Below are 60,948 nucleotides of genomic sequence, written 5' to 3' on the forward strand. Positions count from 1 at the left end.
GTATTTTTCATTCTTGATTTTTCCTTGTGGTACTTTTTTTTCTTTTGGTTCCCTGACCAGGAAGTGAAGATACTTTTGTGTTTATATGTTTAGGTCTTTTGATTTCTCTGTGTTTAGTGGATGTTTCTTTTTTTTTATTTTTTGGCCAGTCCTGGGGCTTGGACTCAGGGCCTGAGCACTGTCCCTGGCTTCTTTTTGATCAAGGCTAGCACTATGCCACTTGAGCCACAGCGCCACTTCTGACCATTTTCTATGTATGTGGTGCTTGGGAATTGAACCCAGGGCGTCATGTATACGAGGCAAGCACTCTTGCCACTAGGCCATATTCCCAGCCCTTTGACTGTTTTTTTTGTCTTTTCTTTTTTTGTCCTGGGAAATTGAACCCAGGATGTTGCACTTGCCACTGAGCTACATCCCAGCCCTGTGGATGTTTCTTTGTATAGCACATTCTTGAGGTAAGGTTTTTTTCTTTTGATAAAGTCAAACAGTGCCATCTATCTATCTATCTCAACTTGTATATTTATCTATGTATCTATACTATATTTATAGTACAATATTGATGTGATTTTATTTATGATGGCAGTTTTCTTATTATGTTTGTCTCATCTGATATTTCCTTTTTTGAATACTAGTAACCAGCACACATTTTAATTGAAAGTCATCACTAATTTAACCTACAAGCATTCTTCTGATATCTATTCTAATTTAAATCCTATGTAAAGTGTGATTATGTTTGTGGTCTTTTGGAAAGATACCCAAAAGTGTGGCTGCTGGGTCATAGGGGAGTTCTATGTTTAGCCTTCTGAGGAATCTCCATACCGCTTGACAGAGTGGCTGAACCAGTTTACATTCCCACCAACAATGAAGTAGGGTTCCCTTTTGGCCACATCCCCTCCAACAGTTGTTATTGTTAGTTTTCTTGATATTGGACATTCTTACGGGGGTGAGATGGAATCTCAATGTTGTTTTGATTTGCATTTCTTTTATGGCCAGTGATGTAGAGCACTTTTTCATATGTCTCTTGGCCATTCTCATTTCCTCATCAGAGAAGTCTCTTTTTAAGTCTTTAGCCCACCTGACGAGGGGGCTATTGGTTCTTTGTGGTTTTGTTTTGGATGAAGATAATTTTTTCAGTTCTGCATATATTTTATTTATTTATTTATTTATTATTTTATGTATGTATGTATTTATTTATTTATTTATTTTGGCCAGTCCTGGGCCTTGGACTCAGGGCCTGAGCACTGTCCCTGGCTTCCTTTTTTTTTTTTTTGGCCAGTCCTGGGCCTTGGACTCAGGGTCTGAGCACTGTCCCTGGCTTCTTCCCGCTCAAGGCTAGCACTCTGCCACTTGAGCCACAGCGCCGCTTCTGGCCGTTTTCTGTATATGTGGTGCTTGGGAATCGAACCTAGGGCCTCATGTATCCGAGGCAGGCACTCTTGCCACTAGGCTATATCCCCAGCCCCCTGGCTTCCTTTTGCTCAAGGCTAGCACTTTGCCACTTGAGCCACAGCGCCACTTCTGGCAGTTTTCTGTATATGTGGTGCTGGGGAATTGAACCCAGGGCCTCATGTATATGAGGCAAGCTCTCTTGCCACTAGGCCATATCCCCAGCCCCTGCATATATTTTAGATATGAGGCCTTTGTCCGTTGAATGGCCAGTAAAGATCTTCTCCCAGTCTGTGGGCTTTCTGTTTATCTTGCAACCTATGTCCAAACTGCAGATGCAGTTTGATGAAGTCCCATTTGTCTAACCTTTCTTTGATCTGTAGCCTTTCTGGGTCTTTGTTAAGAAAGTTCCGTCCTGTGCCAAGGAGCCCAAGTGTTTCTCCTACTCCTTCGATTAGTGTTTTCATGGTGTCTGTTTTGATTTCGAGGTCTTTGATCCATTTGGAATTGATTTTGGTGCAGGGTGATAATAAGGATCTAGTTTTAGTTGGTTGCATGTGTTGAACCAGCTTTGCCAGCACCATTTGTTAAAGAGGCTATCTTTCTTCCAGACTATTGTTTTGGCTCCTTTATCAAAGATTAAGTAGGCGTAGTTCTGTGGGTTCATTTCTGGGTCTTCAATTCTGTTCCATTGGTCTTCAGGCCTGTTCCGGTGCCAATACCAAGCTGTTTTTATTACTATAGCTTTATAATACAGCTTGAAGTTGGGTATTGTAATTCCTCCAGCACCATTCTTTCTGCTTAGGATTGTTTTTGCTATTCTAGGTCTTTTATTGTTCCATATGAATTTCTGGATTGCTTCCTCTATTTCATTAAAAAATGGTGTTGGGATATTAATGGGTATTGCATTGAATTTGTAGATAGCCTCTGGCAATATTGCCATTTTGATTATATTAATACTCCCAATCCACCAGCACAACAATGTTCATCGCAGCACAATTTGTCATAGCTAGAATCTGGAACCAACCCAGATGCCCCTCAGTAGAAGAATGGATCAGGAAAATGTGGTACATATACACAATGGAATTTTATGCCTCTATCAGAAAGAATGACATTGCCCCATTTGTAAGGAAATGGAAGGACTTGGAAAAAGTTATACTAAGTGAAGTGAGCCAGACCCAAAGAAACATGGACTCTATGGTCTCCCTTATAGGGAATAATTAGCACAGGTTTAGGCAAGTCACAGCAGAGGATCACAGGAGCCCAATAGCTATACCCTTACGAACACATAAGATGATGCTAAGTGAAATGAACTCCATATTATGGAAACAATTGTTATATCACAGTTGTAACTACTTTCAACGTGCCATATGTAACTGTAGCCTCTATTATTGATGATCTTCTTGTATCACCTTCCTGTGGTTGTACCTACACTTTCTCTGTAATCTTATCTGAGTATATTGGAAACCGTGTATACTGGTATTAGAACTAGGAAATTGAAAGGGAATACCAAAATTGAGAGACACAGGGTAAAAAAAGACAAACAACTACAAAAGCAATACTTGCAAAACTGTTTGGTATAAATGAACTGAACAACTCATGGGAAGGGAGGGAAAGGGGGAGAAGGGGGGGGAATGAGGGACGAGGTAACAAACAGTACAAGAAATGTATCCAATGCCTAATGTACGAAACTGTAACCTCTCTGTAATCAGTTTGATAATAAAAAAATATATAAAAAAATAAATCCTATGTAAAAAGTTGGTTTTTCCTTGTTGTTGTTGTTGTTGTTTGCCAGTCCTGGGTCTTGGACTCCAGTCTGGGGTGCTGTACCTGGGCTGCTTTGGCTCAAGACTAGCACTCTACCACTTGAGCCACAGTGCCGTATCTGGCTTTTTATGTTTATGTGGTACTGAGGAATTGAACCGAGGGCCTCATACATGCAAGGCAAGCCGTCTAATACTAACCCATCTTTCCCTGCCTCATATAATGTTTTTATACTGTAGTATTCATAGAAAACTGACAGTTTGAAGACTGCATACAAGTGTCATACTTTTTCAAGTATTTTGATGCCATGTTTGGTAGAATCTGTGGCATTCACAAATATGCAAGGGCTCATATATTTCTTTCAAAAGCCTATTATGTACTGGTTCTTATCTACACTGGTAGTTTGACTGTTTTGTTCATAAAGTAGTAACCACATATTTTATGAATAGAACAAAGACCATCCTTAGTCTGAAGCATGAAATTTCTGGAGATTTATACTTAATGTTGTCATGCCAGATTTGTAGCACCTGATAATTTTTATCTTGTTTCTATTGCTAGTACCAGAGAAATGTTCTGATGTATTGGGGAAACTGTATTTGTAATTGTCAAGTTAATATAGAGCTAATTATTTCTACTTAGATTTTTCTTTTTTCCACTGTATAGATATCCACTGTATAGATAATGGAACAAGCTCCAAACATTTTATGTAAGACAAAAGCATACATGTAGAAGAATAAAATTCCAGACTTGATCTTCTCATGACTCAGGGCTAATTACTTGATGAAAATGTGCCATTACAGAATCTGATGTCATTTGAAGATATAGCTATGGACTTCAGCTGGGAGGAGTGGCAGGACCTGGACATTGTTCAGAGGACCCTGTATAGGGATGTAATGCTGGAGCACTAGGGCAACCTGGTGTCCTTGGGTGATCAAAAGTCACATTAGCTCACAAGGTCAAGTGCTTTGTTTTTAGTCTATCTATGAATATTTATCAAAGTTGCAATGCTATTTAGGTATAGGATTCCAGTCCATCGCTAGAACTTATAGGCACAGGAAGGAACTTCCTGAATATAGTCCCAGGGGCACAACAAATAGGGGAGAGACTTGACAAATGGGACTACTACAAATTAAAAAGTTTCTGCACAGCTAAGGACATAGCCACCAAAATAGAAAGACAGCCAACCATATGGGAAAGGATCTTTACTAGCACAGCAACAGACAAAGGCCTAATATCCGTCATCTACAGAGAACTCAAAAAACGAAGCCCCTCCAAGCCCAATAAACCAATTAGGAAATGGGCAAAGGAGCTAAGGAGAGACTTCACAAGAGAAGAAATAAAAATGGCAAAGAAACATATGAGGAAATGTTCAACATCCCTGGCAGTAAAGGAAATGCAAATAAAAACAACCCCGAGATACCACCTCACTCCAGTTAGAATGGCCTATACTCTGAACTCAGGCAACAACAAATGCTGGAGGGGGTGCGGGGAAAGAGGAACCCTTCTCCATTGTTGGTGGGAGTGCAAATTAGTACAACCACTTTGGAGAACAGTATGGAGGTTTCTCAAAAAGCTCAATATAGACCTACCCTATGACCCAGCCATACCACTCCTAGGCGTCTATCCTAAACAGCAGGTGCCAAGATACCAAAAAGACATTTGTACTTCCATGTTTATTGTGGCACAATTCACAATAGCCAAAATATGGAAACAACCCAGATGCCCCTCCACAGATGAATGGATCCAAAAAATATGGTACCTATACACAATGGAATACTACATAGCGATTAGGAATGGTGAAATATTGTTATTCGCAGGGAAATGGTCAGAACTTGAACAAATAATGTTGAGCAAGACAAGCCTAGAACACAGAAAACAAAGGGGCATGATCTCCCTGATATATGACTGTTAAGAAAGGGAGACGGGGGGCTGGGGATATGGCCTAGTGGCAAGAGAGCTTGCCTCGTACACATGAGCCCCTGGGTTCGATTCCCCAGCACCACATATACAGAAAACGGCCAGAAGTGGCGCTGTGGCTCAAGTGGCAGAGTGCTAGCCTTGAGCAAAAGGAAGCCAGGGACAGTGCTCAGGCCCTGAGTCCAAGGCCCAGGGCTGGCCAAAAAAAAAAAAAGGGAGATGGAGAAACAGTAGAGACCAAAAAACAAAAAACTGCATGTCAAATGGTGTTTCCCACAGGATTGGGGCAGCGACCCAACATTATGTAACTAAAACCAAACAACTACTCAACATATAAAGGTCAAAAATTGACCTCTCAGTGGAATACAATAGCTCAAAAACTATGTATGTACATTCATATAAGACTACTATCGACATATTGTCTAATATCAACATTACATTTAAAGCCCTAGGTGAATTTTCTTGGGCTTGGCCACATGGATACTGTATATGTTCTTGATACATTGTGTATTGTATATATGTTTACCTGACCTAGAGAAGGGAAAGAAAAACAGGGCGTATGATATCACAAGAAATGTACACACTGCCCTACTATGTAACTGTACCCTTTTTGCACAACACCTTGTCAAAAAAATTTGTATTCAATTAATAAATAAATTAAATTTAAAAAAAGATTCCAGTCCATGTGAAGTGTCAACTTCTAAGAAAACCCTTACCTTGATGATAGTACTCCAGAGGCAATTTTATTCTCATTCTTCAAGAAGTCAAGGTAGCAGCAGTTTTCCAAAGGTTCTAAAATATGTTCTGTTAACAAGTGAATGTTCTGAAACTTGAGGTGATTGTTATAAAGTATGTATAATCTAGGTTAAAATGTATGTGACTGCTGAAGGTATGATCTGGGAATAACTAGAATAAATAGGGCATTTAAAATCCAAGGCTGGCACTGGGCATGCTTGTTCACACCTGTAAATCTACCTACCAAAATCTGAGGAAAGGGGTTTGAAGCCAGCCCAGGTAGACGAGTGCCCTTGAGACTCTCTTTCTCCAATTAACCAATCTAAAACCAGTAGAGAAACTGTTGTTAAAAGAGGAAGAACACTAGCCTTGAGCAAAGGAGCTCAGGTACCGTGCCCATGCCTTGAGTTCAAGCAGAAATCTAAGCTTGTATGTACCAGGAAAGTAAACTATTTAGGTGCAATCTTGTGTACCAGAATGTCTGAGATCATTACAGCAAGGATGACCCAGCCTGAGCAATGGTTCTGTAATTTTTTTTCCTGTTACATATACTTTTTGTTGTCAAAGTAATGTACAGAGGTGTTAATGAGTACATTTCTTATCGAACTTTTTACCTCCTTCATTTTTCTCCCCCCTCCCCCTCCTGTTTTCTCCTTACCCTCCCCTGAGATGTACAGTTGTTTTATAGCATATTGTCTTTTTTTTTTTTTTTGGCCAGCCCTGGGCCTTGGACTCAGGGCCTGAGCACTGTCCCTGGCTTCCTTTTGCTCAAGGCTGGCACTCTGCCACTTGAGCCACAGCGCCACTTCCGGCCAGTTTCTATATATGTTGTGCTGGGGAATCGAACCCAGGGCTTTATGTATACGAGCCAAGCACTCTTGCCACAAGGCCATATCCCCAGCCCCCAGCATATTGTCTTGTAAGTATTTCTGTTGCATTTGGTTCACCTTTTACCCTTCGTCTCTTCATTTTGGTGTTCCCCTTCCCTAGATCCGATAAACGTACATACCATACCCAGTGTATCAAAGTCAGTTACACTGACAGCTGGGGTAAAAGCCCAACTGGGCTCTGTCTCCAACATCACTGTGTAGGATGCATTCACTCATTCTTCTCAGAGGCTTCTTCCATTCATGGTTCTGCACTTTCCCCCAGCTTAACAATCAATTTGGGTTTAGAAACACAGTGCCCTATTAAGAAGAGACAGTGCATTGGTGAGGAAATGGAAAGACCTGGGAAAAAAATCATAGTAAGTGAAGTGAGCCAAGCCCAAAGAAACAAACTCTATTGTTTCACTCATTAGAAACTAATTAATTAGCCCTTGTCTAGGATAGTCCTAGTAGAGGAGCCCAATAGCTCAATAGCAATGTATATACGATCACATAAGATGATCCTAAGAGAAATGAACTACAAGCCTTTGAGAAGAATGAGTGAATGCATCCTACACAGTGATGTTGGAGACAGAGCCCAGTTCATCTTGAGCTGTACTGAGCAATAACATCCCTTATTTCTCTGAGTCCTGTATTTGGTAGAGGACTGTGAAATTTTTTTGTCTTAAAGAGTGGAGAATCAAGAATTTAGTGGAGACATACTGAATTCTGTGAGAATAGAGTTAAAGTTAGAAAATCTCTTTCTCTTTGTGATTCCCATTCTGAAACCCTGAAAAGATAATGAGAAATGTACAAGTCATGCCATTTCTGGGTGGTAGGATTATGCAGGTGTCAGGAAATAAAGAGGACACCAAGGCTGCTATCCTCCAAGAAGGAAAATAGCTTATCAATGGTTGTGGTATTCACAACCAAAGCTTTTTAGTCTAGCAGGAATGATTACCTAAGAGGTGATTTGGAATATCCTTTCTCATCAGTGGTTCTGAGGATCAGGAGTATCAGAAAAGGAATTTTGATGACACTTTCTCTAAGATGGGGAAAGAGGATTTTTAGATTCCTACATATACTTACATAATTCTTAGTCACAAGTTAATACTGAAGAAATGTACAGATAAATCCTTATAGTAACTATTACTGCTTAGGTGAAAGGCAAAGGGAATCTATAAAACCTTTGTGATCTATGAATCTAGAAATATTGTTGTTCCTAACATAATGGTTGAGAAGCAAAGCAGCACAAAATATAAATTATTTCAAGAAAATAAAACAGCAAATATTCTCTTATATTAAAATATATATTTATAATTCAAGGCATGCTAAGTTAAGATTGCAAGTACTTTAAAGTTATTCCTATAAGACTATAATTGTGTAATTTGAGTAAATATTTCCTCTGATTTAAAAAGAAAAATGTGGAACAGAAAAATGTTATTTTGAATTGGAAAATATTAGTATGAATTTCTTAGATAAATCATTAGGGAGAAAAGTATGTATTTCTCATACATCAATTCCTAGTGTTGATATTTTAAAATCTATAATAATTAGAATGGGAGGAAATGTCATAATTTTTACATTAGGAAATGATTGGATCTCATTCATATTTTTTTCTTGATTTTGATGAATCATTTTAGATGTCCAAGAAATGGATGACAGTACTGTATGTGGGAAAACATTTTACTTCAGACCTACAGTCAGTACACATCAGAAAAAACACACTGGAGACAGTCTTCTGTTCAAGGAGTGAATGTGAGAAATATTTCAGTAAGGAAATAGACCTTAGTAACCATCAGAGCAAATATCCAGAAGAGAAGTTTGATAAGTATAAAAAATGTGTAAAGGAAACTTATGCATGTAACAAATGTGGAGAGTCTTTTCCCAAGAAAGCATACCTTAGTGCTCACGAGAGAACACACAGAAGAGAGAAACCTTATGAATGCAACAAATATGTAAAGTCCTTCAGCTGGAAGACATTTTTAGTGTTCATCAGACAGCATACACAGGAAAGAAACTTTATGAATGCAAGCAATGTGGGAAGTCTTTCATCCACAGGTCAAGTCTAAGTAGTCATGAAAGAATTCACACAGGCGAGAAATCTTATCAATGTAACCAATGTGGAAAGTCCTATACCCAGAGCTCAAATCTAGTCATAAAAGAATTCACAGAGGTGAAAAACCATATGAATGTAACCAATGTGGAAAGTCTTTCATCTGGATATCCGGCCTTAGTATGCATCAGAGAATACATACAGGACAGAAGCCTTATGAATGTAACAAGTGTAGAAAGTCTTTCACCCTGAAGACACATCTTTGTGTTCATTAGAGAACATACACAGGAAAGAAACCTTCTGAATGTAACCAATGTGAAAAGTCTTTCATCTGGAAGGCAAAACTCAGTGAGCATTAGAGAACACACACAGGGAAGAAACCTTAGTAATGTAACCAGTGTGGAAAGGCTTACACACAGAAGACACTTCTTAATGCTCATCAGAGAACTCAAACAGGAGAGAAACCTTATGAATGTAAAAATGTGGAAAATCTTTCACCTGGAAGACGTATCTTAGTGTTCATCTGAGAACATACACACAGGAGAGAAACCTTATGAACGCAACATATGTGGAAAGTCCTTCACAGACAGTTCATCTCTAAAAAGACATAAGAGAATTCACAGGTGAAAAACTTTATGAACTTAACACATGGAGACAGTCACCCATCAGTCAGCACTCAACAAGCATAAGAGGAGTCATACAGATGAGAAACTATGAATAAAACCAATGTGAATAGACCTGCACCCAGAGGTCACACCTCAGCTAGCATAAGAGAATTCACCCAGGTGGAAACCCTTATGAATGTAACAAATGTAGAAAATCTATGAAGCACAAGTCATTCCTTGATGTGCATTAGTGAACACATCCAGAAGAAATCTTATGAATGTAACAAATGTGGAAAGTCAACCAGAAGTATTTGCCTTAGTAGGCATCAGAGAATACCCACAGAGGAGAAACCTTCTGAAAGTAAAAATGTGGGAAGGGGTTGGGAATAAGGCCTAGTGGAAGAGTGCTGCCTCCCATAATGAAGCCCTGGGTTCAATTACTCAGCACCACATATATAGCAAAAGTCAGAAATAGGGCTGGGAATATGGCTTAGCAGTAGAGTGCTCATCTTGCATGCATGAAGCCCTGGGTTCAATTACTCAGCACCACAAAAACAGAAAGGGCTGGAAGTGGATCTGTGATTCAAGTGGTAGAAGGCTAGCCTTGAGCAAAAAGGAAGCCAGGGACAGTGCTCAGGCCCTGAGTTCAAGCCCTAGAATTGGAAGAAAGGAAAAGAAAAGTCAGAAATGGTGCTGTGGCTTGAGTGGTAGAGTGATAGCCTTGAGCAAAAAGAGGTGGGGGACAGTGTTCAGTCCCTGAGTTCAATCCTCAGGACTGGCAAAACAACAGCAAACAAAAAAATGTGGAAATCGTTCACTCAGTAGACAAAACTTAGTGTTATGAATGTAACAGATGTGGAAAATCTTCCTACCAGAAGTGAAACCTCAATATGCATCAGAAACTGACTCCTCATTTACAGAGACCATTTTATGAATATAACATGCTGTCAGGAATTTTTCTAGATTGTTTTAAGTGAATGTGATTGAGCTTAAAATTTTTATTTAATGACGTGATGAATTGTGACTGATTCACTCTTATCCCATTCTGCTGAGTCAATTATAATAAAACACCACTGTAAATGATGTGGAAAGCATGTGTTTTTCTCCCTGTTCTGGTGGCCCAAGTGACAGTCTCAGGAAGATGACTATCTCTCTATCACCAGTACTCTCCCTTTGTCTAGCTCCCTGTAGATAATTGTTCCAAAACACAACTAAGAAATGATTTTGTTAAAATGAATTCTGGCAGCTATATAAAATTAAAAATATGGAAAAAGAGGAGGAACAAGAAGTGGAGATGCTTAGAGAAATTCAAAAGATGATAGAGACAAGTAGATAAATGTAGGACTGTAGTAGAAATCAGTAGGGGAAAACAGATGCAAAAAATTATTCTCTTGGCTTTCAAGTTACATAGGTACAAATATGGATTCTTCCTTTCAATGGCTTAGAGTTTCTTTAAAAAAGGTAGTTACTCAAAGTTTTATTTTAAATGGTATTATCTAATTATTCAGTACAAGTTTGTTTTGTTGGTAAGTAATTGTCCAAAGGGGTTACAATTCCATAAGTCAGATTATAAGAACAATGCTTCTTGACATTGTTGCCCCTCTTACCCCCATGTTATCCCTCCCCATTCCTATCCACCGCTTTCACAGTTTACTTTTATGTAGTGTACATTGCCCTTACTCCGGCCTCTTACCTCCACTCTTTGTTCTTCCTCTTGGGACAAGTATTCATTTTGATAAATACGACCTTACTTGTTTAAGGATTATGCCTTCGGCTTTCTCCCTTAACTATATTCCCTTTTACTAAGTTTGTTTGTGGGTAAATGCCTTGAACTCTGTGTATGTTACCATGCCTAATTGTATTTTAGGTCAGCTTCCATATATGAGAAAAAAAGTGCAATTTTTCTGTCTGATCTTGGCTTACTTAACATGATTTCTTCTAAGTCCAACCATTTTCCTCCAAATGACATGTTACTATGTTCTAGTAAATTTCCATTCTGCATGATAATCATATTTTCTTGATCCATTCTTCTATTTGAGCACATCTGGGCTATTTTCATAACTTGGTTATTGTGAATGGTGTAGCAGTGAACATGAATGTGCAAGTGTCTTTCCCATATCCTGATTTGTAATGGTCTGGACAGATGCCAAAGAGTGGTATGTCTAGATGAAAAGTAGATTCTAGCTGGGTGCCAGTGATTCATGCCTTTAATCCTAGGTACTCCAGAGGCTGAGATCTGAGGATCATGGTTTAAAGCCAGCTCTGTCAAGAAAGGCTGTGAGATCCTTATCTCCAATAAACTACTCAGAAAAGGCTGGAAGTTGGACTATGGCTCAAGTGGTAGTGAATCTTTAAAAAGTTGCTAAATATACCAACAATTTCTCAATGAATTATCATGTTTATGGCCTATGACTGGACCTAAGAATCCTGATGTGATCCAGAGAGTTATAAACTACAGTAACCTGCATAAATGAATAAACTGTGCTGTATGAAGCAGAAGGTAAGAACCTTGGTTAAATGCAGTAAAATGAATAAACAAATAACATTTCTGTAGCAACCTCAGTTACAGAACTTGGCCTTGGGTTCAAGCACCAGGACCAGTATTAAAAAAAAAGAAATAAAAAGAAGAAAGAAAGAAAAGCAAGCAGGCAAGGAAGAAAGAGAACGTGAGGTAGGCAAAGGTCAGAACCTAAATCATAACCAGATATGGACTGGGGTTACTTACACATTAGAAGAAGATTTTATATACCACTGTCTAACACTCTGTCAAGATACTTATTATAGTTATCTTAAACTTAAACAGAAAAGGGAACTGAATCTTTTCACCTCCACAGTTGTCTCACCAATTTACCTTACCTTTGTAGAAAGCACCTCAAGTGAGAACTCAAAGAAGCTTTTCTGGAGTGCTTCATTAGGGGATAGTGGCTGTTTCGGTGTCCTGGAAAGCACATAATAAGAAAACCAGGCATTTCCATGTGGAGTAGAGGCTAAGTGAATGTGTTGGCAGCTTTAAAATTGAGGGCTTGCATTTCTCCACAATGCGGTGGACAAAGACTGGTGTTACAAAACTAGCTTTAAGGGGCTGGGAATATGGCCTAGTGGCAAGAGCGCTTGCCTTGTATACATGAGGCCCTGGGTTCAATTCCTCAGCACCACATATACAGAAAATGGCCAGAAGTGGTGCTGTGGCTCAAGTGGCAGAGTGCTAGCCTTGAGCAAAAAAAAAAAGCCAGGGACAGTGCTCAGGCCCTGAGTTGACGGCCCAGGACTGGTCAAAAACAAAAACAAAACAACAACAACAAAAAAAACTAGCTTTAAATATTCTTTATATTTTATTTTTAGAAAGTTCATACTTTGTAGCAAAGGCTGGCCTCAAATTCCTGGTCTTCCTGTTTTAGTCTCCCCATAGAGTTGGGATTTACATGAATGAGACACCCAGGCTCCTGGAGGATGATTTTGACCATACAGCAGGCAAGGCAGGAACTAGAGATGTGGGGCAAAGGAGGGAGGGGCTGGGATTAAGATGGTAGGGAGCAAAGTGAAGAAGGGGAGTGTTGAGAGAAGAGGGTCGAGGAGGTGTAGCTAAGCCAGGAGAAGCAAGATGAAGATGTGAGTGGGCCAGAGGAAGACAGAAGAAGAGGGAGGATGAAGATAGGAAAAGGTGGTGAAGACAAGATGACCAGGTGAAGGGAGGAAGGATGAGACAAATTGCTGGAATGTGCAGTGAAAATGGGAGAGGGAAGCGGGCATAGCAAAGACTGAGAGGCAACTTGACGACAAGAGGGTACAGGGTAAGACAGGAGAAGTATGATGGAGATGAGAGGGCAGGGTGAAAATTGAGAGGCTAGGTTGAGACAAAAGGGGTGGGATGATGATATGAAGTGGGGAGTGAAGACAGGGCTGAGCCAGAACACCAGAAGTTAAGCTCCAGTTCATCCAGCAGGTAGGTTTATCAGGAGGGGGTAAGAGGGGAAGAGTAAAAAGGGAGGGGAGGGACAGGGGCAGGGAGAAGTGAAGGAGAGAAGGAGGCTTTAGGTAAGAAGAGGAACTGGGGAGAGAACTATTGGAATTGTCACTATTAATTCAAGAAAAGGAGATGTGAGCAGGCATGGGACTTGCAAGGGCGGCAACCCTGATGCCATTTTCAGGAGGGCTTACTCATTGGGCAGAGCCCACTGGGCAAGGGCCTTGGAATACTCTGAATCTCTCCTTACTAAGCCTCACCATGCTGCCATCCTTACCTGCTGGTCAGTGGACTCGCAGGGCTATTGCACAAGCCTCCCAACACAGTATGGCTGAGGCTCCAAGCCCAGGACCTGATGAGCCAAAGTACACAACACCCGCATCTATGCCCATGCCAACCTGTGGCTGGCCATCAGGCACAGACACCATATCAATGGGCAGGACTCCCAGCGATGATGAAGTATACAATGGCCACTCTTGCCCATTGATGCGGTCTGCTGGAATCTGGGTTGAAGTTGAATTGTAGGAAAGAGGAGGTGGTAAGCTCTCAAAGAATTCTTAGGCATTCAAGATTTAAAGCTGAGGTAGGACATGGTAGTGCACAGCTGCCATGATGATCCCGAGTTCTACACTAGTCTGGGATACATAGCAAGAACCTGTCCTTATATGAATAAAATAAGAGAATGAGTGAGCCAGGGTTCAGCGCCAGGATAGGATTCAAGATGCAGTCCCTACGAGATACCTTGAGCACTAGGAATCTGATTGTCATAACTCTTGTGGGTGGGTCCCTTCCCTGAAAGCATTAGCAGGCTCTTCCATGCTCTTAAGGAACTGGACCCAGCAACTGAGCCCATCTACTTGAAGTTGTATTTGAGATCCATCCAGTCCAACGTCCATCTAGTTTTATAGGACTTGCAGTAAACATAAAAGCATATTTACAGTGTTTCAAATCAAAACAAAATAAAAAAAACTGTCATGCTGGGCCCAGCCTCTAATCCTAGCTCCTTAGGAGGCTGGTGCCTAAGGATCACAGTTCAATGCCAGCCACTTCAGGAAACACTGTGAGGCTTTTATCTCTCCAATTATCTACCAAAAAGCCAGAAGTGGAGGTATAGTTCAGTAGGTAGAATATTAGCTTTAGTGAAAAAGCATAGGAACAAGCCCAGGCCTTGAACTTAAGCCCAGGGTAGGCACTAAAACAAAACAAAGAGACTATCATTTTATGATATGGGAAAATTACATGAAATTCAAATTTCAGTGTTTATAAATAAAGTTTTGAAACATAGTATGCCCATTCTGCTGGTTGTTGTTCATAACTGTTTTCTACTATAATGGCAAAAATGTACAGAGAGAGAGAGAGAGAGAGAGAGAGAGAGAGAGAGAGAGAGAGAGAGAGAGAGAGGAGAGAGAAAAGAGAGAGGAGAGAGATATGACTCAAATGATGATTAGCAAATAATGAAGACAAATCTTGACTTTGAAAAAAAACAGAGAAATCATTTGTATATCCACAAAACCAGAAACTCCACAACACTTTAAAGGAAAGTAATCTGTGTCTGAGGCAAATAGAACAACACTTTGAAGATCCACAAGGAAAGGGATGGGAAACCATGCATATGACACTAGCTAAATTTGCTGTCATTTATAAAGGCCCTCACGTCCAAGTTGTTCTGGAAGACTTTAAGTAATACTGCTCCCCTGGTCACTTCCTGGAGAACAAAGAGAATTCAATCAACCAAATCCCTTGGGGAACATTGACAAAGAGCCAGATTGTAAATGCTAACTTTGTAGATACTGAATTCATTTCAGATTAAATGATGAAAGTAGGAAAGGCATTAAGGTGGGGACAGTCACTATCGTCAGTTTTATAGTCCATTAGATTGCATCTCTATTTTCCTATAGAGAGTTTCATTATGCAGAAAATAATATTTGAAGCAGTTAACTGCAAGTGGCTCATAATTAACAACCTCTGATCAATTTCACAATGTCTAGGATACAGTCACAAATCATTAGGTCTTTAAAGAACTAGGAAAATATGATTCATAATGTGGAGAATGTCAACCAATCAAAAGTGATTTGTAACTGGGAAAGGGATACATGTTTGTAATTTCAGCACTCAGGAAGTTGAGAAAGAAGGATCATGAGTTTGGGGGACCTAAGCTGCATACCAATACCTTGACTCAAAAAAGAAATGCCCAAAGTGAGCCAGAACCAAAGAAACATGGATGCTATAGTCTCCCTTATTGAGAATAATTAGTACAGGTTTAGGCAAGTCACAGCAGAGGCTCACAAGAGCCCAATAGCTATACCCTTATGAACACATAAGATGATGCTAAGTGAAATAAACTCCATGTTATGGAAACGATTGTTATATCACAGTTGTAACTACTTTCAACATCCCATGTGTATCTGTAGCTTCTATTATTGATGATGTTCTTATATCACCTTCCTGTGGTTGTACCTACACTATCTCTGTAATCTTACCTGAGTATATTGGAAACCGTGTATACTGGTATTAGAACTAGGAAATTGAAAGGGAATACCAAAATTGAGAGACACAGGGTAAAAAAAGACAAACAACTACAAAAGCAATACTTGCAAAACTGTTTGGTGTAAGTGAACTGAACACCTCATGGGGGGAAAGAGAAAGGGGGAGGAGAGAGGGGGGTATGAGGGACAAGGTAACAAGCAGTACAAGAAATGTATCCAATGCCTAATGTATGAAACTGTAACCTCTCTGTACATTAGTTTGATAATAAAAATTTGAAAAAAAAATGCCCAGGAAAAAATAGTATGAACCCTGAGCATATCCAGATCAATATAGATAATAAGGGACATTGCAACAGTTACTATAATGCCATACTGTATATATAAGAAGCTAGAGGAAAGATCAAACAAGTGTGGTAAATTCATGTAAAGTTTAAAAAATATTCAAGTTGAAAACACAATGAATGTTATGAAGAATAAAAATATGGTTTCAGACTAGAAAATGTTAGTGAACTTGCATACATAGCAGTGGGAACTACAACATGAAAGCAGATTTAAATAACTGAAAGAACATTACCAGAGTATTGAGGCCACCTATGGGATACCTTTAAGACTCAAGGGTGGGGAACATCAGACCCATGAGCCATAAAGGATCTTATGAAATCATTAAATACTTGACAAGACAGATATATATGTTTCTCACCAACTTCCCGTGTCCTGTCAGCTTGTGTTGATCATTTTGAATGGCCTACCAATAATGTTATCATATCTAAATGACCTTTGGAAGAAAAACAGTTCCCCATTCCTATATGATCAAATGCCAAAGCAGCTGGGATCTGTGGGAGAAGGGTAAGAAGAATTAAAAGAAATACTAGAAACAGTTTATTAGTTTTTTGGAGACTATTCCACAGATCCAGAAATTCAAGAAACCATAGTCACCAAAACATTTAAAAAAAATCAACCCAGATTATAATAAATTTCCTAAACCAATTCATTTAAGATAAAAAATTTAAAATAGCCTAAAGAAAAAAACCATGACATTATATACAAAGGAAGAAAGATAAGGATGGCTTAAGACTTCTTATGGGGACAATGTAAGGTAGACAGAAGAGCTACATCTTTAAATTATAGAATTAAATAAAATTTATACAGAATTTTTACCTAGCAAAACATCTTTCAAATAAAAGGGCAAAGTAAAGAATTTTCAGATATATACAAGCTAAAAGAATATATCACTAGACTTTCCTTACAAGAAAGGTTAAACTAGTCATTAAAACATTTAGAAGTTGGATGAGCACAAAGTGATAATGAAAACTTTCAGAAATGATATCTGCATGAATGAATATAAAGACTTGTTCATAACACAAATAAATACATAATTTTACATATTTCTCCAACTTGTCTCTGTGCTAGAAAATACAATCGTATCTGACTACCTTATCTAAATGTACTGAGTAAAATCTACAGGAATATCTTTTTTTTAGTTTTTTTTTTTTTTTTTGCCAGTCCTGGGCTTTGAGCCCAGGGGCTTGAGCACTGTCCCTGGCTTCTTTTTTTGCTCAAGGCTAACACTCTGCCACTTGAGCCACAGCACCACTTCTGGCCATTTTCTATATATGTGGTGCTGAGGAATCGAACCCAGGGCTTCATGTATACGAGGCAAGCACTCTTGCCACTAGGCCACATTCCCAGCCCTACAGGAATATTTTTATTTTATTTTTTTTGCCAGTCCTGGGCCTTGGACTCAGGGCCTGAGTACTGTCCCTGGCTTCTTCTTGCTCAAGGCTAGCACTCTGCCACTTGAGCCACAGCGCCACTTCTGGCCGTTTTCTTTATATGTGGTGCTGGGGAATCGAACCCAGGGCTTCATGTATAGTACGTAAGCACTCTTGCCACTAGGCCATATTCCCAGCCCCTTACAGGAATATCTTGCAGTGCACAATGACATATTGATGAATTTAAAAATGTTTTTCAAATTATATATTTCTTCTTTGAATCTGATATTGATATATTGAGTCGGGAACAAATGTCAGTGAGTTTTCTTGACTTGGACAGACATAGAATTGAAAACAAATAAATTCTAAACAAATGCATTCTAAGCAGATAAATTCTAAATAGATTAATTAGTTTTGTCATAGATTTAAAGGAAAATAAAGTCAAAAAGGAAATAAAGTCTAAAAGGAAAATAAAGTCTAAATAGGTTTAAAACAACTGCACATGTGACCTGGTTTTATATCTGATTTTTATAAAATTTAAGCAATTGTGATCTAAGATAATTACTACAAGAATATACTACGAGTATAAAGTATACACTGGATAGATTTAATGTAGAAAAGAAGCATGTAAGTTACTTATTTATTTCTACATTTTTATACTGCATATTTAGGGCATATTAGGTTCAATAGATTACTTCCAATTGTTTACTTTTTAAAACATGGCTTCTAGAACACTTCTAATTGTATCTGTGTTTCACATTATTTCTATTGGGCAGGACTGAAGTCAAAGACTCAATATTACTGTGAGAATTAACCCGGTAACATACAAAATGTGTAAGATATCTGATATCCACTAAGATATATATATATATTTTTTTTCTTAAAATACTATTCATTTTGAAAAGCATCCAGAAAAACAATGTTTGACCTGGATTATAAATCCATTCATCGCCAATGAAAGGGCAAACTGCAAAACATCCTGAGAACCTTCTTCGTTACCTGAGCACAAACGTAAGCAAATGGCAAGAAGGTGGATGGAGAGAAAAAGAAGAATAAACTTTAGTCACTGAAATGGACCATGCTTTATTTTCAGTATTTAAATTGATCACAGTGAGTGTAACAGGCCCATCAGGGACAATATACCAACCTTATATAAAGACAGATTTCTACCTCTGCCCCAAGATCACTATGTGCCTCTTTGACGGCCTTCTGTTTCCAGAGCAATCAGACCCAGATCAAGAGAAGCAGGCGCTGCACTTCCCGGCATGCCCTGCAACCCCAGACAGGAAGTGGGGGTGGGAACGTTGCTATCGCCTCTCAGCAAGCATAGCTGATCTGGCCCAGGGCCTTCGCAATGGACGGCTTGGGGAACTACTATTCTGTCACCTGGAACTGGTCCACTGTGGGCTTCCACAGCCACAGCTCCTTGGACACGATGGTGACGGTTTTTTACCTCCTGTTGGTCCTGAGCATAGGTTTATGGGTAAGGTGGGGCCTATGGGGAGGGCAGGACCTTCCACCAGACTGGGTTTTGACCTCTCTCCCATTACATGGCTGAGGTCTCACTTAGCATTCCTTGTCTAAGCAGAGCCCTCAGAGGACACCTTTCTGCCCTCCCTTTGCCTTTCCCACCAGAGGAAGTACATATCTTCATCACCCAAGACATACCAGACTACCACCCCTTCGCATGCTTCATACTGTCTTCCTCCAATGAATCAGCCAGGTCAAATATCCCAGCACCTGCTGCCTGGAACCGAAGCCCTGAGCAGCATTCATAATGAATCCTTGACGGGGTAATGGTGATGATGACCGTTATCTTCACATCTATGCTGTCACTTACATATTCTGCCTGCCTTACTCGGGAGTTCTGCATCTTCAGGAAAAAAGCTAAGCAAGGGTATGAGGCCTTGAGTTCAAGCCCCAGTACCAGACACATATACGCAAAGCTAGAATTACTGGCACAGACACTAGTGACCCAATTATCTCTGTGTACTTTAAATCACCTCTAGACTATGGCTTAATAATATCTGAAGTGTAAATAATACTTACAAACTGTGTTAAAGAACAATGGCAGGAAACACAAGATATTCACCCAGCATAGGTAGAATGTTTCTGATTTTTTTTTTTTTTTTTGCCAGCCATGGGGCTTGAACTCAGGGCCTGAGTGCTGTTCCTGGCTTCTTTTTTTCAAAACTAGCACTCTACCACTTGAGCCACAGTGCCACTTCTGTTTTTTTCTGTATAAATGGTGCTGAGGAATCGAACCCAGGGCTTCATGCATGCTAGGCAAGCACTCTACCACTAGGCCATATTCCCAGCTGTTTCTGATTTAAAAAAATTTTTTTTGGTTGAATCTGAAGATGCAGAACTTACAAGTAGGGCAGGCAGAATATATAAGTGATGGCATAGATATGAAGAGTGTAAGAACTGTATTTTTGAGGCAGGTTTCTGGTATTCCACTGGGGTGTTTTATTTCTATTTTAGGCTGTATTGTCACACAACCGTGCTACAGTAAAAGACTTCTTCCTGGCTGGTGGAAATCTAACGTGGTGGTTGGTGAGTAAGCAGTAACAGGTTGAGAGGATTGTATGTATTTACCTTGCTTAGTACTTTAGTGTTTTATTTAGATGTATTATTCCCCCAAATAATTCCAAGTTACTAAAGTAGGGATGTCTTTTTATTTTGGAGACATAGTGTAGCCTCGCTCATCTTGAACCCATAATCCTCCTGCTCAGATTCTTAAATGGTGGTATTACAAATGTATAACATTCCGCAGCAAGGATGCCATGTAATTAGTAGTTTGTTTAACTTAGGTTTTTTTTCTTATTTGTTTCTTCTCAACTCACTTTAGTTTGGTTCCATTTATTAAGTACCCAGTGTATACAAAGCATTGTTCTAAGTTGGAGTATATTTGTAGAAAGCACATCCTACTCTGTGTAAGTGAAGAATCTAGAACTACAGCAGACTGCATAGTAAACTAATTACAGAACATTACAGGGCAGGACAAGAAGACTGTTACGAAGTACACAGGTAAAGAATAGGGGTGAGAGAATAACTTGTGCCTTTGGTACAATTATACAGAGAAAGACTGATAGAGGTAGAGTGAGGGATTTGTAGGTAGAGTAGGTGTTTTCCAAGTGAATTAAGTGTACTTCTGGGCAGAGAGAAGAGCAGATTCTAAAACTTAGAGGTGCTGGTTGGAGGGAGGCAGAGAGTATGACAAAATCTTTTGTTGTTTGTACATGAGCTAATTTATTGCTTGCACCAACTATCTAAGAGGAGTGAGTAAAGGGCCACCAGCAGCAGACGTATGTGCTGGAGTGCAAGAGACTACCCAGGTGAGACAGCTATGCTTGAGCCAGGGTCACTCCATAAATTCACCACATAGCAGTGTGCATGCATTTCCCACATAGTAAATTGCACTTGTTAGGTAAGCACTAAACTTGTAGCCCTTTTTGCTTTAGTTGTTATTTTGTTGTTGTTGTTGTTGTAGATACACTGTTTTCTACCTGGACTGTTAGCTGTAATCCTGCTGTTTATGCCTTCCATATAAGCTGAGATGACAGGTGTGCAACACCATCTGTTGGTTGAGATAAGGTTCTTGATCTTTTTTTTTTTTTTTTTTTTTTTGGCCTGGCTGGTCTCTAACAATGATACTCTTGCCATCTGTCTTTAAAATACCTTTAAAGAATAGTTTACCCATTGATTCTGTCCTCAAATGTTAACCAGTCCTCTAGCAAGGATGTGACTTCTTGCATCAGGGAAGCACTTCATAGAAGTTTTAGGTCAGTTTTATGCCATTATTTGTAGGGAGAGAAAGGCACAGCCATTAAGTGATAACCAGGTAGCCTACAAGAAGAGCCTTACTTTCCTTAGCTGGGAGACCTGGAGGATCCCTCTTCTTAACTGAACTAGTCTTTAATTTTCTTTTTTTGTAAGCTCAATTAGGAATAAATCAGTGGAGCAATGAACTATTCCCATTCAGCCTCCTACATAGAAGATTCTGGTAACACAATCTCCTCTTGTGCCATGAGGCCTGCAGTATTTAGGCTAAGTTGCTTTGTGGCCTTAAAGAGGTGCATTTTGTACTTAAAAAAGCAGAATCTACTGTCATGTTACTTTGTAAGACTGTACACTTGGGAGGATTTTTCTTTCTTTTTTTTTGGAAGGGTTTTTAGAAGACACTAATATGCTTGAAATCCTGATCTGTGCAGCTAATTGATTTACCAGTTTCTTTCTGTGACTTTTTTCCTCATTATTAAGGTAATTGCTTATAAACAAAATACATAATAGTATTACTAAAGAAAACTGGAATGCAATAGCAACTTACTACTCTTTTCACTTTTACATTTGTGTTTAATATTTTGTGTCCAATCAACAAGTATCCAATGGCCTTCAATGGCTTTATCAGACTCACTGGTGACCTCCATCTTGCCTATCTGGTGTCAGCTCTGTCTTCATGATGGCTGGGTTTGCTGTGGTATCTGGTTCACAATTATCCCTTTTTCTTTTTCTGCTCACTTTCCCTGGCTATTTTTACCCTATTGTCCCATCTGCTTGGTTCTGATGAAGAGGTCCTCAGGCACTATTTGGACCTGCTGGAGGCTCCTTGGTTTCTCACCTACCTCCAACTGCACTCCTTACCAGGCAGTCTTTCTGGTCTCCTGGTATTAAATGTTAGCTGCATCCTAGCAGATCCACATTGTGTATCCCTAGCCAGGCCTTTCCCTTTCACTCAACACCATGCATGAAGATGAGTGAAATGTTTTCATTTGCAGGGAAATGGATAGAAATGGAGCTTATCATCCTGAGTGAAGTAGTCTCGGTTCAAAAGGATGAAGATCGCATGTTTTCTGTCCCCTAAAAGATTAACATGTGTAAACACATATAGGATCACATATACATATATTTATAGAATATATCTGTAATTGTGGGATTCTTTGTGAGGGTCAGTGGTTTGGGGGCAGCATAAGAGAATGTTATATGGCATCTATGAATTGGGATGGTGGCAAAAGAAACTCACTGAAAGTGGCTGAATGATAGGGAGTAGGAGAGATGGGGGGAGAGAGAGTGAGACCATCAATCTCATTAAAGTTCTCAATATGCATGTGTAAAATATCCTGATGACATCCCTTAACTATTATCATGCAATTTAGTAAAATGAGTGACAGAAATGTAAAACATGTCCCATCATAGGTGTGAGTATTAATGGAAGGTAGAAGAACAAACAGAGAGCATAAAGGAGGGAGAATATGTTCAAAATGTGTGAAATTGGAACCATGAAATATGTTGAGATTGATATGAGAATGGAGTGTGGATGAAGGAGACTGATGGAGATAGATGATAAAGATATGTTGTTTGAATATGTGGACATATCAAAAGAAAACCCCTTGGAAAAACTTCTGCTAATCCAAAATGGAAAAAAAATTACTATTGCGTTTATACTATTTTGTTTCTTTTATATGCTTGGAGGACTTTTGTTTTGAAAGTAACAGATTTGAATTGTGATGTGAACAAATGTCTTATTCATATATATATGTGAGTTTGTATGTGTGTGTATGTATATATGTGTGTATAGATACACACACATATATATATCCTCCCTCATGCATATATATTTATGTACACAATTATAAAATACACACATCAATTTTTAAGGATTAGGTCAACTATAGATTGCTTATCACTTACAGAACTACCTGTTCCTTCTGTATGCTACATTGTCCTTAATTAATCTTAATTAACCATCCTATACATAACCAGTTTCCATGGTTTTAAATTATTTCAGAGACACCCTACTCCTGCTAATGTTTCTGTCTTAGGGAATTAAGATTATAGTAGTGGTGTGTGAGGACGGTGGTTGCATAGTTTTCATCGCCCTCTTCTAATTTGTGATAGAAGCTGCAAAAGAAACATGAATGGAAATTTAAAAAAGAAAAAAATTCTGCCTTTGAAGATAATGTGAAATTCAGTGCAAGTTAACCTTTGTGAGAATTAATTCTTGACATATTACTTAGTGTTCTGATACATAATTATCTTGTGACTCTCAGATAGGCACTTCTCTTTTTGCTGCAAACACTGGCAGTGGCCTCTTTATGGGCCTGGCTGGACTAGGAGCTTCTTCAGGGATCGCTGTTGGGGCCTTAGAATGGAATGTAAGTCATATCTTCCACTGCTACTAACCTCCACTTTCATCACTGATTAAATAAAACTTACAAGCCCAGAAACTTTCTTTCAAACTTGAATAACTATTAAAGCCTTCTGGTCTTACTCATGCCAAATAATGGATTCCATTATAACATTTGCATATTCTTATACTATGTATTTTGACTATATTCATCCTTATTACCTCCATTGTCTGACTCATTCCTTCATTGTTCCCTCCTGCTTTTATTTCTCTCTCTCTCTGTCTTTCTCTCTCTCTCTCTGCTAGTATTTCACTTTTTCACTCTGCCAGTGCTCTACCACTTGAGCCATGCCACAGTCCCAGATTTTTGCTGGTTAATTGGAGGTAAGACATTCAAGGATTTTCCTGCCAGGGCAGCATCAAACAATGATCAGAAGTAAAATTTTTCATGTCAATTATATGTGAATTTAAAGTTAGTAATCTTTTATAGAAAACTATCATAAGCTTGAAAGCTAAGTTCTTTGTTCTGGAGCATTCACTTGTTAGTACCTGGTAATGATGCCTAAAACAGATCAAAACCATTTCACTTAATGGTTTGACCTAGATGGGCCTGATTTTTCTTCTTCTTCATTTCAGACTATCTTAATGCTCTTTGTTCTTGGTTGGATATTTATTCCTATTTACATCAAGGCTGAGGTAAGTGTCCATTATCCATTATTCAATTCTGTATAATATATTTTCTAGAAAATGTTGAATTATGTATTAGTAACAATCTGAAGGACAATTAAATTTCTCATTCTTTTCCTACTGACTTCTCTCAATCCTGAGATGCCTAAAATATATCACTGTGCCTTGAGTAAAGGCCCCCAAAAGGGCCTGCCTACTCAACAGTTTGTCTTTTATGGATTTTATAGGAACCCTTTTAAATGTTTAGAAATAAGAACTAAGTAAATGAAGAAACAAATAGTGAATGATTGGAAGACTCAGTGTTCTGAAACTGTTAAGTTGCCAGTTCATGGAATATAATTCCACACAAAATCCAATCAGGATTTCAAGGAACTTGAGAATCTGGTTCTGACATATCCATAGAAGAACAAACCTATAAAAGTAGCATGAGTAAGCCTGTGCCAGTGGCTCATCCCTGGAATCCTACAAGAGACTGAGTTGTGAGAATTACCATTTAAAGCCAGCCCCAGCAGGAATGAACCTGAGCCTCTTATCTCCAATTAAGCACTGAAAAAGCCAGCAGAGGAGATTGTGGCTCAAGTAGTAGAGCACTAGTCTTGAGCAAAACAGCTTAGGATCAGCACCGGGACCTGAGTTCAAGTCCCAGGGCAAGAATACACACACACACACACACACACACACACACACACACACACACACACACACACACACACACCACACACACGTAGCAAGGATATTGCTACCAAGAAAAAAGAGGACAGACTTGTCCTACAAGACATAAGCACTTACTAGATATGTTGGAAACTGATGAGATGCAGACAGCAAAAATGAATAGAAAAATCTGGAAATTGGTTAGAGAAAAAGAACACATTATATACCAGGAAAGAATCACATAGCAGCAGTTAACTTCCCACTAGAAACTTGGCCAAAAATGTTGTAATAACATATTTAGAACAATGAGAGGGGCTGGGAATATGGCCTAGTGGTAGAGTGCTTGCCTTGTATGTATGAAGCCCTAGGTTCAATTCCTCAGCACCACATATATAGAAAAAAAAAAGCCAGAAGTGGCACTGTGGCTCAGGTGGCAGAGTACTAGCCTTGAGCAAAAAGAAGCAAGGGACAGTGCTCAGACCCTGAGTTGAAGCCCCAGGCCTGGCAAAAAAATGAGAAAAAGATAAAGCTCAAAGCCAAGAACCTTAGACCAAGTAAAACATTCTCTTACATATTAAGTGATCAAGTAGTAATAATTTGTTAGATAGGATACACAAAGCACAAGTCACAAAGAAAGAAATTGATATATTGGACTGCATTGAAATTTCAAGTTTTACTCTTTAAAAGATGATGAGAAACCAAAATATCAAGCTGGAGACCAGGAGAAAATATTGTAAAGCTTACAACTTAACTTCTAATTTTCTAATACAAGGGTTTGAAATGATTGAATAAATTGAAGATTTGAATGTATTTTTCACTAAAAAAACATACCAATGGCAAATAAGCACACAAAATCATCAGTAAATGCTTAGTGGAGAATCCCAGTATACACAACTTTTTATTTTGTTTTATGAGCTGAGCAGTTGGGTTTGACAACAAGAATAGAAACAGAAGCTCAGGACAAATAAAATTCATTACATCCCCAAATCCCAGAGACACATTTGACACATGAAAAAGACACCAGGATGGTTAAGAGACAGATGAAAGGAATGAAGGGAAGGTGTGGGACATGTCTATTAATGAGGTTTCTGTGGAAGAGGCAGAATGAATGTTTTCCACCCAACCAGCCTAGTTTGATTTTAGCAAGGTTTTGAATCTAGAGATGATCCCTTGTTACTTAGCATCTGATACTGGAATAATTGAGGCAGAATAATGTCCCCAGAGATGCATTAGCCAGGTAAAGGAGGTCAAGCTCTTGATTGATTAACCTGCATATCCACAGTACACTCCAGCCTAGGCCCTTTATTATATTTAAGAACTGGCTAGAGTTGAGAAACATCTCTCTTCAGACAGAATATATTTTTTAAAGATAACATAAACCTCCTGACATATAGGAAATTAAGATGATGATATTTACAATACAGAACTGGGTGTGGTAGCCCATACTTGGAATCTTAGTTCCTCAGCATATTGCATAGTTTGTCTAGGAAAAAAAATCATGATATTTTTATCTCAACAGACAAAACTACATGCAATGGCACATGCCTGTAGCAGTAAACTACTTCTTTGTTTCTAGCTGTAGCAGGGAAAAATAGAAAGATTCTGTTTGAGGCTCCACTGAGCAAAATGTGAGAGTCTATCTCAAAAGTTAACAGAGGAAAAGGGGCTGGAGGCCAGTGACTTACACTTGTAATCCTACTTACTCAGGACCCTGAGGCCAGAAGACCCAGGTGTGAAGCCAGCCTAGAGTGGAAAGTCTATGAGATGTTTTATCTCTGAATAACTACTAAAACACCAGAAGCAGAGCTGGGCTCAAGTAGTAGAGCATCAGCCTTAAGCAAAATAGCTAGTGGAAAATGCCCAGACCCTGAGTACACTCCCATACAGGCACATAAAAAACATCTAGAAGAATGACTCCATAAATGCAGAGTACATAGCAAGCATGAGATTCTGATTAAATACTGAAAATGCCACTGGGGAGAGAGACAGAGACAGAGATAGACAGAGAGAGACAAAGACAGACTGAGACAGAAGCAGAGACAGAGACAGAGCTAAACAGACAGATAAAGTCTAGAGTCAGATATAGTCAATTGGGTTGGCCAAAGAGTAGAAATAGGAAAGACTCAAGAATAAATAGGGGGAGGGGAGTATGAGGGAGGAGGTAACAAACAGTACAAGAAATGTATCCAATGCCTAACATATGAAAGTGGAACCTCTCTGTACCTCAGTTTGACAATAAAAATTTAACAAAAAAAAAAAGAATAAAAAAATAAACTTATTTTCTCCCCAGGTTTCAGAGACAGAAGATTCTCTCTCAGTATCTCTCTCTCTCAGTATCTCTCTCTCTCTCTCTATCTCTCTCTCTCTCTCCTCCCTCTCCCCCCACCACACACACAATTTACAAACGTATGGGAATAGCTAAGCGTAAGAAGAAGATATGAGGGGCTGGGAATATGGCCTAGTGGCAAAAGTGCTTGCCTCCTATACATGAAGCCCTAGGGTTGATTCCCCATCACCACATATATAGAAAACGGCCAGAAGTGGCACTGTGGCTCAAGTGGCAGAGTGCTAGCCTTGAGCAAAAAGAAGCCAGGGACAGTGCTCAGGCCCTGAGTCCAAGGCACAGGACTGGCCAAAAAAAAAAAAAAAAAAAAAAAAAAGAAGATATGACTTTGATATTCTCCTATTGCAATAACTGATTATTTCAGCCCCAGAAGTATTGTGTTGATAAGCCGAAGAACAAGACCTAGAAAACATCCTTATAGCACTCAGAAGGATTCATACCCTGAGACCTTGAACTTATTGCCTACAGGATCATGAGGAAAGAATTATTCGTTCAAGCCACCCAAACTGCCCTATTTTGTTATGCAACCATAGCAAACTCATACAGACAGTAAGTATAGAAACAGTTTGGGAAGCCTAGAACCTCATTGAAGCACCAGTGGCCCAATATGATTAAACCTAAAACTGATTAGAATAATGACAGATACACATGCTTGTTAAAGGGCGTATGGTTCTTGTGAGGTCCCCAGGCAAGTATTCATCAAGCAGGTGGAGAATTTGAGATAGATATATGAGTAGGTACATACTTGTGTATCCAGGGTAGAAAGTGGGACAATACTCACTAATTACTGATTCCCTACTATGAGCTAGGTCTTCACTAGGTTCCAGAGAAATCATGAACACAGAGAGCGTAATTGTGTAATTTGTGATACATACAACCTGAGCTAGGGAAACAGCAGAATCCTTGGAGGACCAACACCTAGATGAACAGTGTTGACATAGAGAGAGGCCAGAGAGCAGTGGAATCAGGTTCGAATCCCTGGCTATGCTTGCAGTAGGAACTAAGGCACTTGATTTTGCTTGATTATTTCGTAAGCATGACATATCATCAATTGCATCTCTTTCCTCATTTTTTCCCATCTTGATTGGTATGAAAGTCAGTGATTTCGGAGCTGGGAATGTGGCTTAGTAGTAGAGTGCTTGCCTAGCATGCACAGAGCCCTGCATTCAATTCCTCAGCACCACATAAACAGAAAAAGCCAGAAGTGGTGCTGTGGCTCAAATGGTTGAGTGCTAGCTTTGAGCAAAAGAAGCCAGGGGCAGTGCTCAGGCCCTGAGTCCAAGCTGAGTTCAGGCCCCAGAACTGGCAAAAAAAAAAAAAAGAAAAGAAAGTCAGTGATTATACTTATGGGCCATGCTCACCATCTGAGACTGTGCAAACAGCACTTTGTAAGAAAGGTTTATCCCCACAGAGCTGCCCCCTCAAACCTCATTATCTTCATAGAAATTTGTCTTGTTGCTTGCACAGGTGGTGACATTGCCAGAGTATTTGAGGAAGAGATTTGGTAGCATCCGAATCCAGCTGTTACTTTCTGTTCTGTATTTAATCCTCCATATCTTCAGTAGGATTTCGGTGAGTTATGACAGAGTCAGCCCAAGATAGAGAAAACTCTTAAATGGAAACAAAACTAACAGGATTATGCTAGATTATTCTAGCTCCTTATTCTGTACTCATTTGCTTCTGTGAGTTGAAGTAGTTTAGTCATACTCAACCTTAGTGTTAATAGCTTCAGAATACCGTGCTGAAGAAAAAGAGCAGAAGAATATCTATCTTACCTCCCAGCATGGGTTACAGGTCTTGCCTCTCTATTCCAAGACAACCTTGGGCTCATCCACTTCATGTAATTAGAAAATGTGTTCAAAACCATCCAGGAGTTTCCACCCCTTGCAAGAAAATTTCTATGCAAGACAACAGGGCTGACCCTGATTGCCTCTGTGGATTACATTTCTTAATTTACTCCCCTGTAATCACATTGCCTGATTCATTCATCTCCAACCCCTAAACCAGCACAGTCTCTCTTCAGGCCATTTGTACTTGTGCCACAGTCTGAAATGTTGTTCTAGGTGGCTAGCTCCATCATTAATGGAAAGCAAAATGCCACCTCCTTGGAAAGACCTTCTGAGGAAGGGCCTAGTTAATCTCTGCTCCACTGATCTGCTTTTCTTTGGAATGCTTATCTGCATGAGAGTAATTTTTGTGTGCTTGCTTCTTCATTGCAAGTTTCCTGAGATAAGGGTCTTGCCTGGATTTTTGTCCCCCTTCCTCCCACCTGCTGAGAGTATGTTTAGTGCATAAGACACTTGAGATATGTTTCAAAAATAACTGAATGGGCAGCATTTATAACACTACATGGAAAGTATCTGTGTAGCCACCTCGTCATTCCTTCAAGATAGTGACTGAGTTCGGTAAATCAGGGCCTGCTGAACCCTGCTGACTATCTTGTGACATTATGTTTAGATGAAGTTCTACCAGTTGTATCCCTTGCTTAGAGAGCCACAGTAAGCAAGAAGCTATCCAGATAAATGATGTTGAAAATATTTGAAGAATGAAAATATTTTAAAGACTGAAAATATTTTGAATTCAGTATAAATTAATCCAGGGTCAAAAAATCTGATCCTTAGGGCAGTCTAGCTAGTGATCTGCTTTGTACAATCACTGAACTAAAAATGACTTTTACAGTTTTAAAAGGTTGTGTTAACCTGAGACAATGTGTAACTTGAAATGTCAGTAATATTTATCATCTGGTTCTGTTCAGAAACCTCTAAGCAGTTGCCTCATGGATTTTTCCTAGAGGCATAATTACAAGAACGACTGACCGAGCCCATTCCCCATGCAGAGGCTTGAGAGTGACAGAGGCTCAGTTGTGTTAACTCCAGTCCTAAAAGTACTGAGCTTGGCTGAACCCAAGCCTTGGGTAGACCTTACCCAGCCAGCTTCTACAGGTTGTGGGATGCTAACCAGTAATCACCACTTGAATATGGCTTTTGAGGCCCATTTCTCTGATTATTGTTAATTTTGTTGGAAATGAAGTACAGCTTGCTGACCTTGTACATATTTCAGCTGGAGATCTGCTATGGTGCCATGTTTTTGAAAATGGTTTGGGACGTAGATATTTACCAGACTGCCCTACTGCTGTTGACCATCGCTGGTATCTATACCATAACAGGTGAGGTTGCTCTAACCATCCAGGAATTTATGTTGATTCAAACATTATCTACTTAGTGCACTTTCCCTAGATTTCCTGAGTGTCAGTCATAGACAGAAAATAACAGAGGGAGAGATATGTAAGTGGTGTCCTACCATCTAAAAGTATGATTGGCTTGGTAGGGTCATGTGAGAGCGGATCTGAGTGAAGCCTGGTATTGCAAGTTTCTAGGGAAGCACAAAAAGAGAAAAGGTGGAAGTGAGGCATGGGCTTTAGGCTTCCTGGCCCAGGCCCTTAGAGAGGAATTTTTATCCAAGGAAGGCTCTACTAGATTGCCATGTGCTTTCTTCCAGGTACAGTACAAATCTTGGATGTGGGGCTGGTAATATAGCCTAGTGGTAGAGTGCTAGCCTCATATACATGAAGCTCTGAGTTCGATTCCTCAGCACCACATATACAGATAAAAGCCAGGAGTGGCACTGTGGCTCAAGTGGTAGAGTGCTAGCCTTGAGCAAAAAGAAGCCAGGGACAGTGCTCAGGCCCTGAGTCTATGTCCCAGAACTGGCAACCAAAACAAAACAAATAAACAAATCTTGGATGTTAGTGTTTACCCCTTCTTATTCACCATAGTTCAAGTGAAAAAAAAATCAGAGTGGAGAGTGGCATATTTTCAGTCAATCATTCACAGTTCTTGGAAATGGAAACTGGATTTTTGCTTCGCAGAAGAAATTTGGTAATGCTTGGACATTTATTGGACAGAGAGGTACTGTCTAGTGGGAATTTTGCTGTTACATCCAAGCTAAGCCTTTTGATGAAAGTTGTACATTTTTTGCTTAATCTAACTACCAGATTGTCATTAAAAAAAAAGTAAAGGGAAATTGGGACACAAAAGGGTAATTAAGAATCTTATAAAAGATCATGAAGGATGATGATAAAAAGAAGAAAACAGAATTCCCAAACCTCAGCACAAGTAATTGAATAACACAATGATTCAAAGGAATAAAGTATGATTGAGGAGATCTGTCAGCACCATCGGGCATGGCCTTCATTTCTCTTTCTTTTCCCTCTTCAGGTGGTTTGACAGCTGTAGTTTATACTGAGGCCTTCCAAGCTGGCATTATGCTTTTGGGATCATTATTGTTAACGATTTATAGTAAGTATTGCTGTTAAAAAGACTAGATAACAGGGTAGACTCTTTGATCTAGACCTATGCAAGGCCATGAGTACCTTCAGCTCACAGGTGAGTCTGGAGCCCTTGGTACCCAGAAGCATTGTCAAGAGTCATGGTAGTAAATGTTAGGTTTCTATTCATTGGGGAAGAAAGAAGAGTTTAGGAATAAAACGGAGATGGCAATCACTTTTTTAAAAACTCAGAACTGGCACTCTATCACTTTAGTCATAACTGTACTTCTGGCTTTTTGCTGGTTAATTGGATATAAAAGTCTCATGGACTTTTCTTCTTTGGCTGGCTTCTAAATAGAATCCTCAGATTTTAGCCTCTTAAGTAGATAGAATTACAGATGTGAGCCACCAGCACCCAACTCTGCCATGTTTCTTAACAGTAGCTTCCCTTGGTCATTAATGTATAGGTGTATTCTACACATGATACAACTTCTTTTTTAATGTTAAAAATTTTTAACATGATTGATGTTATATAAACTTAATTTTCTATTGTTATTATTAAGTGGTTATATAAAGGGGTTACAATTCCATACATCAGGTTATAAGGACAATGCTTATTGACAATGTCACCCCTTCCTTCATTTAAATTTAAATTTTGGAGGTTAACTGTCAACTTTTTCTCTCTTTTTTTCTATACTTTAACAGTGTACTTACCAAGGAAAGCTCATGGTATTCTTCTGTTGTGTCCCAATATCTTTTAGCTATGCTTTTCACTGGCACATCAGTTCACTGAAGATAATATTTCCATGGGCTTCTCTGTCTTGACTGGCTTTGAACTATGAGCCTTAGCTCTCAGTCTCTTGAGAAGCTAGGATTACAGACACCAGCTGGTTTCACTGCTTTTATTCACATTTATTTTTATGAATAATTCACATTTATTTTATGAAGGCCATGAAGTCTTTTTTAAATTAATTTCATAGCCATTCAGTATCATTTCATTCACCATTCTTGGCTGTAAATGACTCTGAACCTGTTTCAAAAACTGAGTCTAGGGGAAGGAGGAGAGGGGAATGAGGGAGGAGGTAATAAACAGTACAAGAAATGTATCCAGGGGCTGGGGATATGGCCTAGTGGCAAGAGAGCTTGCCTCATATACATGAGGCCCTGGGTTCAATTCCCCAGCACCACAAATACAGAAAACAGCCAGAAGTGGCGCTGTGGCTCAAGTGGCAGAATGCTAGCCTTGAGCAAAAAGAAGCCAGGGACAGTGCTCAGGCCCTGAGTCCAAGCCCCAGGACTGGCAAAAAAAAAAAAAAAAAAAAGAAAGAAATGTATCCAGTGCCTAATGTATGAAACTGTAACCTCTCTGTACATCAGTTTGACAATAAAAATTAAAAAGAAAACAAAAAAACTGAATCTATTAAAAGGAACATGTTTTATATTTAAAAATTAAAACAGATAAGTTGGTATTTTAATACATTTGAAATAGTGTTTTTGTAATTTGTTAAGATTTTACGTTACTTAATATGGCAAAAGAAAAGTGCCCCGATTCTGAAGAAAGTTTTACTGGGAAATTTCTTAAATATTTTCCCATCATTTAAGGTAAAAGCATATTTACCTACATTTTGATCAATTTTCCTTAGATATGCATAGTGGGACTTTAGTTCAAAACTAGCTTTTGTGAGTTTAAGGCAAGCTTGGGCTACATAACAAGGATTTTTCTTCAAAACTAAATAGCAACAATAAATTTTTTTAAAGTTACTGTTTTTTACAACTAAAACTTCCCAGAGTATGCTATCTTCAGGCATGGCTAGATCTAAGTGTCTGAATGAACTATGTAGACAAAAGAGGTTCAAGCAGGCATATAACCTCAGTCCCTATGGAAGCAATCACATTTTAAGCTCTGTCAGCAGATGAATCCCAAAGCAGATTCTGAAGAGGCTGGCTTGTGTTTCATGTCTGTTGCTCACACTTCATTAGTGGATCACTAGATGAGGAATGTTAGCCAGACTGGAACAGGGGTTCTAGGCTCACATAAGCACATGATAGAGTAGCCTTGGAAAGAAATGTTCTGAACAGACCCAGAAAGAAGCTTCCAATTTCCCTCTTCTTTTTCTTTGGAGAAGCTAGTCTTTCCTTATCCATGTGAGGTCTTGAGTTTGTGTCACTATTGTGATCCATAGATGAGAGATGATGGATCACATTGCATTTCACTCTGCAATCTTGGTTCTTCAGTTATTTGTTACTCTGTTCTTCAAGGAACTGAAAAGCATGTTTTTGTTTTTAAAAGCCTTTCGTGAAGTGGGAGGATATAAGGAGCTAGTGGATAAGTACTTCCATGCTGTTCCAAGTGTGATCAGTGAAGGGAACTGGACTTCCAAGCCAGCATGCTACCTTCCTCGCTCAGATGCTTTCCATATCTTCAGAGACCCCATCTCTGGAGACATCCCCTGGCCTGCACTGATTCTTGGTGCCTCTACACTCTCCCTGTTCTACGGGTGTGCTGACCAGGTAATTAAAGACCACTGTTGCTCAATGTCTCTGCATGCTCAGGCACCTATGGCCTGATCGCCGTCCATGATCTGTTCCCCTTCCAATTTTTATTTATTGCCAAAATAACTTTTCAAGAAATTATCCTTAAAAGGAGCTTCTGTGTTCTAGGTCCAGCTCAGCACTGTTGTTGCTGTCTGGGCTGCCTGGAAACTCAAGGATATGGGCAGTCAGGCTCCTGTTGGTGAGCTCTTGCCTTGCTGTGTTGCAGAGGGCTTGCCAGGCCCTCAGGTTAGTGTTGAGAGCGCAGCATGCCCTGAGCTGCACCACCCAAGCTGGCTTCTGGGGTTTGGCTCCCAGACCCAGGCAGTTGGCCTCCCATGGGGAGACAGGTGGCCATATCCCTGGTCCAGGACATTCCCTGGCTGGGGCAAGGGGACCTTGTCAGCTTGCTCCACATTGCCCTCCACTAGCCCTTGGGTGGACTGCCTACTGTGGTAGTCCAGAGGGTGTCACTGCTGGCCTGCCAGCCAGTAGAGCCGTCCTTGGAGCAAGAGGACTAGGAGGCCATGAGGGAAGAGAGGGTGGCCACCAGTGTGGGAGCGCTTAGAGTCATTGCCCATGCCTGTGCCCTGAGACATAGATTTCTCCAAGTGGCCATGCACATGAGGTCGCTGGTGCTACAACTGGCACACAAGCTGTATGGCCAGGGGTCCTTTTGGCTAGCAGCAGCAGCCTAGGACCCCAGAAAGCCATCCGCATTAGCTTGTCCCATAGAAAAACTGCAGTTGCCTCCACCTAAAGAGAACCCTTGGACCAAAAACCTCCCCAACACCTGTCCATGTTCTGAATGGGCCTGCTTCTGTAGAGGCAGAGCTCAGTTCCCCATAATTATAAAAGCAGGAAAACTGAAAACAAAGAAATCAAACAAGCCTCAGTGTGTCATCAACCAAGGAAACAAGAAGCCACAAATTAGAGGAGGAGGAGGAAGAAAAAGAAGAGAAGAGGAAGAAGAGATAATTGGAAAGAGAATGGTGAGAGCAAAGAAAAAAGAAAATCAGGAATCAAAATTAAGATGGTCCTGATGAAAACATGAGGATGAGGTTGAATCAAATAAACAATGAAAGAGCACTAATAAACACAAGTGAGTACCACTCCACTTGGATGATGTAAGAGCCGATAGCCAAGAAAGCGTGGATCTAGGAACAACTCAAGATGTTACCCTGAAGCAAATAAGTCAATAATAATAATAGGATAAATTATACAAGAAGTTGGAGAAGTGATAGAGGAAAGAGAAGATCAAATGAAGGGCCTAGTGTGAGAAGTGAGGGAAGTGGTATTCAAAGTTCCCTTAGAGGCCTAGAGAAGATGCCAAGGATGAACAAGCCAACAAATCAGTGGAACGCCTCCATTGAACTTTGATTACTTATACAATTATTGAGAACATCATGAAAGGATTGATTAGTCATTTCAAACAGAATCTATTATCAGTATGATGTATTACTATGCTGATAGTACAGGCCGGCAGTACACTGGTGATTACACTTCCCAAGAATCCGTACCTGCTGATTGGAGCTAGGGTCATTTTTGGTGTTCTTTCTCTATTATTAAATGAGTACACTTTGGAAGGGAAAAACAAAAAGAAAATTCTCATCCTTAATCCTCACACCCCTAGATTACATTGTCATCATGTTGGTTCATTCTTGTGGACCTTTTCTAGGTATGAGCTTGCAGTGTATGTTTGCAGTCACTCATTTCCTGTGCCTATCAGTTATTTTGATGCTCTGGTCCATGCATTTATTTCTTTACTAAATGATTCTCCACTTGCTGGCTGGAGGATCCCATTCATCATTAGAGCAAGCAGGCTTTTCCAAAACTGTGAAATGTGCCTGGAAGCATTGCCTGGAAGACTCTACAATTTAAGGTCTCCATTAAATGTCTATGGTCATTAATTTCACTTTTGAGGAATGAAGTTCATCGCTCTCTCTTTTTCATCTGTGGCCAGGGACCCAACTTCACTTTGATTGATGTCACAAAAGCCTCATTCTATCAAACCTGTGGTCCACAGGAAGGACATGTGTTCTTTCCAAGAGACAGCAACTCCCCCATGGCTAGTGTGAAGTACTATCATTGAGGCTGAGGTCACAACATGCAAATTCCTAGTCCCATCTGGCAGCTGTACACTAAGACAAAATGTGTTATATGATCACACTTGTGTCACCAGTCCTGGATTGTCTAGAGGTATCTGGAAGAGAATGGAGCATCCTTGGCAAAAGCTTACAGGGAGCATATCTCACTGTTACAGATGGCCATGACTGTTCTGGTCCATGCATTGAGGCAGTTCAGACTTTAGACATCCTGTTGGGACCATCACTTGTTTGCTTACCTGTGTTTCCTTGACAGGTTTCTGTCCAGCGATTATTGGCAGGGAAGAATATGTCTCATATGAAAGGTGGCTGCCTCCTGTATGGGTACTTGAAGCTACTGCCCATGTTCTTCATTGTCATACCAGGAATGATAAGCCGCATCTTGTTCCCAAGTAAACTTTTGATTTTGATGTGCTCCCACTAATCAGCTGTTCCTCTCTTAGAGATGTGAGAGTATTTGCAGTTATTAGGTCTTCCATGGTATACTGCTTATTGGGATGACTAAGAATGTTTTCTTGTGATGTGGTGCAATGGAAGACTGTCAGAAACTGTTGATATACATAGAAAGACAAAATTCTAGAGCTAGAAATTCCCACAAGAAAGCAAATGAATGTATTAAAATGAGTAGATACACAAAGGAGTTGCCATTTAACAAAGCAGTTTATGAATACAATAAATCTTGATCAATGTCACCCCTTTCAACCATTTTTCCAGTGGTTACAGCCTAATTCCCCACTATTACTTTGGGATTAGGTTGCTCCATTTTATCACAAACATCATCATACCCTGTTTGTCAGACACCATGCTAGGATCTCATAGATACTGTTGCTGCTTCTCACAAGCAAAGGGACAACCTTTCATGGCCTCACTTAACTCATAAAGCATTCTGGAGGCCTAATGTAGCCCCGCAGTAGGCCTGACTTGGAGCAAAATCCATACATTCTTCCCACTAAATACTATTAAAACATTCCTCTTTCCCTTAATGAGCTTTTGTAATTCCACATATGTATTTCCTCTCATTTCAAAGTATTGTTACTAGTTTGTCCTGTTTTTCTGGGTAACAATAGATCTATTCATTAAATCCAATAGGTGCTGCCACAGGGGCTGAGTAGATTACTTTCAGAAGAGTGTCTTGCAATGGCTTTAGAGAAAGCCATACAAAACAGAGAACAAGTGTTTGTACTAAGTGACATATGCAGTGGACAACTATCATCCTAACACTTGGGACATGACTTTTTGTTGTAGTGCTTGTGGGACTTGAACTCTCTGGGCCTGTGTGCTGTCCCTGAGTTCTTCAGCTCAAGACAAGTGCTCTACCATTTTGAGCCACAGCGATCCTCAGATCTCAGCCTCCTGAGTAGCTAGCATTACAGGCTTGAGCCACTGGTGTCCAGCTCTGACTCTTTTTTAATCCATACACATTTCTAGTTTTGACACAATGAAGACTCTATTGAAGTCTCAACATTCCCCAAAAGGATCTTCACAAAACCAAGTTTTGTTAAGTCTCATGGCTGGTACTTCAAAATAAATTAGAAAATAGTCCCTTTGCTCTTTTAAGACCTGATTCCCAGTAAACACCCTTCTCAGGAACAAAGATGTAGGATTATGAGTTACTCCCTTGTTAATATGTAAAAAAAAAAAAAAAGATCAGTTGGCTTTAGTAACACATACCTGGGAAAATTGAATGGCTTTTGAGGCCTGTGACTTGCTTTGAATTATGTATGAGTTATAAATTCTTATTAATTTGACTTCTACAAGCATGAATTCTAGCCCTTACCAAAATTCCTGATGGTGTGTATAATCATGAATTGGGGGCACCATCAGTGGACCTGAAATCTGACATCTTCATGTGAATATGATTGCTGATTTGCTTCCCTTGTTCTGAGCTCAGATTTTAGAGTTTATCTAAGGCTTGTTTACAGATGCAATTGTTACTTCCTTTGCAGATCACGTGGCATGTGTTGTGCCTTCAGAATGTCAGAAGTACTGTGGTGCCCAAAGTAGTTGCAGCCCCATTGCCTATCCACTGCTGGTGGTAGCAGTGTTGCCCACAGGTAAGAAATGAGCTGTCACACATAAGTGTACCTCCCTCTGTGTTCCTCACACCCTGGTAGCACACATCTTTATGTAGGTATAACATACATACATCATTTGCATTACTCACTTAATCTTTGAATTCATTGTCTCATTTATTCATTCAGCCAACTGGCTATGCATTACCAGGTGCTATTCTAAGTCAGAGAAGCCTAAACACAGCAAGACTAGTCCTACCCTCAAAGAGATTCTTGTACAGTGAAATGGGGAAGGAGCTAGGTCATTATCCAGCAATTAGATTATGTTCATTCTAGAAGAACAGAGATCCTACATACGCCTATCTTACCTTCTCTTCCAAATCCTGTTAAGATGGCCACATGAGCAATTTAGGTTAGCTCCAAAGAAGTGGAAAACTTAAGACCATATTACTTTAAAATACAGTATGGATAGATCAGACTTAAGGATATACTAAGTATTCTACAATCCAAGAAATGAGTGATCTGTACTTCCCAGCTAAACCTTCAGTAATATCCTGGCTTGGAATAAGCATGACTGTAAGCAAGTCAGCATTTGAAGGCAAATCCAAGGACTCTAGTTATATCTGTGCTCTCAAGACCTCACTGAGAACATTTGGGGCAAGGGCACAATGAATTCTAGATCAGGCCCTGGTTACCTTCAGGCTCTTTTTAAACATAGTTTGAATGTTCTTGTCACATGGTGACCATCCACACAGACATATTATGTTTATAACTAGTGTTCATTTCATACTTGCTCTCTGGAGCATTGTGCTAACCTGTCCACTTAATTTCTCTTAAGTTTAACATTACCATTATCTGGTAGGTACTATATGCAGCTTTATAGCCAAAGACACCAAGGAAACTTGTGCCTACAATCTGAATTTACCTACAGTCTGAACCTTTTCTCAAACTCTGGGCCTTTGCCTGATCAAGGAAGTCAAATAGGAGTTTACATTCTATAGGATTATAGGGAGGCTAGTACAGGCTAATTCCTGAAGAGATGTTCTGAAAGAGACTAACCACCTAAGAGATGTTAGCTGTCATTATTATATAATATCACAGCAAGAAACTATTAAGTCTTGTCACAAACAAAAAACAAATGTAACAATGTAATCTAGCTTAGATTCAAAATCTCAAAATTCAAATGCTTCACAGGATAAAATTATTTGGAAATGTTTGTTAGGAGGTATGTAAATCGTCTTTTGTCTCATTCAGGGAGCTGGAAGTCAGGGAAATGTCATTTCTTTTTCAGGTCTACAAGGGTTTGTGCTATCTACAGTATGTGCTGCCTTTATGTCCTCCTTGACTTCCATTTTCAACAGTGCTACTACTGTGTTTACAATGAACATCTATGTCTGGATTCGGCCTATGGCCACTGAAAAGGAACTCATGATAGCAGGAAGGTGATGTATTTCTCTAGTCACACTGTCTAATATTGCCAAAGAAAGGTCATCCAGGATATGTGTTCATGTGAAAAAAAATCTTAAGCTGTAATACTCTATATAGAATTGTTGGGTTTATGTAGAGTATGTCTTCCCCTTTGGCTGCAATTTTGAAATGACATTATATTTTCTTGTTCACCACAAAGAAAATTGTTTCAACTTGGGGGGAAGAGAAAGTAATAATTACAGTGATAAAAATGCACAAACTTCATAACCCACCAACATAGATCTTTTAGGAAAATGTATGTAGACTGTCTCATTTTCATTTAGTCATCATGACAACTGTAAAAAGTAATTGTTACTGTTTTTTGTTCTCATTGTGCAAATGCAGAAATGGTGGCTCTTGCCTGGGGTACTGAGCTACCAGAGATCATACAGTAAGTGGAAGAATATGTCTATCTTGAGGCCATACTATCAACCAGGATGTCATATTACATTTGCTTTGTGTCTTTTTTTAATTTAGGGAATATTTATTTACTTATTTTTATTGTAAAGGTGATGTACAGAGGGGTTACAGATATCAGCCAGATGATGAGTACATTTCTTTCTGAAAAGTATCTCTCCCTCCCACATTTTCTCCTCATTTTTCTGCTTCTGACCCCTCTGCCCCACAAGTTGTATAGTTTATTTCCAGAATAGTGTCCAGTGAGTATCACTGGTGAATTGGCTTACCCTTTGTCCCACTGTTTCTGTGCTTCCCCTTCCCCTCCACAAATCAGATAAACTTATATACAATACAAAGGGTACAGAAATAAAAAAGTGACAAAAGAAAACCAAAGGAAAAAAAAGAACTACAAACAATATAGTACAATATAATCATCTTGTTTCCATTTCCTGGAGTTCATCTTGATAAGCATCATTTTATTTGATCATATGCATGTTGCTGTTAAGCCCTTGTGATCCTCTCCTAAGAATATCCTTCTTTCATCTCACTGTGTGAATGTTTAGAGTCTTGTTTAATTAATCACTTCCAAGTGTAATTTGTTTTTGCCAGTCCTGGAGCTTGGACTCAGGACTTGAGCACTGTCCCTGGCTTATTTTTACTCAAGACTAACACTCAACCATTTGAGCCACAGCTCCACTTCTGGCTTTTCTGTTTATGTGGTGCTGAGGAATTGAAGCCAGGGCTTCATGCATGCTGGGCAAGCACTCTACCACTAAGCTACATTCCCAGCCCAAAACATTCTAATTCTTACAAATGAAGGAAACCATATAGCCTGTGTTTCTTTGGATCTGGCTTACTTCACTTAATATAATTTTTTCCAAGTCGTTCCATTTGTCTCATGGATTGAGCAATGCCATTCTTTCTGATGGAAGCATATTTGTGTATATATACCACATTTTCTTTTCTTTTTTTTTTCACCAGTCCTGGGCCTTGGACTCAGGGCCTGAGCACTGTCCCTGGCTTCTTTTTGCTCAACGCTAGCACTCTGCCGCTTGAGCCACAGTGCCCCTTCTGGCTGTTTTCTATATATGTGGTGCTGGGGAATCAAACCCAGGGCTTCATGTATAAGAGGCAAGCACTCTTGCCACTAGGACATATCCCCAGCCCCTATACCACATTTTTTCAATCCATTTGCCCATTGAGGGGCATCTGAGTTGATTCTATATCCTAGCTATGGTACAGTGAACATGGCTGTGCTGGTGGCTTTAGGGTGGACTGGTTTGTGGTCATTGGTTAAATGCCCAGGAGTGGGATTGCTGGCTCTATGTTTAGCCTTTTAAGGAACCTCCACACTGCTTTCTAGAGTGATTGAGCCAGTTTACATGCCCCCTACAGTGTAGTAACATTCCTTTTTGGCCACATCCCTACCACCCTCTGTTATTGGTAGTTTTCTTGATAATGATCATTCTAACTGGAGTGAGGTGGAATCTCAGTGTTGTTTTGATTTGCATTTCTTTTACATCCAGAGATGTTGAACATCTCTTCATGTGTCTATTGGCCATTCTTATTTCTTCTTTCTCTTTAAGTCTTTAGCTATTTATTAATTGGGTTGTTGTTTCTTTGAGGACTTTTTTGGGGGGAGGGGCTAATTTTTTAGCTGTACATATACTTTAGATATGAGGCCCTTGTCTGTTGTATAGCCAATAAAGATCTCCCATTTTGTGGGATTTCTATTTATCCTACCAACTATGTCTTTTATCATGCAGAATCTCTTCAGTTTAATGCAATCCCGTTTATCCAGTCTTTCTTTGATTTGTTGTGATTCTGAATCTTTACTTAGGAAGTTTCAACCTGTTCCAAGGAGCCCTATTGTTTCCCCTATACCCTTTCTGTAATATTTCAGGTTATCTGGTCTTACTTTGAGGTCTTTGATACATTTGGAATGGATTCTGATGCAAGATGATATATACAAATCTATCTTCAGTTTGCTGCACTTGTATAGCCAATTCTGCCCACACCCTTTGTTGAAGCGGCTGTCTTTCTTCTATACTGTGTTTTAGGCTCCCTTACCAAAGATTAGGTGGCTGTAGGTCTGTATGTATTCTTATGCCAGTACCAAGCTGTTTTTATTACCAATGCTTTGTAATAGAGTTTTAAGTTTGGTATTGATGTTCCTCCATCACTCTTCTTACTGCTAAGGATTGTTTTTGCTGTTCAAAGTCTTTTATTATTCCATATGAATTTTTGGATTGCTTCTTCTGTGTCAGTAAAGAATGTTGTTTCGATTTTGATAGGTATTATATTGAATTTGTAGATGTATCTAGGCAGTATTACCATTTTTACATTGTTAATCCTTTCAATTCAAGTGTATCTGTCTTTAAAGTGATTATTTCATCGAACTTTATTCTGGCCACCTATGGTTCACATCCAACTACTCACCTTCAATATGTTCCACATAGTATCTCAGATAGTGCCTTTACCACATGTTAAGGTGAACATCCTACCTGTTTTATTTGTTTTCTCTAGGCAGGTGTTTAAATTTGCCTTTTATATTTTCTTCTTTTAAATTTCTTATCTTCTTACTTCTCCCTCTCCTCATTTTTTCTCCTATTTTTCTTTCTTTTCTTCCTCCTCTTTTTTTTTCTGCCAGGGCTGGCTTCAAATCTCAATCCTCAGATCTCAGCCTTCTGAGTAGCTAGGATTACAGGTGTGAGCCTCAGGCACCTGGCTAAGTGTTTGGTTTTGTTTAATGCTTTCTTGTGTCACTTAAGATGTGTCTGAGTTTTCCCCTCTGCAAAATCTTTTTAATTTTGTTTGTCTGACTACTTAATTTTTTGTGCTGGTACTGGGGTTTGAACTCAGATCCTGGGCACTCTCCTATAGCTATGTCCATCAAGGCCATACACTTCCACTTGAGCCACAGATACACTTACAGTTTTTTGGTGGCAGTTGGAGATACGAGTTTCACAGACTTTTCTACATGGGCTGTCTTTGAACTTAACTGCTCAGGTTTCGTTCTCTTATGTAGCTAGAATTACAGGCCTAAGCCACCACACCTAGCTAGGTTTTTTAATGTTGAAACATACAGAAATCTTGGGATAAATTTCGCTTGCACATGTCACGTAGCTAAGCCTCTAAAATTAACTTGGAGAAATCTTTAAAGCTGTGAGCCATTTTGATCTACTGGAAATATTCAGAAATATAAGAAAGTATTAATTCTCAAGACATTAATATTTGCCATTTGTAATATACTTTATGGTTTGCTACCCATCCAAACCTTGTTAAACCTAACCTCCATGTTTTGTGAAAATATATTCATTGTCCAGTAACAGGTAAACAAACTTCCAGCATTTTGTTCAGACGTTTAACAAATATATTGAGTAGGGCTGGGAATATGGCCTAGTGGCAAGAGTGCTCGTTCTAGATTCTATTCCTCAGCACTACATATATAGAAAACGGCCAGAAGTGGCTCTGTGCCTAAGTGGCAGAGTGGCTCAAGTGGCAGAGTGCTAGCCTTGAGCAAAATGAAGCCAAGGACAGTGCACAGGCCCTGATTTCAAGGCCCAGGACTGACCAAAAATTAATAAATAAATAAAGCCTTAAAATATCGATTATATTTTACTAGACTACAACATCTCTGCCTTCATATTTATGAATGAGCACTGAATTTAAACTAAGGACTAAGCTGGCATGTAGCTCAGTAATAGAACACTTAACTAGCATGCATGAGGCCTTTGCTTCCATCTCTAGCACTGAAACAAATGATGATGAAATGAATAAGTAAATAGATAAAGAAGTAATTGAATTAATAGTTTGTAGTGTATAGATAATTTCTTGGCAGGAAAACTTCATCAAACTGGCACTGACTCTTGCTTAACTTACAGATTTTTTGTTATTATCTTGCTTGCTGTCACTATTGCCTGGATTCCTGTTATAGAAACATCCCACAGTGAAGTTTTGTTTGAATGCATTCAAGTAACTAGAAGTTACCTGCTACCACCTGTGACTGCAGTTTTTCTGCTTGCTGTACTTTGCAAGAGAATCAATGAACAGGTATGTCACTATTTTGCAAGCGTCCAAGAGTATGTAGGTGTTGTTATTGAATGATGTGAGTTGTTTTCTTTATATAATCAAGCTCTTTACAAGAGTTTCTCTCAGAGTTCTCCTGTATTTCAGGGGTTCATTCCATGCCATCATTTGCCTTCTGGTAAATAATATTGTCCTGGCTATATTTAGCCCAAGCTCACTCTTACGCATGAAGGGAAATGGAGATCTCGTGTTTGTTTTCTTTCCCTGGTAATATAATGATATATTACAAGACAGCCCACCATAAGGTTCTACAACCTTATGATAAAAACTGAGCAATTCTCTGTCCCACATATTTGGCTAAGGAAAATATTCTTTTATTGCCTCTGTATATGCCATGTGGTCCTTAGAGATTTTACACTCATGGGTGGATTAAAGGGATAAATCCTCTTTCACCCCTTCTGCAGTGCAGAGATAATGATTTGGACCATGACTCTCCAGCCATCATAGTTAAGACCAAATAAAGATCTCAATTAATCGTTAATCATTTTACCAGTATGACTGAAGGCATACATTACCCTCAAATTCTTCTCTTTTTATTATTCAAAACTTTTTCAGTGATTTTTAAAAATGTTTCAGTCATATCTTAAGCCTTCTCATTTCCACGGGCAGTTCTGAGTACTTGGGCCTTTCATAAGTTCCCAAGGACAGTGCATCAGGTACTCTGTGACCTGGCAAAGTCCACTTCCTGGGTCTTTCCCTGGCTACACACAGCCCATAGATCCCAGCAGCTGAAAATTATGTGTGGTGCTGATTTCTGAACTTTCCTTGTCTGGCCTCCTTGCATTTATATTGACTGTTAGCTTTGTCAAAAATATCCAGGCTCATTTCAGGCATTCATCCTCTAGAAAGCCTGTCAGTGCTCCATGTTTTGCCAAGATTACTTGACTCAGTGTAACCATAAGAATTTGAGGGAAAGTAATCCAGGCCACAGAGCTGCTGCTTCCCTTTGCTCTCCTAGGAAGATCAGGGGCAAGAAGGACATAGGGCTCATCTGTTGCTGCAGGTCCAGGGTTGAAAGAGTGCTGTATGTATCCTCTTCGGCCTAAAGTCCTCATATCTCCTTTCTCACCCTGTTTTGGATGACATGCTCATCTGACTTCTACATATCTTCTTTAGGAATTAATTCCTATGGATCCTCTGCCTAGCATTTGGTTTGGCCATGATGATCGCCCGTATTCCATATCTGTCTTTCTTTCTATTGGCATCTATTCCCTCCTGAGTCAGCTTCTCAAACCAGGTCTCAAACCAAAATCTACTCTTTTGTCTAATGGTGTGGGTGGTATGTTTGGAGTGGAAAGATGACACACAATGAGCAGATTAAGATTTCTGATAATAATGTATTTGTAAGATTACAATTGATCACTGAGATGGCAAGGAAGGCTATTGGCATGAGGTAGACAAGGACATTAACTAAGGTAGTAAGAGAAGGTTTCCCTTAAGGAAATGATTTTGAATCTGAAACTTGGAGATCAAGCCAGGAATCGGAAGATATAAGAAGAAAGAGATCCAAGAAGAAAGTATGGGAAGTTCAAAGGCCCTATCCAAGTTAAAGTGAATAGGATTGAGATGCAGGAAGGCCATGATGATTTGAATGGAATGACAAGAGGGAGAATAGCAGAGCCAAGCAAGGCCAACCATGGTGTAGGGTTGAGGTTTGAATCTCGATGGTGGTAAAAGCAGAAAAGGAATAAAGGAGTCAAGAGACGGCTCCTGGGATTTTGACCTGAGCAATCCAGAATGGAGGTTCCACTTAGGAAAATGGAGAAGACAAGGTTATTTTTTTTTATACACTTAGTTTAAGAAGGCACTTTATGAACTCACTCAAAACATTTCCAGTACTTCTCAAGTTTCCTGACATAATCAGTTATCTGTGGTCTGGCATCTTCCCTCACTTGTTAACTCTCTTTTCTGAAAGACATCACTGTCCTCATCACTGACCTCATTAGCTTTAGAAACTACATTGACAGTAACATGGGGATGGCCCTGGCTTGTCTCTTTGTCCAGCTTCTTTTCAGGTGTCTTTCTTTGGCAGGGTGCCTTCTGGGGCCTGATTTTTGGGATGATGATTGGCTTCTTTCGACTGATGGCTTCATTTGCGTACGGATCCTGGACCTGCGATGGAGAGAACAATTGCCCAGCATTCATCTGCGGCTTGCACTACCTCTATTTTAGCACAATCCTCTTCCTAGTTAGTGTTCTCAGCATATTGGTCATCTCCTTAATCACAGACCCAATTCCAGATAGACATGTAAGTGCTGCTATTAGGATATTCCATGGTCAATCTTAAGGTCTGATGGAATAGCAACAGCAAGATGAAGAAACCAAGCTGGATACCTGAATTCTCTATGCAATTGGAAGGAGGTCTGTGATTTGGTTGGGTCATAGTTGGGTAATATGAAAAGCCCCCGAATCACAGTTCAGTATAAAGCATCTTCCTAGAATGTGGAAGCCCTACATTCCGTCTGCAGCAATGACAATAATAATAATAATAAAATCACAGCTCAGTGATATACCAATTAGATATTCATTCAGATTGAGAAGTTGAATTAGAAAATTCAGACTTTTCTTGAATATGTTGTTTAGTGATCTCAGCACCAGTCAGTCCAAGATGCCACCCAGAATGGCAATGGTATAGGACCTTTGGCAGCTCTAGCAGGTTGCAAATGGTGCAACCTTTGCAATGGACAGCCTTCTTGTCTCAAACTATTTCATACAGCTCAGAAAACAGGGGTCACTTACCCATTTATTAAAAAAGCCTTAAATTCACAGAAGCTAAGCAACTTATTTCATTAATAAAACTAGCAAGTGATAGATCTGGGGCCTTAACCAGACATCAAAGCGCATGCTGTCTCAATCATGTCAGCTTTAGACCACTTGGCAAGACAAGGAATTTGGCCTGGTCAGATAGGAAGAAAAGGGAGAGTCTTGTATATCAGTGAATAATCCAGAGTTCTAGAGTATGGGGAGGCATTCAGAAAGAATGAGGATGTAAATACATTTCTTACAACTTTGCTCAGAGTCTGGAAAAAAGTAGTATTCTGTTTTCCAAAGTTGAGTCACTGGAGATAGAGACACAGAAGTATTATAAGTTTAAGGATATCCCAGCTCTATCCCTGAGCATTTTGTGCTCAAGGCTAGCAGTCTACCACTAGCACAGCTCCACTAGTTGTGGAGCTAAGAGATAAGAGTCTTATGGAATTTACTGCTTGGGCTGACTTTGAACCATGATGTTCCGGTCTCAGCTTCCTAAATAGCTAGGATTATAAGCATGAGCCACCAATGTCTGGATTGAGGGTTGTTTTTTTGTTTGTTGTTTTAAACACAATTTATTTATATTGAAAAATATCTAAAACTTTCACAGATGAATTTACTTTAAAGATACAGCATCTAGTCATAAATAGAACTCTGTTTAAGGATGAGTACAACTCTATTTGAAGAGTACTAGCTGGATGCCAGTGGCTCACACCTGTAATCCTAGCTAATCTGGAGGCTAAATTCCGAGAATTGCAGTTCAGAAAAGCCTTTGTGAGACCCTTATCTCTAATAAACCACTAAAAAACTGGAAATTAGGCTGTGGCTCAAAGTGATAGAACACTATTCTTGAGCAAGAGAGCTCAGAGACAGTGCCCAGGCCCTGAGTTCAAGCCCAACAACCGACCAGGAAAAAAAAGAGGACCAGCCTACAAAAACAGGGATTTACAGGTAAATCGTGGTTGCCCTTACACAATCACAATTCTTGTTTGTTGTTGCCACTCTTGATGCATGTAATGTTTTGACTACTATTGTCATTTTTTTTATTGCCCCACCACCTATTCTCATTTCTTTAAACTTTTCATCTTGGATATTTTAGGCAAACACTCTGTTAAGCCATGCCGTGTCTTTTTATTTTTCATTTGTATTTTCTTTTTGAGATAGGGTCTGGATAATTTTGCCCAGGCTGAACTCAAAATCAAGATTGTCTTGCCTTTACATCCTAAATATCTGAGATTGCAGGTGTACAGTATACCACCACACTTGGTTCTTCTCTTATAATTTTCAAGGTTTCATTGTAAATATATAACTAATATTATACTACAAAATCTGTATATTGTTTCCTCTTTGAAGTATTGTAAAAAGAAGAGATAGGGAAAAAGATGAAAGAAATTGAGTTTAATATTTCATCCATGTCAAAATGAAACAGTTAATTCCCTCATGAAACTATTATGTTATACTCAGATAAAAATGTGTATGAAGAGTTTTGAAACAGCTAATACAGAATTGTGGTGTAACAAACATCCTTTTAGTAGTTAGACCTAAGTAAGATATTTTTGTATCTTATTTGGTATACATAGTAACTGATATAGTTGATTAGTCTAAATTTGCCTTTGGAATTTATTTATTTATTTATTTATTTATTTTATTTTATTTTTTTTGGCCAGTCCTGGGGCTTGGACTCAGGGGCTAAGCACTGTCCCTGGCTTCTTCTTGCTCAAGGCTAGCACTCTGCCACTTGAGCCACAACGCCACTTCTGGCCATTTTCTGTATATGTGGTGCTGGGGAATCGAACCCAGGGCCTCATGTATACAAGGCAAGCACTCTTGCCACTAGGCCATATCCCCAGCCCCTGGAATTTATTTTTATAAGGTATCTTTTATAACAAATGCCTTTGTCCTTTTCAGTCTTTCTGTTTGAGCTAGAATAAAATGAATGAAATTCCCCTCCCACACCAAGAAAAAAGGATATCCCAGGCTCCGTAACTCTCCCTGAGGCAAAGTAAAAGGAAACTAGATAAAAAGCAACAGTAAAAATAAAAAATTGAGGCATAGGCTTGGGCCCTCCAACTCATCACCTCAGGTCACCACAACCCTAGGATGTGGGGGCTCCCTGCTTCCAGTGCCCATACACAGAAGCCCACAGATCCTGAACAGCACTTGACTTCTTGCCTTTTCAGAACCCAACACCCCTTGTCATTAGGCAACTGATGATTTTCTTGGGAAGGCAAATATTCACTTAGAGCATCATCAGGAAGGACCTAGTCGATAATCCAAGTGTCTGTAATCAGTATAACAACAGAACTGTGATTACAGCATGAAGGCAAGACTGGATCTTGGAGTGAAGCAGACCGAGAAGGCCCCCACCAGTTAGGCCCATAAGCATCCCTGCTGTTTGTTAGCAAAAATCCAAGGGGGCAGTAATTCAGCTAGCCATGCTCAGAGGCTGGTGTACTAGACTCAATGCATATATTCCAGGATAGAATTGGGCTTGATAGAGTTGTTCACTTGATTGTGATTTTGCTACTCCAGGCTCTCCGAAAAGCAACAATTGGCTGTATTTTGCTACTATTCAAAAGTTTCCACCTGGGTTTTAGAACATGCAAGGAACAGAAGCAGCCCCTGTGGTATCTGCAAACTCCATGTTGAACTTGAGCAGCTGAGCTCTGTTCCAAGGCTGAGTCCAGCCCCTCCTGGACAGTGTTTCTGCTCTGTGGGGTATGTGGAGGGTTTCTGCTATGAGAGTAGCTCTAGTCTTCTACGTTCTGCTCATCCAGACAACTGAGTTCCACACACTATTGTTGAGTAAAAAATAGAGGTCAAGAGTGGCTTCTCCAATCCTAAAGAGGGAAGGCTCCTGGACCCTCTTAATAAAAAGGAGCCATAGGCTTTTTCTTTTTTCCTTTTTAATGTACTCATCTGTTTAGTATAGGGAGGTAGTATTTTGTTAAAACTAGGCACCATAAAATGTAAACAAAATTACTGTTATAAACCCTAATAGTTCAAGGATGAAAAGTGGCTTTGTTTTAGGGGCTCTATTTGTATAGAAAGCAGCAAAGATCTTGGTGTTAGCACTATGTACATATGAAAAGATCCAAATTATGAAAAAACTAATAAATTTTGAATTCTTATGTTTAAGTAAGTTTTATGGTAACATCCAGATTTATCTTCCTTACATTAACCATATTCCCTGATAAGCACAGCACAGTGAAATAAATAATGCAATAAAAGAATCTTGATACACTAGAAAACTGTGTTCAGTGATACATTTACATTTTATGTAATTAAACATTTGACCGTAAGTAGCTTTCTGTAGGTTTACTGACTAATTTGAGGGTGGGATTTATATTGTTATAGATATTACAAACATGGTACCTACTTCCCTTATATACAACATTAATATACAAACATTAGAACAAAACTGAGTATGCAATTTGACTGAGCAGCTTTTCAAATAATATAGTTTTAGGAAATAAGAATGCTGCCCTTGACGTGAAATGATTTCTTAAACATTTTTTTCATCACAAAAATTTAATCACTACAGATCAACACAGTCAATCAGGTCATTCTTAATATGAACAAGTGTGGATGGGAAATAAAACAAATATGTATGCATGTGAATGAATATGGGAACTAGATGCTTGTAGCAAACAAAGTCAGGTGTTTGTTCTCAGTGACACCTGTTGTGCAGTTCTCATTTTCACAGCTGTGTGCCAAGAGTCTGACCCAGTGAGCTCCCAGACCATCCTGAAGTTGTGCTGGGGGCTAGCAAACCTTGCTGCTGGGCTCCCACTAGTGAGACTCATGCCAGCCATGTGCTGACTGATCTGTGAGAGGCTCCGCTAAGGCTGTTGTGCTTATGGCAGGCTGAACTTACTCTGGGTTGCACTCATCTGTCTTACTGTTCCTCCATGGGGGCCAACATTTTGAGAAAGTGGCATCACACCAGTTTGTTCATTTCCCCTAAAACCATTTCCCCTAAAACCCACCATCATGCCTGTGTTCTCTCCCATGATACTTTCATTTAAGGCAGCTGTGAAAATCTAACAAGCAGGTCTCCTTTCAGTCCATTGGAACCCTGCTCCAAGCTGCAGGCTGTGGTATTATATGACTACATGACAGGATCCTGTGGTAACACAGCTCTGCTTTCTCCATCCACCCTTTCCAGCTTCACCAGCTTTGCTGGAGTTTACGCAATAGCAGAGAGAAGAGGGTAGCTCTTGACTCAGAGATAAAGTGGAAGCGACTCCCCAGTCATCTAGTCCAGTCAGGTGAGAAGGAAAATCCGCAGCCCTGGGAAGGCATCCCCTGTAGTGGACTCTGTAGTGTTGGGTGGCCTGGGCAACTGCCCTACAGCCCTGCATCCTACCACCCTCACCCTAAGAAATGTTATGATCAGAATCCCATCTTCCTTTCTTCTGAAATATTTCCTGACTAGTTTGCATATGTGGTAACTGTGAGATAAGAGTGTAGAATAGAGAAGGGATGAAGTAAGGACAGGAGATACAGTAAGTCATTCTGGAGGGGAAAGGGAAGGAGAGAAGGGGTGAGACCAAAGCAGTGGGTGGTGACAACCCTTTGGGTGACAGGGAATCAGAAGTTCCTGGTGTCCTAGAAGTATTTCAGTATTTGGGATGATCTGCCTGAGGCAAATATTGATTAGTAAAGAAAGTTGAGCCTGAGATCTGGCCATTATATTTTACCATACAGAAACAATGTTCTGTCTCCAGCAGGGGAATCTGGTGGTGCAGAACTAGGAATGGAGTAAGCTGTAGGGCAAGGATTGAAAATCAAGGGCACTCTAGAAAGGAGCAAGAAATGAGGTAGAAGCCCACCTAAGAGCCTGTTTCCAGCAGACCCATGTGTCCTGAGAGAAGGCTGAGGCACTGAGTCTTTAGGCCCTTGAATGATCAGAGAAGGGACCACAGCACACAAGGTCGGAAGATGAGTGTTTAGGTAAAGGCACTTACATGAGCTCCATGCCTTATGTCCTTTGGGATGTAACGAGACTAGTCGATTCTAGGGCAGAGAGGTAAAGAGGCTATGATCTTGGAACACAAAGGAGAGAGGGAAAGAGCCTCGCTCAGAGAAGGAAAGGTTCTGGGATTCTCCTCTGCACTCTTGCCAGGGAATTCCAGAGGCCAGATATAACAGGTCTCCCAGCACCTACAGGAGATGGTCTGAGATGGCTACTTCTGAGTAGAAGGGAACATCCTATTATGTTTGTGCTTCTGGAGGCTGTGGAACTTCAGGTTACCTCCAATTCACCTGCTGTTGCATCTACTTTAGGGGTCATAATTGGATGACCTCTGTATGCCCAGAGTATGCCAGATGCTGCCAGTATTATACTCATATGTGGCAGTGCAGTTACTAGGCTCATTCCAGAACTGTGGACACAAGGCACTAATAAGGTACTTAGCCATGGTATAGGTAGGACTTGAACACTATCCTATGGGAAACTGTGGGCTCTAAGCTCAATGCCAGCCATCAGCTGCCAATTATTCAACCTTGGTTGTTGAGAGTGACACTGTTGTCATTTCTCTACTGGCTCTAATAACTCTCCTGGCAGCCCCAAGGTCTTAGAAACTTTATGGAAGTAGAACAACATGATATTTGAAAACAGAGGCCAGAACAGGATTTCTCTGCCCCATAAGAGACTTCTGTCACTGTTTGTAGCTCCTCTGATATATTGCAACATCATAGATTGCTCCTCATATTTGGCCACAAGGATAGGAGTCCTGGAAACAGTTACTTAGAGGCTAGCCAATGGGAAGAGAAAGAGGATATATGACTTAAATGGCCTCGTAGCTTTAAAGTCACATTGCAAGCAGTGGCTAGGCCCAGGCTGGTGTTTGTGAGCTGACCACAGTGTTGACCTAAGCCTGTGCAGGCTGAATGGACAAACCAGTGACAGCAACACACACCCTGAAGTAACATCCCAACCCATGGTTAGGCATTCCCACTCTTTGTCCTAGAGAAAAGAATGGCAACATTCTGTAATCTCTTGACAGGAAGTGCCTGCAGACCCATATGCAGGTGCCCTGTCAGACCAAGCAAAGAGAGGAAACACTCTGAGAAGCTGCCAGGGAGCATCTGCTTACAGGACTCATGGGCCTTCCTCTCTCCTCCTGAAGTAATGATGAATGGGGAATTTTGATATGAGGAGGAACCATCTCCTTCCCTAGAAAAACAAAGACAGGAAGAGCATTGCTACAGCACAACAGGGGCTGTCAATACATTCACTTGATCTGTTCTGTCAGAGGATCTGGGCAGAGCTGAGACATCTGCAGAGCCACTCCACCCTACAGTGCTCCCTGAATCCTTCATCCTACTCTCTGCTTCCTGTCTGCCTCTGATAACGGTTGTAGGCATTCCCTGTCCAGACTAAAGATGTTCTTTCCTATTTGGAATAAGTCTATTAGACTTCATCTGGACACACTGCTGAGACAGAACTCCCATCAGATCCTCCGTTGCCTTTCAGGCTTATGTGTCTCCTGATCTATTATTCCTGTCATCTCTCTTTTTCAGATATATTCAAGGATACTAAGACCTGTCTCTGGAACATTTGGGACCTGTACTGTGGACTAGAGCCATGGCCTGACTCTAAGGTAACACCTATAAATTCCTCTGAGGAGGCAAGTAAGGAACAAGTGGAACACAGTGAGACATTAGAAGATACACAGGTCCTGGACTCGGGAGAAGCAGCTAGCACAATGGAGTTGGAGAAGCAAAAAGACACAGAGTACAGTAATGTGTTGGAGAAGCCCTCCTTAAAGAGAGTGGTCAATGTCAGTGGGATCATCTTGGTTCTGCTCGTGGTTGTGGGCCACATCTACTATGGCTGAAGCAGCTCAGGCTGATGGTGGGTACCTGGGGTCAGGTTGGGTTGTTGCCTTTCCCAACTCCCTCAGTATGAAAGGATGGGATGTTTCCTCTTGTTGTTGTTGTGTTTTGCCAGTCCTGGGGCTTGAACTCAGGGCCTGAGCACTGTCCCTGGCTTCATTTTGTTCAAGGCTAGCACTCTACCACTTGAGCCACAGCACCACTTCCAGCTTTTTCTATATATGTGGTGCTAAGGAATTGAACCTGGGGCTTCATGTATATGAGGCAAGCACTTTACCATCATCCCTGGGATGTGTCCTCTTGGAAGACCCAAGAATAACACTACTGAAAATACTCCCTTAGTGTCAAGCATTAAGTACTACCACCAGCTGCAGATCATCAGTGCTGCCTGGAGGGCAGAGAGAAATTCGTCCATGATTTGTGAGACTATGAACATGAGAGCACTTATTCTTCTCTGAAAGAGCCATTTTGTCTAAAAGGTCCTATTGTGCAGCATTGATTTTTACATTAAACTTAATTTGTTTTCTTAATTTCTAAATATATATAGGATTCTTTTGCTTGCATTTATTTCATTGTTACCAGTTCTTTCCTATATTCACCCTATGTTGCTTTGTTCTCTTGTATCATTAAATGTAAGGCCCCTGTCATCCAAAATGCCATGTTTTATAAACCCCTGCTGGGGGCTGTCACCCACAGGTTGTATGCCCAGTGCTGATGAGCACACAGGCATTCAGAAACAGCTGTATCGCAGATGGAAACTTCATCTCCTGCCTGTACCAAGTGTGTGACCAAGGCAGATTCTGCTCTATCAGAATTGGCCTCCCCACAACTCACCATGATTTGGCTTCTGCCACAATGCCCTGGACTGCAGCAGTAAGGAAACTTCCCCTCCATGTAAGCCATTCCTCGTTACCCTCCCAATCTCACTCCAGCTAATGGGGGTAGGGCCAATGTTTAGCCCTTTTGCTAACAGATATAGGCTGCTCCTGGGCTGTGTTTCTGTAGAGGCATACTAAACTCTCTTGTCTTCCTTCTTCTTGGACCAAAAATAAATGAATCATTTTAGAAATGTTTCAAATGCCTTGTCATGATTTGGGGGAGGCCCACCCAGTATCATGAAAATCACACTCTGCAGGGGCACACACACGCACAGCTGTACTTCATTCCTTCTTCAGTCATTTAGCCAATAGTTCTAGGTCTCTGTTGTGTGCCTGCCACTGTGTTGATTCAAAGAAGTAGCCATGAACAGAACACATGGGAACTGCTCTCAGAGCTATGTTCAATGGGGGAAATCAGACACTTTATGATAGTGGCAATTGCCTAGATTGCATGTGGCCTGCTATCCTCATGTTCAAGTCACAGAACCACCCACTGGAACAACTGTAATTAACCATGTTTCAGAGCAGAGAATAAGGCTAAGCAAAGGAAACAAGCAACATAGGAGCTAGGCAGAAGTCCACAGGCTTACCCCTTAATAGGGTGTGCATTGCAGCAACACACTTTAGGGAATTCTACCTAGATACATAGCCCAGGAAGGAGGAGGCCAATTAGCAGAACTAAGAAGGGACAATGTGCAGGAAGACTTGATGCCAGAGTGCAAGACATGTTTGAGAGTGTGAGTACATAAATGTGTGGCAGAGCACTGTAAACTGGAGAGTCTGAAGCTTGACTCACACACTTAACATGCTTTGGAATCCTAACTGCCTGGGAGCTTAGGTAGGGAGGTGAGAGTATTATACTTGGGGGATACTGCTGGGAAGATGTAAGGGAGGCAGAGATATCCCCCAGGAGACTGGGGAGAAGCAAAGAGAAAGGGGGCTTTTAGAGAGCGGGGTAGGGGAGAGCCACTGGATTGAGCACATGAAGGCTGCATGAGTTCTAGAGGTGGGCTGCACTGAAGAAAGAATAAGCATGGGGAAATTAAGATCCTATTTCCAATATATTGAGTCTTTTGTTGGTAGTATTGGTGTTTGAATTCAGTGCCTCACACTTGCTAGGCTGGTGTCTGAGTTTTACCACATTTCCAGCCCAGTAGCAAGAGTTTTAATTGAACTTAGTGCCTGTCAGTCTTGCTTAGTTTTTTGTTTTTTTTCTCAAGCCTGATGCTATACCACTTGAACAATACTTCTACTTCTGGATTTTGTTACATATATGTGTGTGTGTATAACATATATATATTATTTCCATTATATTATTTCTATTATTATATTATAGAATGCATATTATATAATATATAAAATATACAAGACATGTTATGTAAATAAAATATCTATTATATATCATGTAATACATAGTATATAAACTATGTTTATATAATCGATCTACCTTTCAGTCTGTTTATGAGAGAATTAGATGAGATAGAAATAGATTAAGATATATATGCTGTATCTTTTGCATGTTTCATGGTTTGAACTCAGAATCTTGTACTTGCTTAGCTGGAGTCCTGCCACATAAGACATGATTCCAGCTGGTTAATTTCCATGTTGATATTACATCTGACCTATATATACATGTGATGTCTTTCGTGAATGTTTTGCTTTTAGTACGTAAGTCACTTCCATTTTTAGTTAATGTTATTCTGAAATATTCTATTCTTGCTGGGTGCTCATGGCTCACACCTGTAATCCTAGCTACTCAGGAGGTTGTGATTCAGAGAGAAGAGAACCCATCATCTTCTCAGGTCAATGCTAAGGGTACAGTAGTAGCCTGAGGAATGGCTGTGAACATGATTGTGAAAATCCCTGGGAACAGGCCAAGACATAACTTTATATACCTGTCTCAGCTACACCTCTGCCACAGTGTCTAGGCACAGTTACCAACTTCCACACTATCAAGGGCTTGTGCTTCTGGTCTCCATGTGAAACCATTTTTGCTACATGGCTAAGAGTGTTAGTGTTGGGGCTGGGAATGTGGCTTAGCGGTAGCGTGCTTGCCTAGCATGTGTGAAGCTCTGGGTTTGATTCCTCAGCGCCACATAAACAGAAAAAACTAGAAGTGGCACTGTGGCTCAAGTGGTAGAGTGCTAGCCTTGAGCAAAAAAAAAAAAAAAAAAAAAAAAAAAAAAAAAAAAAAAAAAGCCAGGGACAGCACTCAGGCCCTGAGCCCAAGCCCCAGGACTGGCAAAAAAAAAAAGTGTTAGTGTTTCTCAGGGCTCTGGTCTAGGTCATTGCTTCTCTCCCTGCCCCCTCCTGCCCACTCTCACCTGCTTGGCTGTGGGCCTCTTCTACCAGGTCTGATCCATAACTCTTCCTTCTCTCCCACAAACCTGGCCATTTAGCTCTGGTATCTATCAATCTCTCTTCTGAGATCTGGCCCATCTTATACAACTAAAATTATGTAGTTAAAAGGCTCCACACAGGGCTGGGGATATGGCCTAGTGGCAAGAGTGCTTGCCTCGTATACGTGAGGCCCTGGGTTCGATTCCCCAGAACCACATATACAAAAAATGGCCAGAAGTGGCGCTGTGGCTCAAGTGGCAGAGTGCTAGCCTTGAGCAAAAAGAAGCCAGGGACAGTGCTGAGGCCCTGAGTCCAAGCCCCAAGACTGGCAAAAAAAAAAAAAAAAGGCTCCACACAGGAATTACTGAAAGCCATTCTTCACATAGTTTCAAAATAGAGGAGGAAGTACATTTGCCAGTTCATTCTATGAAGGTGATATTGTCTTGATACCTAAAGCATACAAATAAATCAAGATGTATTGTCCTTATAAATTGACATGTGGAATGGTAACCCCTTTACTACTTAAAGATCATAAAAATATAATAGGAAAGAAAATGATAGGCCAGTGTTTCTTCTATACACAGACACAAACAACAAAATAGCTAACCAAATCCAGCAACAAGAAAAAAACATACACCAAGACAGGTTTAATTGTCCCAGGAATGCATGACGGGTTTACATTTAAGAAAAATGTATCACCATAGAGATAGAAGAAAAACACCAGAAAAACATGCAGAAAATCTGACATCCATTCCTGATTATAAACAAGTACAAAACTCAGCATATTATCTTTGTCCCTGGTCCACAGTAACATTTTCATGATCAATGCAAGTATCTTTGGAATGAAGATCATTTTTGCTTTTTTAAGGAGGTAGCATTTCAGGGATTAGTATAATTTGTGATTCAGATTGAATTAAAAAATATATTTTTTGTCAGTCCTGGGGCTTGGGACTGACATAGTATTAAGTGATAGCTCAAAGAAGAACAATTCTGTCAATGTTTTGGCCACAGAAGAATTCAGTTTCATATCCTGTGGGAAGTAAACAAACATAGTGCATTCTTGAGATGAGAATTTCTAAAAGTAAACCTGGGTTTTATGCCCAGGGAACAAGTTCTGTCCAAGGGATTTCCATTAGGCTTTTTTGTTCACGGGTTTTATTCATTTATTTATTAGAGGTTCAGCAATATAATTGTACTTTAGCCTTGCATGGCTCATTTTCAAACATTTTCTTAGCAATGATTTATATTAATTGAGTTACTGAATTAATTATACTACTATGATTACATTTGTCTTTCTAGCTCATTAGCTAAAGCAAGGTTTTCTGTAACTATTTGTTCATTCATTCAATTATTCTTCTATTCATTTGTTTCTTGTTAGGTTTTTAAAGTAGGTAGCCGGTAAAGGAGAATGCCACGCGGTATTCAGGCAGGAGAGAAAGTTTATTACCAAACTGGCCTATGGTAGAGATGATCCATGGCTGGAGAGAAGGGAGAGAGAGAGAGACCCACACCTAGCCCTGCCTTATATCTAGGGCAGGGGCAAGGGGTGTGGCCAGGTGGATTAGGATGTGACCTCAGGGAAAGGGGAGGTAACTGCCTCCAGGTCTGCAGGTTACCCAGGTAACTGGGTGGAGACTTAATGAGGTGGGGGCATCTACATGGAGCCCTCAGGGAGAGGACCTTACATTCCAGCCTTTTAATAGTTATGAAAAAGGACGAAGACTCTCTCTGGCTGCTTCCTGCTGGCAAGGGGCGTCGGCAGAAATGTGGCCTCTCCTGGAGAAGGCGAGCAGCAGGGTCCCTTGGTGGTAGATGCCAGTCCTTGAATGAAGCCTGGAAGAAGTGACTCCATTTTGGATGCGATCATTTTCTTCTTACTCCACTCCATGATACTTGTTCCCGGAACTGGCTGAGTCCCAGTGGTCTAGGTGCTTGTTGCTGGGATGGCTTGCCCCCGTTGGCATTCACAGGATTTGAACTCAGGGCCTGGGCACTGTCCCTGAGCACTTCTGCTCCAGGCTAGTACTCTACCACTTGAGCCACAGCTCCACTTCCAGCATTTAGCTGGTTAGAGATTGGTCTCTTCAGCCATGCTTCCAGCCTGGCTCTTCACTGGTTAGTTGGGAGATGGAGTTTGAAAGAGATTTTCTGCCCTGGCTGGCTTCGAACTGCAATCCAAGGAGTCTTTGCCACCAAAGCCCTTTTTGATTTCCAATTAAAACAACAAGGAGACCAAGGGGACTAGAGCTTACTTGTACCTTGTCAAGAACTGACCAAATACTTGCCAGAATTCTGCAATGACAAAACTCAGTAGATGTGATGAGTTTTAGCACAGATATATAGCTAAATGGACATACTAACAAATGACATTTACACAGACATACACACTGTGCGCATAGGTTTTATAGCATGCAAAAATGAATTTCAGCGGTAGACTCTTTTGGAATTCCAATAGTAAATAACTTTTTTTTTTGCCCAATATTTTACAACCATGTAGTTGTTTAGAAAAACAATTTTGCTAGCAAACAACAATTTTCAGATTATCAAATGGAGAAACCATATTTTGATAAACTCCAGTGGGATGCCATGTTGAGGGGGGTGGCAGGACACAAACACAATAACAGAGAACACGTGGCATGGCATAATGGCGCCTGAGCTGATGCCTGTTAAACCCAATATTCACCACGTGGTCAATGCTAGAGAAAAGAACTTTTAAATATCTTTGCTGACAAAGCACATTGGTGGTCAAGCCTCAGTTTCCGAGGTCTGTGAAAAGAGGCAGCTTTGTGAGCAAGGCACACAACGATGGTACGACTTGGGAATTTTATAAAGTAAGCAAGTAAGCAGGAAGATGAGAGAGAGAGGGGGAGAAAAAGGAAGAGAAAGAGAGGAAAAAAAGAGAGAGAGAGCCTGAATATAAATGACTTCTAACCATTTACCATTGCAGTGGCAAAAACTGTATCTGAGCGAGTATTTTGAGCAGGCCTCATTGCACTGTCAAGAGGCGTGCTAGCAGAGTCTTCATAGCAGTGGCAAAAACTGTATCTGAGTAAGTATTTTGAGCAGGCCTCATTGTCAAGAGGCGTGCTAGCAGTGTCCCAGCTTGGTTGTGACTGTGATGCAAAACCCCAAAAGCACGGGAGGGAGGCGCCTGGTGAGTGGATGAGAGCTTACCAGGCAGAAGCGGCAGAAGCGGCGGACTGAGCTGCAGAGAACCGGAGCAGCAGCAGTTTCATTCACCAGGGTAGACAAGTGGTGTGAAGGTGGAGGTGGATGTGGAGGCCAGCAATGGTATTAGTGAAAAGTGCCGCGTGGTGACTCCCAGCAGTTTGGTTCACAGAAAAAGGGCCATCAGGACTGGGCATACTCCCAGAAAAAGAAGAAAAATAGATGGGAATTCCGCCTGTCCTGACTCTTAAGCCCCATTCAAGTCACGGTGAAGTGCCAGACTTTGAAGTCAGGCCCCATTTTTCCACGTGAACCCCACTTTACCACGCAAACCTGAGATAAGCAGGCCCTGTGAGCAGACCCAGGACAAGCCCATTAGGGCCCAGTCGGTCTAGAACTCTAACCGCTGGGAATGCTTAACTCTGACCACCCCTATGCCTCGAACCCTGAGCCAATCAGATTTGTACCTGTGTCCTAATCTTGTTTGCTTGAACACCTGATTGTTGTAACCTTGTTCTTTGCCTTTATAAGCCCTGTGCAATCACAGCTCGGAGCTCCCTCCTAACCTCCACTGTGTCCGTGGGTAGGACGAGGCCCGAGTTGGCAGCTCGTTAAATAAAGCCTTGCCTTGCTTTTGCATTTCGGAGTGTCTGAATCTCGGTGGTCTTCTTGGGGGTGGTCTTGCGACTTGGCACAATAGCTGCCACCACATCCTCTGCCCATCCCATTGGGTTGAGACCAAGGACAGCCTGACAGTCATCTGGAAGAATCTATATCTTCATCCTGAGTACCCCTAT

The 60,948-nt window shown here is 40.3% G+C and overlaps 1 protein-coding gene across 1 annotated transcript; it reads left to right on the forward strand.

The window, feature by feature from the left end:
* The first annotated feature begins 18,845 nt into the window (after positions 1–18,845).
* On the forward strand, positions 18,846–53,767 carry LOC125347768 (sodium/glucose cotransporter 1-like). Its single transcript, XM_048340730.1, has 15 exons — positions 18,846–18,974; positions 19,976–20,047; positions 23,542–23,646; positions 24,255–24,314; positions 28,768–28,872; positions 30,361–30,466; positions 31,518–31,598; positions 33,858–34,078; positions 36,461–36,596; positions 38,151–38,258; positions 39,508–39,658; positions 43,967–44,135; positions 46,204–46,419; positions 51,091–51,193; positions 53,451–53,767. The coding sequence occupies exons 1-15, from the start codon at positions 18,846–18,848 to the stop codon at positions 53,765–53,767; spliced, it is 2,079 nt and encodes a 692-aa protein (XP_048196687.1).
* The last annotated feature ends 7,181 nt before the right edge of the window (positions 53,768–60,948 follow it).

The sequence above is a fragment of the Perognathus longimembris genome, chromosome 3 (genome assembly GCF_023159225.1).
Source record: "Perognathus longimembris pacificus isolate PPM17 chromosome 3, ASM2315922v1, whole genome shotgun sequence".
In the NCBI taxonomy this organism is placed as follows: domain Eukaryota; kingdom Metazoa; phylum Chordata; class Mammalia; order Rodentia; family Heteromyidae; genus Perognathus; species Perognathus longimembris.

Excerpts from the sequence above, each read along its gene's own strand:
- LOC125347768 (XM_048340730.1), top strand. The coding sequence starts at position 18,846 with ATGGACGGCTTGGGGAACTACTATTCTGTCACCTGGAACTGGTCCACT. Across the intron at positions 23,647-24,254 it reads TTGGGGCCTTAGAATGGAAT|ACTATCTTAATGCTCTTTGT; the intron begins GTAAGTCATATC and ends TCTTCATTTCAG. Across the intron at positions 39,659-43,966 it reads GAACTCATGATAGCAGGAAG|ATTTTTTGTTATTATCTTGC; the intron begins GTGATGTATTTC and ends CTTAACTTACAG.